The 56,921-nt window shown below is 46.5% G+C and overlaps 8 protein-coding genes across 13 annotated transcripts; 2 read left to right on the top strand and 6 right to left on the bottom strand.

Moving 5' to 3' along the window:
- Positions 1-15,418: 15,418 nt before the first annotated feature.
- LOC112876395 (17.8 kDa heat shock protein-like) lies at positions 15,419-16,364 on the bottom strand. The gene has a single exon (XM_025940496.1). The coding sequence runs from the start codon at positions 16,285-16,287 to the stop codon at positions 15,616-15,618; it is 672 nt and encodes a 223-aa protein (XP_025796281.1). The 5' UTR covers positions 16,288-16,364; the 3' UTR covers positions 15,419-15,615.
- Positions 16,365-16,829: 465 nt separating this feature from the next.
- On the bottom strand, positions 16,830-19,984 carry LOC112878808 (uncharacterized protein At1g26090, chloroplastic). The gene is made up of 8 exons (XM_025943029.1): positions 19,838-19,984; positions 19,507-19,759; positions 19,087-19,230; positions 18,931-19,005; positions 18,666-18,853; positions 18,395-18,560; positions 17,913-18,314; positions 16,830-17,184 (listed from the first exon to the last, which is right to left on the bottom strand). Exons 1-8 carry the CDS (start codon positions 19,924-19,926, stop codon positions 17,053-17,055), a joined length of 1,449 nt encoding a protein of 482 aa, XP_025798814.1. The 5' UTR covers positions 19,927-19,984; the 3' UTR covers positions 16,830-17,052.
- On the top strand, positions 19,781-22,270 carry LOC112878807 (pentatricopeptide repeat-containing protein At1g77360, mitochondrial-like). 3 transcript variants are annotated; one of them, XM_025943028.1, is made up of 3 exons: positions 19,782-21,309; positions 21,876-21,901; positions 21,997-22,020. In XM_025943028.1, exons 1-3 carry the CDS (start codon positions 19,884-19,886, stop codon positions 22,003-22,005), a joined length of 1,461 nt encoding a protein of 486 aa, XP_025798813.1. In that variant the 5' UTR covers positions 19,782-19,883; the 3' UTR covers positions 22,006-22,020. The 3 variants fall into 3 exon arrangements, with proteins under 3 accessions (XP_025798811.1, XP_025798813.1, XP_025798812.1); XM_025943026.1 differs by lacking the exon at positions 21,876-21,901 and having other exon boundaries at positions 19,781-21,309; positions 21,997-22,270; XM_025943027.1 differs by lacking the exon at positions 21,997-22,020 and having other exon boundaries at positions 21,876-21,963.
- A 212-nt stretch (positions 22,271-22,482) lies between these two features.
- On the top strand, positions 22,483-25,830 carry LOC112878809. 3 transcript variants are annotated; one of them, XM_025943031.1, is made up of 10 exons: positions 22,483-22,643; positions 22,843-23,010; positions 23,152-23,441; positions 23,513-23,737; positions 23,820-23,963; positions 24,040-24,167; positions 24,258-24,355; positions 24,492-24,583; positions 24,978-25,114; positions 25,468-25,830. In XM_025943031.1, the coding sequence occupies exons 2-10, from the start codon at positions 22,896-22,898 to the stop codon at positions 25,532-25,534; spliced, it is 1,296 nt and encodes a 431-aa protein (XP_025798816.1). In that variant the 5' UTR covers positions 22,483-22,643; positions 22,843-22,895; the 3' UTR covers positions 25,535-25,830. The 3 variants fall into 3 exon arrangements, with proteins under 3 accessions (XP_025798816.1, XP_025798815.1, XP_025798817.1); XM_025943030.1 differs by having other exon boundaries at positions 22,484-22,643; positions 22,827-23,010; XM_025943032.1 differs by having other exon boundaries at positions 22,487-22,643; positions 22,827-23,010; positions 24,258-24,346.
- A 317-nt stretch (positions 25,831-26,147) lies between these two features.
- LOC112878806 (heat shock 70 kDa protein 17) lies at positions 26,148-32,659 on the bottom strand. Its single transcript, XM_025943025.1, has 14 exons — positions 31,742-32,659; positions 31,298-31,530; positions 30,350-30,509; positions 29,547-29,792; positions 29,301-29,437; positions 28,665-28,995; positions 28,427-28,588; positions 28,042-28,116; positions 27,860-27,960; positions 27,715-27,784; positions 27,088-27,144; positions 26,939-27,000; positions 26,792-26,864; positions 26,148-26,678 (listed from the first exon to the last, which is right to left on the bottom strand). Exons 1-14 carry the CDS (start codon positions 32,504-32,506, stop codon positions 26,457-26,459), a joined length of 2,694 nt encoding a protein of 897 aa, XP_025798810.1. The 5' UTR covers positions 32,507-32,659; the 3' UTR covers positions 26,148-26,456.
- A 1,015-nt stretch (positions 32,660-33,674) lies between these two features.
- LOC112895109 (ATP-dependent DNA helicase homolog RECG, chloroplastic) lies at positions 33,675-42,656 on the bottom strand. 2 transcript variants are annotated; one of them, XM_025962991.1, is made up of 17 exons: positions 42,300-42,656; positions 42,126-42,208; positions 41,890-42,007; positions 40,822-41,337; positions 40,622-40,734; positions 39,694-39,925; positions 39,222-39,385; positions 38,683-38,764; positions 37,634-37,723; positions 37,086-37,319; positions 36,334-36,405; positions 35,983-36,132; positions 35,757-35,900; positions 35,234-35,392; positions 34,831-34,914; positions 34,126-34,698; positions 33,675-34,011 (listed from the first exon to the last, which is right to left on the bottom strand). In XM_025962991.1, exons 1-17 carry the CDS (start codon positions 42,333-42,335, stop codon positions 33,919-33,921), a joined length of 2,943 nt encoding a protein of 980 aa, XP_025818776.1. In that variant the 5' UTR covers positions 42,336-42,656; the 3' UTR covers positions 33,675-33,918. The 2 variants fall into 2 exon arrangements, with proteins under 2 accessions (XP_025818776.1, XP_025818783.1); XM_025962998.1 differs by lacking the exons at positions 41,890-42,007; positions 42,126-42,208; positions 42,300-42,656 and having other exon boundaries at positions 40,822-40,968; positions 41,094-41,222.
- Positions 42,657-44,040: 1,384 nt separating this feature from the next.
- Positions 44,041-46,465, bottom strand: LOC112874451 (uncharacterized GPI-anchored protein At4g28100-like). The gene is made up of 2 exons (XM_025937774.1): positions 45,640-46,465; positions 44,041-44,491 (listed from the first exon to the last, which is right to left on the bottom strand). The coding sequence occupies exons 1-2, from the start codon at positions 46,324-46,326 to the stop codon at positions 44,093-44,095; spliced, it is 1,086 nt and encodes a 361-aa protein (XP_025793559.1). The 5' UTR covers positions 46,327-46,465; the 3' UTR covers positions 44,041-44,092.
- A 6,498-nt stretch (positions 46,466-52,963) lies between these two features.
- LOC112876257 (putative receptor-like protein kinase At4g00960) lies at positions 52,964-55,659 on the bottom strand. The gene is made up of 7 exons (XM_025940358.1): positions 55,352-55,659; positions 55,133-55,240; positions 54,892-55,037; positions 54,572-54,782; positions 53,864-54,101; positions 53,628-53,778; positions 52,964-53,527 (listed from the first exon to the last, which is right to left on the bottom strand). Exons 1-7 carry the CDS (start codon positions 55,443-55,445, stop codon positions 53,204-53,206), a joined length of 1,272 nt encoding a protein of 423 aa, XP_025796143.1. The 5' UTR covers positions 55,446-55,659; the 3' UTR covers positions 52,964-53,203.
- Between the last annotated feature and the right edge of the window lie 1,262 nt (positions 55,660-56,921).

The following is a 56,921-nucleotide window of genomic DNA, read 5'->3' as shown; positions in this document are numbered from 1 at the left end:
GACCATGTTCCTTACACCGACGCCGGCATCGGGAAGAACCTCTCGAGCAGCACGTGACGCCGCACCAAGGACACGCGGTTCTTCATCTTCTCACGGACTTTTCAGAGTGTCGGATGCACCACCTGCAGCCGCTGCGTGCCATCGTGCCATTCTTCAGTGGCGGCAGAGTCATCATCGTTCAAGTCGAAGAGGAGGAGGAAGCAAGGCGGATGATGACGAGCTAAGGCGCTGAGCTTCGAGTGGAAGGACGGGGTGTCGAGGAAGGAGATCATGATGGGGGAGCAGCACCAGCTGCTAGACTTCTCCGGGGCCATCTACTACGATGCCGAGGGCCGCCCACCGCCCCGAGCAGCCGCGGACCTCACGCTTGCCGCTGAGCAGCCCGCTGCCGCGTCCGCAATCCCTTTGTTTCCACAATTGAAACTGAGAGTCATTTGTGCATTTTCCTCCATTCCTTTTCTGAATCACCTTTATTCCGTAATAACCCATCGATAGAGTCGAATAGCACCCCCTCACATTGTGAATTAAGCTCCAAATCCAGAAGACACTCACCGCGACCCGCGAGAGGATCGCACCACAACCAAATCGAGAAGTCTCCCTCTCCCTCTCCCCCGCACCACAAACCCTAACCCCCAACTCCCCAAGCACCAAGTGACCTAGCTAGGCATGGCGGTGGTTGTGGCGACGCAGCCGCAGGAGATGCCATTGTGGGCAAGGGGCGACATCTGGGAGGAGGGCGGCAGCGACCTCGAATTTCCTCCTCTCGGCTCGCAGTTGATCGGCATCGAGGATGATGGCCTCAGTAAAGCGACTGAGGGCCGAAAGGTGATTGAGGACCAATCAGCGATAGCAGCAGCAAGGTGAAAATAACCTCCACTACCCGCGTCCACAATCTCCCGCGCTCCCGCCTCCCGAAACCATTGAGCGCCCCTCATGGTCCACCTCCTAATTCTAGCTTGCCAACCTGCACATGCAGCTACTGCACTAAATTTCTCCATGAGGAACTAGTGAGATTCCAATTTCATCTTACACCTGAGAAAAATACATGAGCTTTGCCACAATTGCCAATGAGCTCCCACTAGCACAATATGCATTGTTATTTTCAAGTACGCATCATTCCAGCCTCACCGCCAGTGCCGAGGCTGACTAGCTCGGCCTTGCCCTCTTGATTCCATAAATGTCATCCACAACCCTGTCAATGCATCTAGTTTGATTTCATACATAATGTTATGTGATAGTTAAATTTGTGAACAATATTGGGCTTTGTGAACAGAATGCCGTGGAACACATTATCCTAGCGTTGTGAACAAAACATTATGTTGAAAATAACAATACATACTTCTAAGGTTCTAGAAGAATTTGAAAATGGAAGAGAGAGGAGTTGTCATGCTTGATGCCAAGACAACAATTCTCTAGAATTAGATATTTTGCATTGTTGGATAATGATAAGAAAAATTCTAGAGTTGGATATTTTGTAAAGAACAGTATGGAAGTTGCCACGTGGCAATACCACAACACCCATGAGCACTTATAATAGAGGTGCTCTCCTCCCCTCTTGCCATACCATGGCAAAAGAGGTCTCAAGTAGGAGGTGGTATAGTAGCCATATAGTATAATTGTGTCATGGTAGGGTAGCCACATAAAAAATGTAAGAGTCTTGTGCTGTTCTAAGTTACAGTGAATAACGAGTTGAGTTCTCTTGTATGGAGATGGTCTCCCGTGTTTGTGTCTAGGTGAAAATCTTCTTGGTGCAGTGTGGGTATAAGGTTTGTAGAAGAACTACTATCGCACTAGTTTGGTACCACTTCTCGGAAGTCGGTGTCAAGATTAGGTGCACCGACATCTCAACATATTATATATGTGTTGTCGGTCAAAACCCACCGGCGAGCAGCGACAGGCAACACGAGGAGCCCGGAGGCCTAGAAATCTGGCACACGCCCTGGCGTGGTGAAGTGCTAGGCGTGCCACTTGACCTATACCTGATCAGGAATGTGTAGAAGTTGTTGTCAGTTATTTTCCTGCATGCACAGCCATGTCAAATATTAGTCCGAGCCGCGAGCGGCTCTCAAAATGACTCCCAAGATCGGCTAGAAGAGCCGATGGAGCCTCTGCACTAGGTCAGACCTGTCTTCTTACCAGGTTGGACCTTCGGGTACCTCTCAGAATCGGCTAAAAGAAGCCGATTGCCCCGTTTAACAGATCGGATCTATTAATATTTAAGCGTCTTGTAGGAATCCAATAGAAAAGATAAAAGCATGCTCTGTAATTACCAAGCTAATCCAATCTGCGACAGTAAAGGTTTTCACCGTATAACCGGAGCATCCTACGCGTTGTTAAGCCTAACGAACATGAAAGATAACAATACGCTAACCCAAAAGGAGGCCTAAAAACCAACTAACAAGTCGATTCACGGAACAATCCCTCGTTAGGTTACCATAAAGCACCGATCATGCAGCCGGAACATTTAACCCGTTTGAAGGGTCTAATCATACGGATTTTAAACCAATTCCCTGTGGAACAAAGAACTACCATAACAGATTAGATCTACTAAGCAAGAACAGAGCAAGGTGCTACCCTCGCACCTGGAATCGCGTACAAGGGCAGCTAAACGATTATGAACAGCAAGCAAAGCATGGATATACTATTCAAAACTAATGCAGCATCATAATTGTTCAAGATAACTAGTGTTACTCGTCATCAACAACGCTTCAGCACGAGAAACACAAAGATAAGCAGATAAACGCAATGCTTCCCCGACCATGCGGAGTATGATCGGAGCAGCATGTCAGTTATCTGGAGAAACCCTTGGGAAAAGGGGAGGTGATGCGCCGAGATTTTGTTGTGAATGCTTGATTATTTATTGAATCTCATGATATATATTTATAGTCCGAAGACTTGATCTTTTCTAACTAACCCTAACTGATTACGATGCAATCTCTAACTTACTATATTTAAATTATCCTTACTAGATACATGGCCATCCCGGCCCTTAACATGTTCGCACGGAAGCCGATTCGCAGACCATTACGATGATTTCCTTCAGTCCATGTTGCTCTCGGCCCATCCCTTGGCCCAGTCAAATTATGGTGATAACACATGTCCCTCTGGTTTTGACAATGATAATTCCGAAACCATCACCTCTTCGACTTCTAAGATTTGTACACGCATATGCCGCTCCCAACGCCATCGGATATGACCCCTCGGCTTCCAGGGCCTGCACGCACGCGCCGCCTCCCAATGCCATCAGGCGCGACCTTTCGACTTCTCCCTCGGGAATTGTGATAGCGCCGCTTCGCCTTCCATCTCTGCCTTTATAAACTAGCATCAGCGGATTTACTTCTATTCATCTTCTTCCTCCGCGCATTAACCGCACCAGCATTATTCTGCATCCCCCAACAATGGCTTTCTTTTCCTCTGCCTCCTCCAATTCCTCTTCTTATTCTTCCATAATCTCCATCACCTCTACTGACTCCGAAACCTCCAGGGAGGCAACGCCGGAGTTCGATCCAGTAGCTTTGTACGAGGCTCTCGCTCCTCCGCATTGGGACGTAGAGGAGTGGGACTTCAGCACTTGGTCAGAGGATGATGAGTCCCTGACCGACGATGAGGACCTCCAGATTCTCCTTCATGGGGACCTGGACAAAGGTGACAAAGATTTCTAGGATGATGACTTCTTCTCTTCCTCAGAAGAAGATACCAAGGACACTTCCACCGACGACGACTCGGCAGCAGGAGGTTTCCTGCGTGGTGGATCGTCGACTTCAGAAGACGACGGGGACACCAACGACGACGCCAGTCCTAGCAGCAGTGATGGTGGCAACAGCAGCAGCAACGGTGGCGGTGAGAGCGGCGATGATGACACCAGTGCGTCCCCCCATACAAGCGCCGCAAGTCCTTAGGGACCTACTGGTGGTAGTTCGTAGGGTCATCCACCGTTGTGCACAGAGGCGGTAGATCGGCTTCTTTTGTAATAATCTCTTGTAAATGAACCCTTTTATTTCAGCAAGCCAATGTCTGAAAATCTAATCTTAAAGTCCGATGGCATCGCATTGGCCCTTCTCCTTGAATTGTCCAATCCAATCCCCTGCTTTTCCTTTATTCTGGATCAGAAATCTCAGAGACCTCCAAAAACTCGAGTACCCTTCAAATGATCTCGCTAATAACAAGAGTACTCTATCAAGATTTACCCCTCCTTTTCTTTTGCCATCTGGCTATGTACCAAAGCAAGTTGAACCTGTTCTTTTAAGATCAAGAGACACCTGCAATCAACTTCTCTGCTTTTTTCGACATTCGGGACTTGCAGGTTCTAATTATTGCTTCTGAAGTCGATGGCTTAACATTGGCTACACAATCTTTAGCTCCGTGCACGGACCTGCATTGTTCCTTCTTTAGATATCTGACTTGTTTATCTCATTCTACTTTTACAGCCTGATGCACTGCACCGGCTTTTAAAGTACCCGATGGATATCGACCTGCAGCCTAACGCACCACCACGTACATGATCATGTCGACCTGCAGCCCGATGTATCACATCGACTTCCCTCACAGATACCCTGATTGTGTTGGTCCTAGCCTGAAGCATTACATCGGCTTCATCACTCGTCTTCCCACATGCTCGGGAAATATTTCTTGAGGTGTTGGCCATTGATGGCTACCGGAAATTTAACTCCGTCCAATTCTTCAAGCATGTACGCATTCCTTGGTAGGGCTTGATCAACTCTATAAGGCCCATGTCAATTCGGAGACCATTTAACATATGCCGCATCCTTAGTCCCCAATGGTAGCACCGCTTCCCATACTAAATCTCCAACTTGGAATTCCTTCGGTTTAACCTTCTTATTGTACGCGCGGGCTACCTTGGCCTTATTTTCCTTCATCTTTTCCAGCAACCAAAGCCTGAGTTTTGTAATATCTTCCACATTATCGCTCATTAGTGCAGTATACTCTTCAGCAGTCAAATCATTCTGAAACTCTATTCGTCTTGAACCGGCCGTAATTTCCCATGGTAATACGGCCTCCTGCCCATACACCAAATGATTTGGTGAAGTTCTTGTTGCCCCATGGCATGACACACGATAAGCCCATAACGCTTCTGATAATACTTCATGCCAACGCCGTGGGTATTCATTAATCTTCCTTTTGATCAGCTTGATCAAGCTCTGGTTGGACGCTTCGGCTTGTCCATTTGCTTGAGCATAGTATGGAGATGACCTGATCAATTTAATCCCTGTGTCGACAGCGAACTTTTTGAATTCATCGGATATAAACACTGACCCTCCATCCGTTGTAATAGTCTGAGTAATCCCAAAACTATGAATAACATGTTCTTTGATGAAATTGATGACGTCCCTCGACGTTACTGACTTCATAGGAACAGCCTCTACCCACTTGGGGAAATAATCTGTGACGGCCAAAATAAACTGATGGCCTTTACTCGATGGAGGATTAATCTTACCGATCATGTCCATGCCCCATCCTCTGAATGGCCAAGGTTTGATGATAGGATTCATTGCTGATGCTGGTACTATTTGTATTTTCCCAAACCTCTGACAAGCCTAGCATCCTTTATAATACTTGAAGTAATCTTCCAGCATATCAGGCCAATAATATCCCGAGCGTCTAATCAACCACTTCATCTTGTGGGCTGATTGATGAGTACCACACGCACCTTCATGGACTTCATGTAGAAGCCGATTGGATTCAATCGGCCCCAAGCACTTGAGCAATAACCCTTCTAGAGTCCTGTAGAACAAGTCGTCCCCTATCAAGACGTACTTCATGGCTTTGTAATGTATCTTCTTAGGTGCCCCCGAGCCGGATCTTTCAAGTAATTGAAGATACCGGCTCTCCAATCCCCCTGATCCAGCAGGTTTATTGGAAAATCAGCTTTATCTGCCGTGTCCTTGTAACCTGAAGCCATTTGAGCGAGATCATTGGCCTCGGAATCTTGTAATCTTGGTATCCAGTAGAAATTTATATATCTGAACCGGGCCATGAGCTCCTGGCATTGTCTCCACAAGGGAAACAACAACTCACTCTCACATCGTACGTTTCCGTAAGCTGAGAGATGACCAGTTTTGAATCCCCGAAAATTTCTACTGCTTCTGCTCCGGCTTCAAGAAGTAATTCCATACCTTTGTGCACCGCTTCATACTCGGCTAGATTGTTCGTGCAAGGTGTTGGCAATCTGATTGAAAAGGAATATGTTGCCCCCCGAGGCGAAACCAGCAGAATGCCTATGCCAGAACCATCTCCACAGACCGACCCATCGAAATACATTGCCCATGCGTGGATGGAAAGTGCTGCTATGTCTGAGCTAGTCCTTTCTGCAACGAGGTCGACCAGCGCCTGCCCTTTAACTGCCTTCGCAAGCTGGTACCGGATATCAAATTCTGACAAAGCAAACATCCACTTACCGAGTCGGCCTTTCAACACCGGGGCCGACAACATGTGTTTGATAACATCTAATTTGCAGATGACAATCATCTCGGCAGAAAGCAGGATCTGGCGGAGCTTTGTATAGGTAAAGAATAGACAAATGCATAATTTCTCAATTTCGGGGTACCTTGTCTCTGCATTTAGCATCCTTCTGCTGAGATAAAAAAACAGCTCTCTCCTTGCCGTCCTGCACTTGTACGATGACTGAAGCAATGGAAGTGTCATCTACTGACAGATAAACATAAAATGGCTTACCCTGCTGGGGTGGGACTAACACAAGCGGTTTGGATAAATATTCTTTGATATCTTCAAACGTCTGTTGTTGCTCTGCCCCCCAGCGGAACTCGTCATTGGCTTTAATTTTCACCAACTCCATGAATGGCTCAATTCTTCCTGACAGGCTGGAAATGAATCTCCTGACAAAATTGATCTTGCCAATGAGTTATTGGAGTTCCTTCTTTGTAGTAGGTGGCACCATTGTTCTTACAGCTTCTTGACTTTTTAGACCGATCTCAATTCCTCGTTCATGAACCAGAAAATTCAGGAACTGACCGGCCAATACACCAAAGGCGCACTTCTTTGGATTCATTCTAAGCCCGAACTTCCTAGTTCGTTCCAAAACCCGCTGGAGGTCTCCTAAATGCCCTACAGCCGATGCAGATTTCACCACCATGTCGTCAATATAGATTTTCACCAGCTTACCGATCAAGTCATGAAACATATAATTCATGGCCCGTTGGTATGTAGCACCAGCATTTTTCAGCGCAAAAGTCATGACCACATACTCGAATAACCCCACTGCACCTGGTACTCTGAATGCGGTCTTATGGATATCCTCTGGAGCCATGAAAATTTGGTTATAACCAGCGTTGCCATCCATGAAACTCAACATGTTATGACCAGCAGCTGCATTAATCAACGTCTCCGCTACCGGCATCGGGTACTCATCTTTTGGTGTAGCTCTGTTAAGATCTCTGAAGTCTACACAGACTCTCCACCGGCCATCCTTCTTCTGTATAGGCACAACGCTGGAAATCCATTCAGCATACCTTCATATCCTGATGAAGCCTGCTTCTATCATCTTTTCGACTTCTTTCGTGACTTCCTCTAGTACTTCGGCCTTCATTTGCCGCGCTCGTTGCTGAAATGGCCGAAATCCTGGCTTAAGAGGGAGCCGATGCTCCACAATACTTTTGTCCAACCCGGGCATCTTTGTATAATCCCAGGCAAAACAATCCGCATATTCTTTCAGCAACACTATCATCGGCTCTTGCAACTCTGGGTTTAACTTCTTGCTGATAAACGTTGGCTGTGGCTTATCCCCAAGACCAATGTCGACTTCTTCTAGCTCGTCAGCAGATGTAAACCCGTATCCTAACTTCCCTTCGTCCATTAGGTCGATACTGCAAATAGACAATGAATATGAAATAAAAGAATTTGGCCGATCGCAGGGACCGGCCGACTTGTTCTTTTCATTAATTTGTACCATTTCACAATCAACACATGGCCGGCTGCTCGAGCGGACCTCTTTATAATGTAACATGGATGACAAAAACAATTTAATTTTTATTTTTTTGGGGCCGATCGCAGGGATCGGCCTCTCCTGTTACCTTGGTGTAAAATAACTTTGGCAACCCATCTACTCCGTAAGGCCAGTGGATAAGACCAGCCTCACCCCATTTTTTGTAGCTTCCACGCGGTCGCAGCCTTCCAAGCTAATCCCTGAGATCGGCTCCTGGTCTTCCGCGTCCCAGACACTCATGGCAGCATGTGAAACTTCAACAGAATCATCCGCATGGACTATTTCTACTTCATCTCCATCCCATTGAATCAGGCATTGGTGCATTGTAGAAGGGATACAGCAATTGGCATGAATCCAATCTCTCCCAAGCAGGACGGTGTACGAGCCCTTTCTGTTGACAGCAAAAACAAAGTAGGGACGGTCTTGCCTCCTACCCTCAAATCCACGTTGAGGACTCTTTGTGCCTCCGAAGTTTGTCCGTTGAAGTCGCTTAATGTGATGTTGGTTTTAATCAGGTCCCCAACAGAATGCCCCAACCGGCACAGTACTGCATATGGCATTATATTAACCGTCGCTCCTGTGTCGACTAGCATCCTGGTGACAGGCTGACCATTTATGTACCCCTTGAGATATAAAGCTTTCAGGTGCCTGTAATTCTTCTCTCAGGGCTTCTCAAATATGACTGGTCATGACCCCAAGTCAAGCTGAGCCACTGGCACTTCCTCATGGCCTGGTGCATGAAACTCTGCAGGGAGAACAAACACCATGTGTGCATCAGCCGATGTCTTCACATCGGCTTTCGACTTCTTGGGTCGCCATACCTTCCTAGAGGAACTCATCTCTGATTTTTGGGGACGGTGAACTTTCTCAGCCAAATCTGGTCGCGCCTTCCTCAACATGTCCAAATATTGAGCCTCGGCTTCTTCTAGGCTGCGCAACCGTTGCACCCTCCGCTTCTGGGACTGGTTAAGCCCATCAGGGCACCAGCGTGGTCGGTGATACTTGTCTTCTTCATCTTCTGAATTTCCTCCTATGCGTGTTGGCTCGGCTTGTCCATGGCGGGGCTGTTCTGGTCCCAAACGCTGAAAAACTGAGGCGTTTCTTGCATCTCGCTTCTGGGACTTGCACTCCGGGCAATCCTCAAGGGTGGGTAGTCGTTTCATACCAGAATCCCAACAGTATCTGAAGAACAGGTAGTGCCAATGATCTCGCGTATCCTCCCGCTTCCTGAGGCGTTTCCCAGTGTGCCGCTCGTATTCTTCTTCTTCAGTCTCACATTGGAGATGCTGTTGATACTGGTACTGGTATTTTCACAGAAGATGAGAGGAAACTGGCTGTTGATTCCTAACGTGCCTGACCTGTTCTTCGGTGATATAGTCTCTTTCTTCCTTTTGGGGCCGATCGCGGGAACCGGCCTCTTGCTTCCTTGTATGCTGACGTGATATATGTCCTGCCATGTTAATACCGAGCGTAAAATCCAGCTAATGACACGTTGATCGGTCATACCCTTCCACCATATTTATGTTCGGGAATGGTTGAGTATCAACCTTCATGGCGTACTGCCCCAAGATTAATCGGCCTTGTTCAATAGCCGACTGTATCTGTCGCCGGAGTTCCTTGCAGTCACCGGTACCATGAGTGAAAGAGTTATGCCACTTGCAGTATGATCTTCCCTGGAGCTCTTGAGCTATTGGAATCTTGTAACCTTCAGGGAACTTCACCTACTTCTCCTTCAAGAATAAGTCAAATATCTGTTCAATTTTGCTCACATCAAAATCAAATCCTTTTGAAGGTCCTTGCTGTTTCACCCACTTGCAGGACACGGGTTTTGCCCCTCGTGCCCACTCCACAACTGCTATCTCTTGGTCATCCCTAGAGTCTTCGGAGTCTTCAGCGTCAACCATTACTACTTGATGTTTGAACTTGTCTTGATACAGTTCTGGGTGGCGTTGCTCATATACTGTCATCTTTTGTACCATATGCGCCAAAGAGTTGAACTCCAGCTGGAAAACCAGATCTCTGATCGGTTTACCAATCCCACAAACGCCAATTATACTGCCTCTTTCTCTGAAATCCGAGTCGAGTAGCACCGGTTCTTAACTTCTCTGAACCGCTGGACGTATTCCGCCACCGTTTCTCCTCGCTTCTGGCGGACCTGAGCTAAATCAGCAATCCCAGCCTCTGCAGCCTCTGAATGATATTGTATATGGAACTGTTCCTCTAGCTGCTTCCAGATACAGATAGAATTAGGACCCAATGATGTGTACCATCCAAAAGCCGGCCCTGTGAGAGACTGCGAGAAAAACCTCACTCGCAATGGATCCGACACCGAAATCATCCCTAGCTGCGTCAGATACCGGCTCACATGATCTATGGAGCTGGATCCTTCCGCTCCGCTGAACTTGGTAAACTCGGGCAGCCGATACTTGGGCGGTAGAGGAATCAAGTCGTACTCGCTTGGATACGGCTTGGTATAGCCGATCGCTCGCCTTCTTGGGAGAATGCCAAATTGATCTCTCAAAATGGCACTAATCTGATCCACCGTATGAACTCCTGGGGCCGAGTGCGTACCTTCGTGACTCGGCCCTGTCGCATAAATAGCCAGCTATGCCTGTTTGTCGGCATCGACTACAGATGTTCCTCCAGTTGTCCTCTGCGTAGGTTGCACCTGGCTACCGCCATCTGGTATGTACGCACAAACATACCCATGTGGTACTTCCTTTGGGGGTTCACTGAAGAATTGGTGATCAGCAGGGTCACCTCCTATCTTGTACATGACGTATATTGGAGAACCATGTTGCTCTGGAGCTGCAAACATGTAAGGCATTGGTGGCCTGGCTTGAGAAGGCAACTCCCCTCTGTGACTTCCTAAAGCAGGTCCTGTTGGAGAGTATTGGTGTTTCATAATCTCCTGCACCACACGTACCGCGACGCGCTCAAGGGTGTTCACCAAACTCTCAGAATGTCGATGTAACGAATGAGCCACCATGTAGTTGACTTCCTGGCGGAGAGCTCGCGTGCGTTCTTCCGTAGGAGTAGACAGATCCACTTTGTTAAGTGCACCTTCAGATGAAAATCCCTTCCATCTGATGCCGTGGTGACGGGTCCTTTCGAATGAGCCGATGAGATCGGCTTCAAAAGCAGCCTTTATTTCATCATACTTCTGCTTGTGTTCATCAGACAACTCTTCGTAAGTAATCGGGTTCTCGTTCGGCATCTTGACAACGGAAGTCGATGTAGCCGAAGGAAATGATGCAGTCGATGTAGTCGAAGTAGTCAATGAAGTAGTCGATGAAGTCGATCAAGTAGTCGATGAGGTCTCGCTGGGCATGCCAGAATGTGTTGTCGGTCAAAACCCACCGGCGAGCAGCGACAGGCAACACGAGGAGCCGGGAGGTTTCCGGAACTGCTGGTGGGCCCCGGTCTCTCGGTCAACGGCCTAGAAATCTGGCACACGCCCTGACTTGGTGAAGTGCTAGGCGTGCCACCTGACCTATACCTGATCAGGAAGGTGTAGAAGTCGTTGTCAGTTATTTTCCTACATGCACAGCCATGTCAAACATTAGTCCGAGCCGCGAGCGGCTCTCAAAATGACTCCAAGATCGGCTAGAAGAGCCGATGAAGCCTCTGCACTAGGTCAGACCTGTCTTCGTACCAGGTTGGACCTTCGGGTACCTCTCAGAATCAGCTAAAAGAAGCCGATTGCCCCGTTTAACAGATCGGATCTTTTAATATTTAAGTGTCTTGTATGAATCCGATAGAAAAGATAAAAGCATGCTCTGTAATTATCAAGCTAATCAAATCTGCGACAGTAGAGGTTTTCACCGTATAACCGGAGCATCCTACGCGTGGTTAAGCCTGACGAACATGAAAGATAACAATAAGCTAACCCAAAAGGAGGCCTAAAAACCAACTAACAAGTCGATTCCCGGAACAATCTCTCGTTAGGTTACCATAAAGCACCGATCATGCAGTCGGAACATTTAACCCGTTTGAAGGGTCTAATCATACGGATTTTAAACCAATTCCCTGTGGAACAAAGAACTACCATAACAGATTAGATCTACTGAGCAAGAACAGAGCAAGATGCTGCCCTCGCACCTGGAATCGCGTACAAGGGCAGCTAAATGATTATGAACAGCAAGCAAAGCATGGATATACTATTCAAAACTAATGCAGCATCATAATCGTTCAACATAACTAGTGTTACTCATCATCAACAACACTTCAGCACGAGAAACACAAAAATAACCAGATAAACGCAATGCTGCCCCGACCATGCGGAGCATGATCGGAGCAGCCCCGACCATGCGGAGCATGATCGGAGCAGCATGTCAGTTACCTGGAGAAACCCTTGGGAAAAGGGGAGGCGATGCGCCGATAGTTTGTTGTGGATGCTTGATTATTTATTGAATCTCATGATACATATTTATAGTCCGGAGATTTGATTTTTTCTAACTAACCCTACCTGATTACGATGCAATCTCTAACTTACTATATTTAAATTATCCTTACTAGATACATGGCCATCCCGGCCCTTGACATGTTCGCACGGAAGCCGATTCACAGACCATTACGATGATTTCCTTCAGTCCGTGTTGCTCTCGGCCCATCCCTTGGCCCAGTCAAATTATGGTGATAACAATATGCTTTGTGGATGGTATTGTTCCAAAATTAAATTAAGCTATTAAGCACAACATAATATTTGAGATTGTTCGTGATATGATGAAAATGCTTGAACCAAATAGTCATCCAACCATTGAACTCATACTGATAGCTGCTTGTTATTATGATGTTCCTTGTATCGGCAACACACTATATGATCTGCAGTCGTGTGACCAACCTGGTTTTTATGTCCTGCAACGGACATTAAACATGAGAAGCTAGTAAAGCTTTGTTATTTGTTATTCTTTTACACAATTGGTGTCATTTTGGGGGGTTTGGTCTTTTTTTATCTTTTTTGGGGTGTTACTTTCTCAATTATCTTTTGTTGTTGTTTTATATTTTCGGTAGATTTTGCATACCTAGTCAAGACATTGACACCATTACAAGATTATTTGGACAAGGAATTTCATTATCAGCGGTTTGAGTATTTGGCCGAAGAATATATATATATATATATGAAAAATTCATTCTATACGCGCTTGTAGCTACTCCTACATGTGCGTCTTATGATGTAGGGCGTATCTGACCCAACGGAAGGTATGTACAAGGTATATATGATTATACTAGACCATCTGTGATGGTATATACTTTAAGTATCATATATGGAGCATAAGGACATACTTATTTTTATATACCAGTACTAATGTATAATCATGATATATTTAAAAAATAGGGATGCTTTTGAAATTTTTCATACATATCCCTTTGAAGTATCTTCGAATTAGTATATGAACATACTTAAAGTGATAAATAAGTATGTGAATAGTGAGAATAGTTACAAGCGAGTGTAGATAAAACTTGTTATACATATATATATATATAAATTATGCACCAGCACCTGAAGGATGCATAAAGCACGTTGTTGTGCTCCATGGCTCAGGAATTGCAATGCTCTAGGAAAGCCTGTCCGAGTTGGGTGATCAAGCAGAATCTTCAGTATGTCAGGTATTCTACGGGGTCGAAATTCGCATGGTTTGGAAGCACATCCAAGTATTGAACATAAGGGAAATGAAGGAGCTGATTTCAAGATTTGGGCACTTCATATTGTTGGAGATGTCTACGGGATCAATTTGGTTTATTTTGACAACTAGAGGTTTGTTTCTCTCTTTGTTAACTCATATGAAGCTGTAGAATTCACCTGTGTACTAAGGCGGTAGTAGGATTCAGTCACGGGAATCTGTGACCTTCTGCATAATTTGTTCCCTTTCATTTCATCCGATCACTCGAAACTGCTCCTCAACATAGGGTGCACATGGGAATCACAGCTAGAGCCGAATCCTGCATCGTGAGTCTCCAATTCAATTCCAAATTCTCAAACTGTTGTTTTGCCTTACCCTTCATCTCTTTATTCCCCTTCGAGAAGCTGCAGGTTTCGATGATGTTGAAGTGTAGATTGTGTTCTTGCTTGCTACAATCTGGTTTGGATGCAAGGTTCTACATTATTAGAGTAGTGCTGGTGCAGTAGTTGCAGATTTGCGTGCACAAAGTTTCTTAGAAATATTCCACTTTTCTTGATTCATCAGTAGGATTACACTAACAACTTGTTTGCTTTATTTAGTAGATTTGCTAGTACCTAATCTTTATGTGCGTATTTTTTCTCAGGTAAACATCAAGTAAATATGATCATAGGGCAATGTGTCAAGACTCAAGAGTATCTTGTCCTTGCTACTATAGCTAAATATTTTTTGTCCGTTATAGCGTTGCGCTGCATAGATTGAACTAACATTGTTCACATATTAGGAGCCTTTTTTGTGTGTGCTTGGCATTCTTGGGTCAATTATCATACAAAACTACATGAGTTAGGGTCATATTTGTACCGTAATTAGTATGTTTTGAGGTTGGCTGCACTAATACTTTGTTCTATGTTGAGATACGAGTAGTTTTTCCAGTAGATGTTGGATCCATATTGAGTGCATGTTGATATTGAGGCTGTGTACTAGCTTCATATCATCTGGAACCTGTGAGCATGCTTCATACCTCAGATAAATGATGCATGTACCTGTCATTGTCCAAGGAAATCAACTTTACAACCCTTCTGCAGTGGGAGGAATGTCTGGCCTGGCATGTTAACTTTACCAAGCAAGGCTCTTTCAAGGCTGGGCATGTCGCACAACCTCGGGTGGTATGGTCAAGAAGAATAGGCGAACCGTAACAACTTCAGTTTTGTTGTTTGTGCTGAATTAGGAACCAACTTCTTTTTTATCTGAGATAAAGTTTTGATACGTAGTCTTGAAGGTTAAGACGCCGAATGATTTGTTCCCCAATCACTACTATTAAATCTTGTGACAGTCCTTGATATGTAGTCTGCGACTTGAATTTATCACTGATTGTGCATGTATATTACTTTTTTCCATGTGGGCCATGTAGCTAGGAGGTTCCCATATGTGAAAAACTAAAATTAGTTTGCGAATCTTTTTGGATTTTCTCAAGATTCGTATTTTTACCGTTATCTTATTGGAGTGCCTGTATTATTATTATTTTAAGTAATTACTTGAGGTTTAAAAAGTTTGAGGTTTTCTATATTTCTAGTGTTTTTTTATTTCTTACTGCAGTTTCTTTTTCTTTTTTTCTAAAAAAATGGCGTGTTGCTATAACTGGACGTGAAGTGGCTTGTGACTCCGTAGTGCCACTGGCACCTCATTTCGACTTGTCGGCACAATCCACCTATCTACATTGATGCACGCACCGACTCATTGCAGGATACACCACATTCAGCTGGAACCTCAAAAGCTTCATACCGATCTTGCTACAAAGGAAGCAATAGAATATACAGGTCGCCGCCACGATCACAAATCCAACGAAACAAAACTACTGTGTAAACACGCAAATTATACTGTACAGGCAAGCACACAGATCCACATCAACCTATGTACATTGACGCGAACACACGCACCAAACTTCGCAGATACCACCACAAGGATGATCATGCATTCATGCGTACGCCCCTGCGCGCTCGCGCACATCCGGATCGTGCCGGGCTCGCGGTCGCGTCAGGGCCAGAACCTGCAGCACGCGGGCTTGTTGCCGCCGTGGTGCCGCTTCTTGCCGCCGCCCTTCCGCTTGGGCACGGTCACCGTGAGCACCCCGTCCGCCATGGCCGCGCGCACCTCGTCCGCGGCCGCGTCTTCCGGCAGCCGGAAGCGCGTCTCGAACGCGCGCGCGCCGGGCCTCTCCCTGCAGTGCCACCTCACGGCGCCGTCGCCGGCCTCCTCCTCTTCCGCCTTCTCTTCCCCGTGGACCGCCGCCTCGCCGTCCTTGGCGTCGGCGTCGTCGTCGCCCCGCTTGCCGCCGCGGACGCGGAGGATGCGGCCGTCCACCAGCTCGACGGCCACCTGGTCCTTGGCCAGGCCCGGGACGTCCATCCTGAACACGTGCGCGTCCCGCGTCTCCTTCCAGTCCATCGGCGGCCGCCCCGCGTCGCCGGCGCCGGCGTCGGGGAAGAACCTGTCGAGCAGCATGCGAGACAGCGCCAACGACATGCTGGCCTCAGCCTTCCTGCTGGAGTGTGGAGTGTTGCTGGACGTTGACTGACGACAAGTGTCAAGCTCGATCAACAAGTGGCGTACTGTGCCTCGCGGAATTTGCAGAGCGCTCCTTTTATAGGCGCCGGGCCGACGGCGCGGTGGCCAGAGAAAGATCGAGAACGCGCGCCCGGCTTCCATGCTCCGGCTTTGCTTCGTCTGGTTCTCTCTAGATGGCGGGGCAAGTCGCCGCGGGGCACAGCGCGCTCGCGGGTACGGGCTTCTTCTGGAACCATCTCATCCTCAGATGACCTCCTCGTCCTAAGTCCTGACGATGGCGACGAATCCATGCCGCTGGGCCCCGGAGGTCAGCGAGAGGGCTCCTCGTGGAAGAAGGGCCCGTGGTGGGCGTTGAATGGTCAGCCTTCCTTGGACTCCGGGTTCACCCCCTGAAGGCGCGCGCGCCTCATTTCTCTATCAAAATCGAGGCCATAAAATCTGAGAAAAATCACCGAGGTAGGTGATACAATAGAGAAACCGCAGCGCACAATTTCAAGCTCAGACATAACCTATGCAGGGAGAGCTGAAAAGGAGAAAAATCTAGATGAGACAGTGGAGTTCTGCTGCTAGCCGGAGCTTCAGATTCAGCAACCGTTTGAACAGCGGCTCTGATGGATCAACGCTATGCGCGTGCGAAGTTCAGAGGAACGCCGCTCCTCCCTGATAGCGAAAGCTGTGCGAAATTTGCAAGATTACTCGAGTATCGCGTGCCTCTTTTTCAGAAAGAGTAGAACTGTGCAGTTTTACAACGACGTCTTTCAAAAAAAAAACTTTGCTACAACGAAGGAACACCACGAAATTCAGACTGGAACCAACACGCAAATCCGATCTAGTACTTCTTATGATCGGTGGTAACTGCCGATCTGAAGTGGCAGACACAAATCCGAGCCGGTGCCCGTTAGTCTGCTACCGGATGCTGACAATGAGGTTCCTGTCAACAAACTTGGCGCCTCCGACCTTCCCCTGCATCGCCGGTGGCAATTTTATGACGCGCCTCTGGTCTCCGGCTTCGATCAACAGTTCGGATCCGCCTCTATACTGCGTTTTTCAGATGAAACAACACATAAGTAACTCCTGAGTATCAGCATGAATAATCATAACCAATTATATTCAATGATTATTGGTGTTGTTTGACCGAGTTTCTGCAGAACATGTCTACCACCAAAGATTGTCTTTACTTCAGACGACTATGAGTGAATGTCCCAAAAATGCAGATAGTAGGCATTAGGTAACCACATGAAAAATATGCTTAAGATCATTCTAGCGCATGCAAAAGGGCATAAATACTTGCGCATGGCTCATGCAATTGAATTTTCTATAGGTTTGTAAAGACAGGTAGATAGCAAGATAGCCGCAGAACACTGAGATCCATTATGCCACTTAACAAACAGTACTCGCTGAAATGCTTGTTGATATAAGCATTCCAAATGAAACCACGTGATGACAATGTAAATGTAGCAAATGTAGGTCAACTTCTACACAAACGAGATTCCTTTAACATACAAAAATGTGGATAGTCATGTGGTTTCATCTAAATATTATCAGGAAATTCAGATCTCAGGTCCTCTTTTTTGTTGTTACTTTTTATGGTTCCACATCTGCATCAACACAAGGCATGATGGAACAATGCAACTTTACATCAAGCAGCATGATCTCTGGATAATTATAACTACTAATAATTTTATTGCGAGACAATTTAACCTAATTAATTTTGAATAGTAGTATAAAAAAACAGATGTGATAGAGAGGTAGATCAATGGTCTTACTTGATACAGCTTGATTTCAGACTTATCAAAGCCTGGCATGAAAAGGGTTACCGATTTCTGAACAGAATCAAAACTAACTGAAGGATACACACGGGTGGACGTATTCCTCAATTGTTCCTTTGTGTTTTGGCTCAATAAGCTTAGTGCTCTGCTCCAATCTACAGAAGAATCATTTGAGACAAATGGAAGAAGCGAGAAAGACAACGGCATGAAATTTTGTGCAACTTCTTGGTGCATTTCAGAAGGGTCTTCAGTATAACCAAATGCCCCACATATTTGACCGCCAGCTTGAGTGGTACAACCCCAATATCTTAATGCAGAGGATACAGCTATTGATCTCTTAGGATCCATGACAAGGAAGCACGCAAGGTTTGAAGGATTGGCAAACCAAACCGAGATTCTCTGCATAATTTAGTAACTTTTAGATAATATCAGAAAATGTATGCATTGGGTTTTAGCCAAACTCTACTGTGGAAAGTTACCTCAAGAAGTTGTTCGATTTCATTCCATATTTCTGTACTCAGTCTCCCCTCACTAGTTTTACCATTTGGCCTTGCAGCATCATATATTAGTTTTAGTAATGAAGGAGAAGCCAGCCTTCCCATGTCAGTCTTCTCAGCTAGGTCCCTCACATACCTCAAGTAAGACCTGTCTTTGTGTAGCGCAAACGATAAGTTTAGAAACTTGACTTTTCTTAAGGAAAATTAGAATTGTGACTGAAGCCAAGCTTGGCCAAGAAAGTAGAACCTATACCTTGCTCTGTCAGTAGCACCTACAAGCCGTAGAATTTCCTCTGTATTGTTGCAATCATATACTACCACATCAAATTCTGGTTGTGAGCCACTCCTTCCAGCTGAAAAGAAGTTAAGGAGCTTCTGAAGAGCTAAGACTGAACAGATCGAATCCATTCCAGGTAAAACTCCAAGCTCCTCTCCTACAATCTATCCCAAGAAAAAACAGCAACCAAATTGAATGCTTGATCCTCACCAGACATGTTATAGCAAAGTTATTCACCTACCCCTTCAAGGATTCCTTGAGTAAAATTGACCTGCGCATCTACCTTCTTCAACCGGTCAAGGGGTTCAAGCAGCATCTATGATTTAAGGAGAAAACATTCTTCAACATCAAGATATATTCCAGTACATAAGAGAACTCTTTCAACAAAGTATTTTACCTTACTAGTCTCTAGCTTTATGGTTGAGAGATTGGCTGCGCACTCTGTCAGTGAGTTCCCAATCTTACAGCCCATCAATTGCTCTGCGCTAGGATCCTGGGACTGTGTAACCAGGCATGTCTTGAAGCCTTCGCTTGCATAATACTACATGGGGAAGAACATAACACAGGCAATTTGTTGATGAGTCATAACCGGTATAGTGTGAGATGATTCATACAGCACCATCGAAAACAACTCCAATGTATGACCCTGACTTGTAATTTTACAGTATATTCAGCTCGATGCTGTTATCCACAGCAACATTGCAGATTTACAGTCCAATTTTTAGCATTGATCGACGCAGCAGCGAGCTCACACAAAAACTACAATTTGCCATCGACATAATGACGAAGACGATCACGGGAGAGAGCAATTTTTCACCTGAGCAGCGACCGCGGCCGCGGTGGTCTTGCCGGAGCCGCCCTTGCCGAGGAAAGTCACCAGCTTCGGTGGCGGGGCGCCGCCGGAACTGGCGACCACCATACGCCGCCTGCGGCCTCTCCGGTGGGTCACGGCGTGGGTATGCCTCGCCGAGACGACCAACGACGGCGACATCCGCCGTCTCCGCGCTCGCCTCAGCGGTTTGGTTGGGATTTCGGAGGTTCCAGCTTGGCCTTGACCTCTTCCGCTGCCGCTGTTTATAAAGATTAGCCTAGGCGGATAGGACTCAGAAAAACGCACAGAAAAAAAAGAGAGGAAAAGGTACGCCCACCTCGGCAGCCTTCTCCCCGATCCATCCCCCACCGAATCCTGCCGCAATGTCCGACCACCGGGCGAAGCGGCCGGCCGACGCGGCGGCATCGCCGGCGGCGAAGCGCGGCCGCGACCCGTCTGCACCGGCGTTCCCCACGTACAACGAGGCCCCCGACTTGCCGGCTAAGATTCGCATCCTCTGCGAGGCCCTGGCCAAAGTGGACTCCGCCCTTGACGTGGACGCCGCGCTCGACCACGAAGACATCAGCGTCACCACCCACGACGTTGAGCAGGTGCTCCGCTTCTCCTACGCGCACCCGCGCGCCGCCGTCGCCTTCTTCCGCTGGGCGGGACACCGGCACCTCGGCCACGAGCACTCCCCCTACTCGTGGAACCTCGTCGTCGACATCCTCGGCAAAAACCGCCTCTTCGAACCCATGTGGGAAACCGTCAGCTCCATGCACTCCCAGCGTCTGCTCTCGCTGGCCACCTTCGCCTCCGTGTTCTCCTCCCTGGCGGCGAGCCCCGGTGGCAACCCGCTTAAGGCGTTCGTGGACATGTCGCGCTACGGCATGACCCGCGACACGCCGGCGCTCAATTCGCTCCTCTCCGCCCTTTGCCGCGCCAACCGCCTCGACGACGCCCGCGCTGCGATCATCGTGGCTCGCGCCGAGGCCGGCACGCGGCCTGACGCCGACTCCTACGCCATCCTCCTCGAGGGCTGCGAGGCTGCAGCTGATCCGCGGGTTGCGCGCGAGGTGTTCGATGAAATGGTGCGCGCCGTCGGCTTTGATCCTGACAACGTGCCTGCCTATGATTCCTTCCTCACTACACTTGTTTCAAGTGACCCCTCCACGGCGCTACCGGAAGCTATGAAGTATCTGGCATTCTTAACTGAGCGTCGTTGCTCGCCAGGAGAGAAGTTCTTCCGTGCTGCTCTTGCTGCACACCTTGAGGCACGCAAATTGCATGGTGCAATAGTGCTTTGGAATGAGTTTGTCGGACATCGTGGGCTCGTCCCGGATATGGAAATGTATAACACAATGATCATGCTGCAGGGCAGTCTTGGGCATGCTGAGGTGATAGTGGAGTATCTCGATGACATGGCCTTCAATGGAGTGTTCCCTGACTCCGGCACATATAATTTGGTTCTCAAGTTTTTGCTCAAGGGGAGGAAGCTCCGGGAGGCAGCAGCGATCTTTAGCGAGATGGTCAAGAATGAGCTTTGGCCAAATGAGGAGAACTGCTCGCTTGCACTTCGCATGTTCTTGGATACACATGATTGGGAGATGGGGATCAAGGTCTGGAACTGCATGGTGGAGAATGGCCTGCCGCCATTGGAAGAGAGTGGGAACATGCTTGTATCAAAGCTGAGGGATGACAGGCTGCCTGAGGCATGCAAGTATGCTGAAGACATGATTGATCGGGGTATCAAGTTGAGCTCATCAACGCTGTCGAAGCTGAAGCTGAGCCTGCAGAAGATTAAGAAAGGTGAGATCCATGATCGCCTACTTCAAAAATGGAAGGCGCGCTAGTTTGTTGAGATCTCTTATATCAGTTATGTGTGTGTTAGCATGATTAAAGACATGTGAGATCGTTTCCTCTCTGTTTAGTGAACAGCTTTGTTGTGCATTTGTTGCTCAGAAATTTAGTTTCAGTGCAGTTTCCAAAAAATGAGATGCACCGTGTACCATGTAACATATCAGGAGAGAGTGGTTTGGTATCTTAGACTTGAACCTTGTATCTTAGACTTGAACCTTCTAACATGTCCTCTCTTTTGTCCTGAAAGGATCATTGCCATGACGCTTTAGTTAATCTTTTTCTTAACTAAATGATGTTTTGGTGACTAGAGAGGGTCATCAGTGAGCAAGATGCTAAATCCAGCTAGATCTGACAGTACACGTGTTTGGAAACTGCTAATGTTATTGTTAACATTCATCCGGGAATGGCATTGAGCTCCTAAAGAAGTGTGCCGGAATTCGCCTAAACGAATTCTTATGTACTGCTACGCCTAAACCAGCTGTGATGGACATTGTAACGTGAAATCGACAATGCAGGTGCCGAGGAAAAGCTGGTACAACCGGTACCGTTTTATCAAAGACGAGTGATGCTGAAGTGATATTCAGTAATGTCAATACAGCAGCATTGACAACGCGTTTTGTATTTTTGTTTCTTCAGATTGCATAATTCAGAGTTTGAAACACTTTGGAATCGAAAGGCATTACAGTTCTCCTGTACGGCCGCGCGCTACTTCGTCCGTCGTCGGCATAGGCTGTAACCCGCTTCAGCATCGCCTGAGCCTGGGCTGAGCTGAGCATCGCGGCATCGGTCGTCAAGTATGCTCATTTTTGGCAGGGGCTAGCATTAGCACAGGAAATGCCTCTTGCTCTCTTCTCTTCGTCATCCAGATGTTCTTCTCTTCCCAGTTTTTCCGTCATGATCTTCAAAAAGACAAGAACGTTCTTCTTGCTCTTGTAAAATAACAGTAGACGCAGCTATTCAAGTTGATCTTGAACCTTGAGGAGCTTATCGCGAACTCGAGCTTAGCTCTAGGCTCGGCATGATCTCAGGCTCAGATCGACCTCGGCTTGGAATGCTATCAAACTCCAGCTTGAGGTGGCAGGCTCGCTGGAGCTTGGCTCATTGACAGCCCTCCCCCTCACGGCTCAAAGCGGGAGCTCTCTCTGTTTCTTCCCCCTTTCGGCCTTTCCCTTCTCTCTGTCTCTCTCCTCTGTCTTCCTTCCCTGGCGGCGACGACTGGGCGAGCGGCGGCGCCATTCGTCACGTCTTCGCCCAGCCCTTTGCCGGCGACGAGCATCCACCAGGTATGCCCGCCCCTTCTCTTTCCTTCTGCTGTGCGAGACGGAGCACTCAAAACCCTAACAAAACTATTTGTATTCGGATATGATCCAGTTGCAATGTATTACCTACTAACTTCGATTTCATTTGCAAAAATTATCGGGTGTACATGTGTCACCCATGTCCTATGCTGGGTCCGCCTCTGACAGGATGTTCTTGCACCAGCAAGAGCCTGATTAGCATGCCCAGCTTCAAAACAAGGCCAACAGACTAGCACAATGGAGGATAAGGATAAATCAGACGGGTGGGATGAGGATTTGGAAGAAGCTGATGAGTTGGTGTGTGTGCACAAAGCTGTTAGCACCTCTTTCCTTGCTTCTGGAATAAGCAGAAGTATGTTCTCTCTTTTCTGGCTAAAATTTACTGCACTTCCTGTTATACAGATAGTCTTGGCTCTGATATTTCTTTGAGCAAAAGTGGACTTTGTTATGCTAAACTGTCCCTGGTGGGTCCTCTGTCTGTCTACTGATGCAGGGAGCAAAAGTGAAAAGAAGCCCAGATTCTCAATACTTGGACATGGTTTTGTTCCATATGATGTAAAGACAGAAATCTTGCATATTGCGGGGCAAGAAGGTTCATCTGGAGCTCCATCAACTAAAGTTTCACAAACTATGGTGGCTGAACAGTTGGAAAATATCGATGAAGAATCTGAAGATTTGGCACCGGAGTTTCCCCTTCGAACCAAGAATACAAATACTTCAGTTTCAGAGCTACTGGAAGATTTACAGGGTAGAAGTGGCTCTTCTGTGAGGAAACCATCTGCGGTGTGTGTCTTCTCGTGTTGTTATTTCACTGTTTGGAGTGCAGCAATTTTCTTCTGAGTATTTCAGTGCAGTTGCACCAACACATGCTGAATATCAGGGAGCAAGAAGTTTCGTCTAGGGTGCCACCAGATAAAGTTTCACAAGCTTTGAAGGCTGAACTTTTTGGAAATATCAAGGAAGGATCTGAAGATCTGCCATCAGAGGTTACCTGTCCGGCGAAGAAAGCAAATCTTTCAGTTGCTGAACTTCTAGAAGATCTACAGGGTAGAAGTAGCTCTTCTGTTGGGACAGTATTGGTATGTTTCTTATGGTATTGTTTCATTATTGGGGTTCCTAGATAGCAATTAACTTTCCTCTGAATATTCTAAATGTATGCAGTTGCACCAACACACGAGATCTAAAGATTGGAAGCCAAAACCCCCCAGTTCCGAGAAGAAAACACTAGCTATTTTAGGAGAGAGGAGTATTGACAGTGAGGATCCCTTGGAGCATATAATTGATGGAACATCTAGTGAAGAGGAAGTATGTTAACACAACCAGTTATTTAGCCATTGCTCTTTTGGACTATTCAACATCTTTTCCTTTTATCCTGGAATAGGATGTTACGGATAACCACTTGACTTTGGTGAACAAAGATGTGAAGCAGCATACTATGGCTGACCTCTTCCAAGAAGTTTTCAATCCAACAAACATGGAGGTTGCCATGCTTCCACTGAGATCAACAGGGTATAATCCTGAATTGCTGCCAATTCTCTCTGAAATGGCCATCAAGATGTCTATGGAATTCAGCTTATTTTTTATTTTGCTCTGTGGCAGAGCTGGTTATCATGGAAGGATGCAACAGATTATGCAGATGGAAAAAGACAGGCATGCAGAGTTCTTGAGACAGTTTAATATAGAGCAAGGTTGTTTAGGTGGTGCTAAGTTAGTTCTTATGAAACATATAAGATTTTACTAGTAATAGCAGTTAGTACCACTTGTATGCTTTGGAATAGGCTTCATCTGTTTGTATACATATATTTCAGAGGTACTGACAGTTCACTTTTGCAGGTGACTCAAAAGGAATTACTGTTCAGGTTATGTCAAGGTCGTTGGAAGGGAAGCTAACAGTCTGCTGCTGCTTGTTCCAGGAAAAGAGCAATGTATGTCCTCCATCTTTCAAAGGCTCTTATCTGCTCTATTTTATTTGGTCTTGTGGCAGAAGTCCTTTTAAATTAGCCATATTTTGCTTATCATGCTGCCAAGATGAAGTAACTTTTTCCAAAAGTGGATAGCATTTTCCAGATGATTCTGTGTCAGTTGCTTATTGGGGTCATTTGCTTTATGCAAAAATGTCTGTTGGATGACTTTCCTCATGGTGATAAACCATTCTTTCTAAATTGACCAACTATGAGGAGCTACCAAATTAAAGTTGAAAAAAACTATGTTGCATCTAGATAATTTTCCTTTTCTTTTCTCCTTTTGTCATCAAACCGAATGAATCTCTCCTAGAATTTCGCGGCATTGACTTTTTCATGGTACTTGTGTTTCATGCAGTCTACCATTAGAAGTGATGCCTCAACAGACCATGCTATGAATGAGAGCAGAACTAAGAGGACCATCATATTCAGTCCAAAGATATGTGACAATGTGGATCTTCTGGTAGGAAACATAATTCGCATCTTCCCACCATGGTATGCTTCTAATTCGTTTATGTGTTCTGTTTGTTTGCTTGTTGCGGCTAATGCTAGAATCTAGATTGTATTTTTGTCAGTAGCATTAAGTTTTCCTTTTCTGACAAAACTAAACTTCATGAATCAAAGTGGCAAGGATGAAAATTAACTGTGTTTGGACAAACTATCAAGCTCCACCAGGCAGTAAGACTACCTATAGTCATTTAGGAATGCAAAACTGTTGATCATTGGTTCGTGCTACACCATAATCTGCCTTCTTCTTCTTCCTCCTCCTTTTTTTTTGCATGACTTGGATCCAAGTAACATCAAAGTTCAGAGTTGAGAAGTGAACAATAATCGTTTTACCTTGACAGGAAGGAAGTGAAATTACAAGATGAAGACGTGATGCTATGCACCTACTTCTCGCATCATGGGGCATGATTGTGGAGGCTCTACTGTTCTGCAAGCTAAATAACTGTCTCTGAAGTCATGGCAGTCACCAAACAAACTGCATGGCCTGCCGATTGCTAGGAACCCTTCCTTAGGTGTTGGTGTACTAGGAGATTCGTCCGATCGTATAGTATACAATCCGTAGTTGTTGTCTTGAACATAGACGCTGTTGCTGTTCTCACTGTGCCAGAGCCTGTGTCTGGATGTTTTTCCTTCATCCTGCTGAATGCTGATACAGTAATAACTAATGAACCCAGACCCCTGGCAGGTCGAAATAGTTCGGAGAATCGGAACTGCCCTGCAGACAGCACAGCAGACGCTGGTCGGGATCGGGTGGCAGTGATGCCCTGCCCTCTGAGAGTCCCCACTTGTATCTGTTAGCGTGCCGTGTCTTCGCAATTCCGAGGCGAAGCTAGCATAGCGTGCATCCGACACTGGATCTAGATCTGTCCTCACGAAACATTCCGGAAGCCTCGGATGACCAGACCAACAGTCACTCCTGTGAATGTGAAGTTCCATGCTTCCAACGATGATCCTGAAGTTCCATGAAAGTCAATTCTAGCGAGAGACAAGCGAATTATTGAGTACGCGTTCGTGGCAAGGATTGACGTAAAATTTGTATAGCATTCATCATATAAAAAAATCAGATTAGTTCAGTACAGAAATGCAATTTCTTGATCCTGAACTACACCTTTGAGGCGCTAACGTACATCACCATAGAGCTGCTATACAGCGATCAGAAACTATAGATCAACATCTAGTGTTCATTAAAATCCTACATAGCCTTGTCTCTTGGTCACCAAAGGAAACTTGGGAAAAATTTAAGCAACCAAAATTTATCCTCAGACTGCCTTCTTGGAGTATATGCATATTTCCAACCTGTTCTACGGCTCTCCATGGTTGATTCAGGTACTCACAACTCATCGTGAGATTGTGGTTCTGAATCACTAGTCACGGGTGATGCTGACTGATCGCCTTCTGTGGCTTTAGATTCTTGAGATGTTCCGGTGGATTCAGTCTCACTGGATGCAGATTCTGAAGAGGCAGTTTTCTCCTTATTAGCAGGCTCTTCCTCTTTTGCAGGTTTCTTTTCAATCTTGGGTTTTGGTTTAGGAATCCTATTAATACTCGCAACCTGTATAACGAAAGGTTATCCGTTATATTGACTACCTGGAGAAGCAGTTGCTGACAGGCGTGCATAACTGCATATGGGCATATGGCTATATGATGCTGTACAAAAACACTAACCTTATCTTGTAGGTCCAGAATTTTGTCAACGACTTCTTCAGATGTGAAAGCAGGTTGACTGTGAGCTGGGGTACTGTAATGCCCAACTGGAGTTAGCCACTTAAAAGACTATGAACTCAAGAAAGAAGCGGGCACAAACGAGCATACCTTTTCTGCAGGGTTTCCTTCTCCTCCAACCAACTTTTTACTTTCTCCGCTTCACTTACAACCTAGAATCAGATAAGCAACGACCAGAAAAATGAGCATTACACAAAATCAATCAAAATCAGTCAACTTCATTAGGCTCACAGGTTTACCTCATCTACTCTCTTTTTTGGAAGCCATGGTTTGTTTGTCTCCCAGTTCTTGACAATCTGCAAGAATTGAGAAGAGTAACACATCAACTATGCACTTGAGCAGTCTAAAAATGTTAAACTGAAAAGTTCTACAACATTCATAAAACGGATGAAAAACAAAGGTTTGGTTCTTTGCTAGAATTCGTATATTAAATCTTTAACCTTTCTTATGCTGCAATGTATCTGAGTTAATTTTGCAATATAAAACAAGCATGTAGCAGCTGGAGAAGCATGATCTGCATATTACTTAAGAACTATTATAACTTGAGAGAATCAAACAAGACTGCAGCATAAGAAAGACAGCTAGGGAACATTCAAGAAAAGGAAATTTATTTAATTTCTTGCAGTATCGAATTGTTCGATCATGGCAGTGTTTAGTTGCACCATATTTCTCAAAGTTCCATATTGAACAACAATCTCCGAAAAACATTAGTAAACATGCTCGAACTATACAAACTCAACAGAGCTAATATTATATAATGAACAGAATGAACTGCCTTGTTTCTTGAAAAGGAACTCTTCATGCATGCTGTAAATAGCATAAACAGTTGTAGTTAAAAAATCATTTTTGGTTCTCTATTTCGGTACCTTTTGCAGCTCAGAAAGATACACTCGGGCATTTTCGCAGGCTGCTGGTCGGGCTTTCAATTCACTCAATCTGGAGAATGACAAAATGAACAATCTTAGTCATTCATCCATATGCATGAACTAAAGAGGGTAAATAAATAATTACCTGAAAAGAATCGGATCACCAATGGCCTTAAGTTGATCAAGGCGTTCTTTGAATTCATTTGCTTGAGCATCTTCGCCGTCCATATATAACCAATCCTGCACCTGCAATTGTCATAAAAGAACTTCAGGATAAGATTTGTACTAAAAAAACTGAAAATAAAAGCAAAACGAAAAAAAGGTAACCTCATTAAGTTTCTCCGCAAAGGATTCCCTCTCTTGTTCAGTAGAGACAGTCAAAATATCTGTGCTTTCTTCCAGCTGTCATATATCATCAAATGGTAAACAGGCAGCCAATATACAAATAAGATGTGAAACAAAGAGTAATCATGACACGTCCAACTTTGTTGTATTTGCCTAGTCTGTACAGATTAAATCAAGACTATCAGGGTAGCTTTGGGGTTCAGTTAATTCACATCCTCACAAAATTTTATATATTATACATATTATACAAAGAAATAGAGGGATCGCCAAACTATGGGGAACAATTGCCAAAATTAATGAGGCAAATGAACCTTCTTTATGAAATTTCAGCAAAGTTAAAGAAAGAAATGATAAAAAGAAAAGGTACCTTTTCCTTCATAGAGTATATGTATGATTCTAGGTTATTTTTTAGTTCAGCAGTCTTTCTCCGTTCAGCATCCTTCTTATCAAGTGCCTCCAATCTATTTTTTGCTTCAGAATACAACTCCTTTGACAGAATTGTTCCAGCACCAGTTGTTTTGTCCACAACCTATACATAATTGACATACAAATTAAACAATGCTGTGACAACATTAGCATCAAACTATGGAGCAACTATAGCTTACCTTCAGTGGGACCCTAAATGTTCTTTTCTTGAGCACCTTCTCTGTAATAGTTTCTTGAGCATTACTCTCATCAATGGGAGCGCTGGAATTAGCATCACTATCAGAATTCAGATTATCCTTACTATCTGGTGTACTAGTAGCTGCCCCTGCTTCAGAAGTTGAATTCTGATTGGTGTTGTTACTCTCTAGTGTCAAAATCTTCTTTGGAACCTCCACCCATTCAGTTATCTCAATCACTGCTTCTGCTCTATCAAGAGAAACAATTCCGCTTCTACTCAAAGAAAAATGTATATTTGCTTTTATGGGTGCCGATAAATTGCGGCTTGAATACCTGATTGAAAAAGGAAAGTGACTAAGTTCATGCAATGAAGTTACATATAGTATTACTGCTTGAACAACTGATTGAAAAAAGGATTATGATTAAGTTTATGCCATTAAGTTATATATAGTGGGTACAAATGACATGATAGAAATGACACTACCTTAATAAATATCATTAATTTATTATAAGTTTCGATGATATTATCAATATGGCAATAACACATATGGCTCCCACTGAAGGACGAATTTGGATGAGGTTGTTAAGTTGTTTATGAGCAAGACATCGAGGATAAATGAAGTAGTTGGCATGCTTACTTTTCGGTGGCATCTGTCAGGCCTGATACTGAATACTCTGCAAACTTATGTGATGGAATGCCTGGAGGTAGTTCGTAAGCTTTGTCATAGTTGAGAGAGACATCAAAGTCCTTGGTATGTCTGATGGATCTAAACATCTGTAGACAACAAAGGAGTATCAAGCTACCTTAGATATAGATCTTTCCAAATACAGGATGAAACAGTTCATCCAGAATTTGAAGAAAAGAGAATGACTAATTTACTAACCTTTATTGGCATTTTCTTCATCCTTGGCACCAGAATTTGATCAATGCTTTCATCCTTGACATAATCGGGGCCATCTATTTCAAGCATGAAAGCATACGTAGAGCCATCAATCATACCCAATTTACGGTTTAACTTAATCCCGTCACTCAGGTTAGCAGCATGCAGTGAGGCGCCCAGAACGATTGCTTCGTCAGCATCAAGATGCTTATCCAGTTCACGCCGACCCAGAAACTCTTGCAGCTTGGCCTGTAGTAGGAGAATAATATTGTTGTTATGAGACAAAATGTAAAGTCATATGGAATGATGGAAGATATAATTATTGCATAAATAGAATTATATGGAAAACATAATGAAGTCCTACATGTGTGACAACAATGGTTTACAACCCCTTTGAGGTCACAACAAATAGGAGACATACAAAACAATTAACAATTATATGATGAAAATTCTTATTTAAAAAAGAAGGTAAAATTAAAAAAGCAGGCAAATATTCATGTCTGCATGCATGTAACCGTGTTACTAGATTAATTTCTAGGGAGAAGAGGATTTGTGAAAATGATCAAGAGTGCAGCTATGCCGAATCCCAATACAGCCCCTTGCATTAAGGGAAAGTTTGTCGGTGGACGGTTGCACTGCAAGAATCTAGTTTGCTACGGGAATACTTACTGACATTAAGAATATGCTTCTAACTAACTCCAATATCCAAACATCAAAAAGAATAGGCTCTTTAATTTTTTTAAAAGCCTCCGCAATGCAGAACAGAGCTCAAGTAGAAGTCTAAAATGATAGACAAATTTATTAACCTGCAATTTCGGAACCCGGGTAGCACCTCCTATGAGTTCTACAGCATAGATATCATCAATCTTCATGTCAGAATGTGCGAGCACTTCTTTAACTGGAGTTAGAGCTTGTTCCCATAAATCTTCACAAAGCTCTTCAAATTTCTCACGTGTTATGGTGCTCCTGTAACAAACAAACTTGCATTAGGTCAGTAGACAACGAAGTGAAAAATGCTCCGATTGTTATTTAAGACCACATGATAACAATTCACTAAGGACTAAACTGAGGAAAGCTGAAAGCATGAGCTGTGAAAAATCTCAACTATTGTATAACAAAATATAAGCAGTAAACTGAAGAAAGTGGGTTCCACAGTATAAAGTTTAAGTCTCCCTATAAAAAACAAGTTCAACAGCGGACATGACACTTTTAGTGGAGTAGGAACTACCGGCCCAAATGGTGCAAACCCATAAACAGCACTTGTTTGCAACTCAAACAATTTTTATTTAAATGAAATTGTATTATTGTGCTTCAAAAGGAAAGAAAAATAATCAAATTCAATCTGACACGTGTCAAGACACTTGACAAACAAAGAGACCCGGCGTTCACGCTAATCCAAACAAAGGCTTGCCCCAGGCCACATTGTGCAGAAGTTTTAGTTAAAAGAAACATGACTTCATACTTTTTGGACTAATACTAATAGTAGCCTGAAAAATAAGGTTGGACAATGAATTATTTTTCAATATTTGGAACTGAGCCTAGCTCAGTTGGTTCAAGGTGTTGGTGCACAGCTACACCACCCAAGTTCAAGTCAACTATAATTTAGGTTCCTACTTCCTATTTCTTCTTATTTACAGTGCACCTAGTTTCTCCTAGTTGGTCAAGCTTTTTTTAATCTGTTTTACATATTGCGTCCATATGTCCTGACTAAAATGTTATGCATCCATAGTATATAAGAGAGAGCAGTGAAGAACCTGAAATCGACATCGTTATACAAAGATTCAACTGAAATCGGAGCAGCCGTGTTTGCACTCAGAATTTCTTTGGTGCGCTTAACTTGCTTCTTCATCTTAGCCATTGCCTTGGGGGACTGACGGATATCAACTCCATTACCAAGCTGCTTATTGAATTGATTGGTAAAATAGTTGACCAGGCGCATTTCCATTTCGACACCTCCAAGTTTGGAATTCCATCTAACATCCTTAACCTGCAGATAATTAGAGTCAGCCAGCGATATATTTTTAAGTCATCATCTCATCATAGCAGCGCAGCTAAAAAGATCGTATTTTCTTCAGATCTACTGTATCATTCTAACCATGAGAAATCACAAGTACCAGACAGTCCACGAAGGAATGCCAGCTGACATCTAAGAGAAGTGCAATTGAACAGCTCTTGGAGATGCTCGAAGAGGAGTTTACCTGGAACTGGTTAACAGACACTGTCTTCCCGTACTCCTTGGCGTTGTAGGCCGAGTAGTACACCAGCGCGGCGTAGGTGCTACCGGCGCCCATATCGTAAAAGATGACATGCCGCGACGCGTTGGAGAAGTCCTTATCAATCCCGTACTGAAGCGCTGCCCCAGCGTGCTCGTTGATAAGAGCGAGCACATTGATTCCAGCCAGCTGTGCGGCCTGCGTCAGCGCCCGGCGCTCGGCCTGCCCGAAGTAGGGTGGCACGGCGACCACCGCGTCCCGCACGGGCGCCCCGACCTGCGCATCGGCGAGCCCCGCGGCGTAGTGGAGCACCATCGCGACGATCTCCTCAACGGAGTACACCTGCCCATCGTCGCCGCGGACCGCGGCGGCGCCGCGCGCGTCGGGGACGAGGTCGTATGGGAGGAAGTGCGACTCCGCGAAGGACTGCACGTAGGGGAAGGGCTTGGCGAGGAGGTCCCGCGCGCGGGCGAACACCTTGGACGGGTGCCGCGCCGTGATTCCGGCCGCCTCCTCGCCCGCGAGGCGGTTGCCGTCGGCGAGCGCGGCGAGGGCCGGGGACTTGCGCTTGGACATCTCGTTGATGGCGACGGCGATCGGCACGCGGCCCGGGGCGAGGTGCACGGCAGCGACCTTGAGCCACTCGGAGCCCAGGTCGATGCTCGCCACCGCCGCGGTCGCCAGCGGTACGGCGACGGCCGCAGCGACGAGGACGGCGAGGAGGATCCCCCAGGTGCGGGGCTGCGCCATGGCGTGTGGCTACCGCTACCGGCTACTGCTCAGTGCAATGGCATGTGGGAGGGGTTAGGGTTCGGAGATCTGGAGTGCGGAGTGGCTGGAGAAGCACGCGGGGGAGGGGGAGCGGAGGAGGGAGAACGATCTCGAGGACGAGAGAGAGGTGGAAAGGGCGTGTTATATTTTTCCGATTCCAAAATTTTCGACTTCTTTGTTCTTTCTTGCAAATAGAGATTTTGTCTATGGGCCGCTGTATGTTTTCAGATTTCTGCAATATAATCTCTGCCGCTTCACAAGGATAGTGCTGCCAAGGCTTCTTGAGCAAATAAGTAAGTTAGCAAGGGTGCATGTGTAAAGTTTCCAGAAATAGAACGCAGCAGGACCGGCGCGAATTGAGTCATCGACCCAATAAAAAGAGGCCACGTGGAAAAGTCTCCACGTGGCATGCCATGGTGAGCACGGTGCGTTGGACGCGCGAGAGGTGGTTCTCAGAGGCGCCAAGCTACTCAGTACGGTTCCTCGAAGTCACTGACAAGCGGACCATGGCTTTACTGCGGCCTGCAAGTGGAAGACTAGGGAAGACTCAAGAGTGCTCACCTCACTACGAGGCGTCGGGGATCGTCAACGGTCAAACCTTCGCAGCAAATCATGCTGCATTCCATGCACTATTGCACTGTGTTTTCTTCCTCTTGTTATTTTGAACGGAAGTACACTAAATTTCAATCAAACTATCTAAAGATCCTTTCTCTTTCAGTCCATTGGTCAGGTCGACTTAAGAGTGACATGTAATAGAAGTCCTTAAACTTTATCCTGCTAAGGAAGTACTATTAAAGTGCACATGTAGTTCCATAAACTTGTTAAACGTGTCACTTGTGGTTAAAATCACCATAATCAACAAGTAACTACATGTATAAAACTTTACTTTCACATAGAGCCGGAAATGTCCCATGCTCTACTCCTTTCCTCCTAACTTGAACTGGCTTCAAGATAGGGCCGTTCACATGAAAGAAAAAAAATACTAAATTATATTTATTCCTCTAGTGCATACCAGGTGTTTTTGCATGCTTAACCTTAGATTAAATTTGTGTTGATAATGGTGATTTGGTCCTCGAGTGACATACTTAACCTTAGAGGCCTACATGTGCATTTTAAGAGTTGGACCCACATAACACCGCTGAACAACTTCAAGGACTAACTGGAACTGGAATTTGCACATTTCGGCCTTAGGGAAGCAGTAGGGGCAATTTTCCAAAGAGAAAAACATTGATTTTGCCATTAGCAATAGCCAACCATACACAGTGCACGCCTTTGCTCACCAGATGGCATGCCAGCTTTGCCAACAATGCGAGCAGTACTATATCTACATGCAAACTAAGGCTGCACTAGAGTATGTCTCCTCTTTAAATCACCTCTCACGGTTGCACAGGTCAATCTCCAAGAATGCACAATGGCTGCCTCATGCTGAGCTCCACCTTCAGACGTGGATACAGTGCTAGATCGTTGCTTGCAGCCAACACTTTCTGCAATGTAGCCCCAAAGAAATATGTTAACAGTACAGCTATTCAGTATGAGCAGGAATACGTTTACAGAATAATTCTTTTTAGAAAGTTCACGCCTTCACGGGAAGAACTTACCAATGCAGCATGATGTGCCTCTTGAAGAATACCACCATCGATCTCCAATCTAGCAATTGGAAACTCTGGAAGATGGCCAGACTGTTTTTTGCCAAGTAGATTCCCAGGGCCACGCAACAGCAGGTCTGCGTTAGCTAGGTAAAACCCATCAGCTGACTTCTCGAGCACCTTGAGCCTTGGCAGCGTGCTTGGAGTGGAAGCCAGGAATATGCATCTGGATTTCCTTTCACCGCGTCCTACTCTCCCTCGCAGCTGGTGCAGCTGAGCAATTCCAAATCTCTCGGCATTCATGACAACCATCATGGAAGCATCAGGAACATCGACCCCAATCTCAATCACTTGTGTCGATAGGAGAATGCGTGTTTCTCCGCTCCTAAAACTGCTGAGAGCTTCATCCTTCTCATCGCTCCTCATGCGGCCATGCAACAGCCCACAGGGATAGCCTTCGAATTTTTCTTTTATGGAATCAAATTCAGCTGTTGCGGCACGAAGTTGTGGCAGATGCTCTGACTCATCTATGATAGGATACACAAGGTATACCTTGCCCCCATCTATCAGCTCATCCCTCATCATCTGCAGACCGTAAAATTGAAATGAAAAATATAAGAAAGACAGAGCTGACTGCATCTACATACAACTAAGACACAGAACAAACAAAAGATTTAGATCCAACAGAAGAAACAAAAGGCAAAATCATGTCATCACCTGGAAAACAGTTTTGAACCCTGCATCATTGCCTTCAAGAGCAAGGGTTTCTATAGGCTGCCTACCTGGAGGCAAGTCCATGATCTATAAGAAAAGCAGGTGTCAATTGCGAAAATCAGTAATACCTTCGAACATGAAATTTACTAGCTGCAGTAAACCAGCTTTTGCATATGAACTTCTAGGTCTGATTTTTTAAGTTTTGAAGTAGCAGGCCCCAGCGGTCTGGATGTGGACAGAGTTGGCAGCTAATTTTTTAATAATATATTTGTATTTGTCTCGAATTACCAGCTTTATGTTTATTCTAACATGGTACCCTATGTACTCCAGATAATAACATCCAATTTCCTATATGTTGGGCAAGAACAAGTTGCGTGGAAAACTTAACATATCTGCAGCAGCATACCTGAGTAAGAGACATATCACCATATAAAGCGAGTGCCAATGTTCTTGGAATTGGAGTAGCTGACATCGCAAGAACATGGGGAGCCATAAATGTTTCAGAATCAGAAGCCTCATCTGAACTTGCATTTTCATCACTCAACTTCGATGAAGAAGTATATAGCTGTAATAAGATGAAGCAATTTGGCTTAGTAAACAAAACTTAATGTTGTTCAACTATAAACGAAAACTGAAAGGCATAAATCAACCCTTAACTAATCAACGGTAAGATTTTGATTTTGACAAATGATGGTAACAATAAATGCACGTTCACAATACCCAAAGACCAGAACATGTATCCATCAAGGCATCAAATAAGGTATAAAAGTACACATGAGAATCCTAGTAAGCCTACTTCTTAATCAAGAAACTTCTCCCTAAGTCCACCAAAGATTACAGTTTTCATGCCAGTACTTGAACAAAATAACATACAGAAAGGAAATGCATGGTTAACATTCAACGTGAAGAGCAAATTCTCAGCAATTTACCTTACTATTAAACCTGCCTCTCTGTACAACTCCAAAGCGCTGCTGTTCATCTATAACAGAGATACGTAAAGCTGAAAAATCAGTTTTATCAGCAATTAAGCTGTGTGTTCCAATGACCATGGCTATATCTCCAGTTTTGAGACCCTGTGATATATAAAATATATATAAAAATATATTTTAATATGCATATGGAACTTGAGTGAAAGGAATAGGGAGAGCAGCATGCATTTCGTATTATCCTTGACTCCCTTGTGGAAGTTGAGCCAGTAAGCAAGGCAATGTTTGGTTTGTCATCTCCATCAAACTTATTCAGCAATGAAGTCAAGTGCTCATAGTGCTGGACAGCAAGTACCTCCGTTGGAACCATGAAAGCAGCCTAGAAAGAATTGTAAAAGGTTTAATATATTGAACCATATCTCATGATGAAGAAAGTGCCACAGGGAAAATTCAAGACGGTTTTCCCATATGTTCTGTTTGTGTCAACAATTTAATATAACTCAGCAAGCAGGATGTCATTGATAATTCTTTGATATAGAGTAAACAAGGAAAGAATATTAATGTGGAGTAGTATCAATACCTGAAATCCTGAACTAACAACCTCCATACACGCCAGGAAAGCAACAATAGTCTTTCCACAGCCAACATCCCCCTGTTACCAACAAACAGAAACACTTGTAAGTTTTAGCAATATTCATATAAGCCACAATGAATGAGTAACACATTTGCAGCTGATGTGTGCAAAATTCCAACAGATCCCTCGGCTAGAAAACTACAGTAGGTTTCTTGAGTAACAATCAAAACAGATGCAGACATTTGGTAATGCTTCCCCAATCTTTATTAAGGGAAAAAAAAACATGACGCCACCCCACAAAAGCTATGTGCTCATTGTGACCAATGAACAAAGGAACGGCATTATGTAAATGTAGGGCACAAAATGAGGTAGCGGCAACTTAGCTAGGAAAGTGCAGCTAAGTCTCTCATTGAATTATTATAATATCAACTAAAAGGGAACAACTTTAACTCCTAGAACACCAAATAAAAAAGGGAGGGTATATCAGATATAGAATTTTCAAAAGAAAGATATAGTATTATCATACTTACTGTTTTGGGAATCATAAGATAAGATGGTATGCATATTTGGAAAGCATTTCAAATATTTCTATCAAACAACTCCAAACAATTCTTTAAAACAAACAAGACTGAAATAAGAAATACAAGTGATATGATGGCCAAAATTAGAGTTGAGTAGAACATATACACTGATGAACAACTCTAGACAAGAGCGAAATGTTTAGTTAACAAACTAAGAAAGGTGCAAACGACACTTACCTGCAAGAGTCTGTTCATGGGAACTGGTCTCCTGAGATCCCATATAATCTCTTTAACAGCATTCAATTGACTAGGAGTAAGTGAATAAGGAAGAGCCTTCAACAATTTCTTTGTACGAGGAGACCAATCGTCTACACCAACAGTATTTAGCTCATGATTTTTACACTTATATAGCAATTCCTCCTTTTCAACCCGCGTACCAACTGCTTCAAGCATTTGAAATAGTCTTCCCAACTGAAACAATAGAAAACGTTCTTGTGAGTGGCACATGTTTATTTGCACAGTTAAAGAACAATTATGAGCTCAAAAATAGGCATTTGCTGAAGCTAACAATATAGAAAAAGGTATTGATATCCGTGATTAATTAAATCAACATAATCAACCAAACATGAACAAGCAAGTTGCAAAGAAAGTAGCAAACATAATATAGCTGAAATTTCTACAAATATACAATGAGCTCTTGCACAGATGCCATAGCAATTTGGATTCCAAATTTAATATATGATTCAAACTTTTTATAGCAAATGTGCTGAAAGCAACAATGATACCTGGAGGTAAAAGAAATCATCAAATATAAGCCTTCTTCGAGCAAAATCAGCTTCATTTCGATCCTTAGGTTTGTGAATTCCCATGTAAGCCTAAAATTAATAAAAAAATGACATTCAAGACGTTATTTAGCAAAATAGAAACATAACAAAGACATACAATACTCCCACTAGTCAGAAAAAATGTGATGCCTTTTTGGCAGACCTAAAAAGATGCCATTTACACAGTTCACAGAAAATAACTTTTGCCATCAATCTCTATTGCAATATACTCTGTCCATCCATCAACGATAGGTGAACTTGTATTTGACAAAGTCAAACTGTAAAAGTTGCATCAATGTAGTCGCATTCAAAAAAGATAAAAGATTATATTGATTTCATAGCAATTGACATTATATTACAGGAGAAATTTAAGGTCAAAATCTACTTCTGAAGACTTCTTCTAAAAAATATGCCTGACATTAAAGGCTGGGTGGAGTACAAATAAAATTTTTAAGACAAATATCCTCATCCTTTTCAAATATCCAATTGATAAATTCATGGAATACACAATTTGTCAAGATGGAAATTGTTTGACTGCATGAATTCTGACAACATTAGATTTTAACAGAAGCAACTATAATGGAACTCCAAACTGGTAAAATACAGCTGTATCTGTTATTGCTCAGAATCCAGCAGTTCATTCTTATACAGCATTTTATAACAGCAGCAAACCCCCTTTCTCGCAATCAAGTTGGAGTAGAATAGAGATGAAACCCAACACATAGTCAAAAAAGGTTTGTATCTAGTTGATGAACATTCTTTTACAACATTTTACCGAATGATAAAAAAACTAGGTTTAGAAAAGGACATGTCTTTTATTGTTTAAAATATAGTTGATGAAGGTGAAGAGAACAGCGTGCAGACTGCAGAGTGGTAACACATAGAAATCCAAATACAATGAGGAGCAAAGTTTCATATATAGGTTCATACTATAGTTCAACGAAAAAAGGTTCCTAATATAGTTGGTGCAAGTAGAACAATTATATGAAGTAATTCATGGTATTACTTACATCAAAGAGATTAGGCAAGTTGAATTCAACGAGAACATCAGGAGGCATAGGATCAACATCTGGGGTCAGCAACTTCAAGGCCCTGAGCACAATTGCAATTTATTAAATAGCTTGATGAAAAATATAATAGTGTGTATGTAAATACATTACAAAGAAGGTAAAAATGGTTAACCTCTTACAGTTACCAGCCATCTCATAAAATGCTGACAATGACATGGTGTAAACCTGAATATTTGAGGGGCATTTTGATATTTACTAGACTTGGGCTAAAGTTGAGGAGATAAAATGGATTTGTTCCTTTTAAATTTAATCGTGAAGCAATTTATTGAGGACACAACCAACATTACACCTCAGCATTTCCCTTTTTCCATTTCAGCCGATTTAAATTTTTGGCTTAGTCATATTTGCAGGTGCAGAACCAACAGTGTTCAGCTTAGTGATAATGAACATAATAGCGTCAAAATTATGGTCTACTTAAAGGAAAATCCCTTCAGGCCTTACATCCGAAACTAGAAGAAAAACACACAGCGTGCACTTACCTAGAGATAGAGAGACCAAGCAGATTTGGTTTTAATCCAGCTTTTGATGGGTATATAGGATGTGGTCTCCTGTCAAGCATACTGCTTTGTTCCCCCTCTCCTTCAAGCCCATCAATAGTGTACTCCTTCAACTCATAATGGCCATTAGCAAGCGCCTTTTTTACCTGCAGACAGAATCAGTAGGTTATTCACTTATTCATATACATATTCTGTTAAACCTAGTTCCTTATTCGGTTCAGAAACTAGTTCTTTATAAGAAACAATATTTGGCTATGCTTACAAGTGCACTTGGACAAAGAACAAATGAGTTTTTACAGTTACATATTACTTTGCATCATGGCATTACCGAACAATATGAAAAAGAAATAAAGACCAAAAAGACCATCTGCAGGCATGCTTCATGATTAGGGAGAACCAACAGAAAGTGGAAATAAGTAGCATGCAACAGATAACAATATTTCAATTCACCAACCTTACCACTGACATAAACAAGATCCCCTTCTTTGTGCTTTGCTGACATACAGTTAAGAAAATATTGAGAAGAGAAACGTGTGCCACTGAAAAATTTCTTGAGGTGCAAATGAATTGTCTTCTGCTCTGCATCAGAGTGACTACTCTTAACTGAAGAGCTTAATTCGGTCTCAACTATGGAACAACCAACAACCACCTCAAGAAAACCTAATGTGGACTTAACCTTGATTCCCCTGAGAACACAAAGCCACAGTATTTACAAGAAAGCATAGTAAAATATCAATAGTTATGTACTGCTTTGTCCAGAAAGTGATGGCCAAAATGGAGATCTTGTAACCTATATGATTAGCGTATAAAAGAAACTATCTTAAGATTGTCAACACAGGGAATATGGAATTTCAGAATATTCCATAATATGAAATGATAATTCATTTTTTTTGTAGCGTACTTAAACAATCAATTGGGCTCTTCCAGTGCTTTATACATTTTAGTTAGAAACCAGCAAAAGTTAAGAATCAATTCTTCTTTCAAAGAATAACTATTATCTTATTCTTATCTGCTAGATCCACAAACATGAATTTGCTTGCTGCACAAAGCATCCTTTATAATTTATTGTTTTAACCCCTTCCAAAAAAATTGTGCTGTGATAGACTGAACAGCACTAGCTGAGCAAGAACAACGCCGTGGGGTTGCTATATTTCATAAAAGCTTCTTCCTTTCTCCATCATAATTCTACTTCATAATATAAACTTGTTCCAGACTATTTGACAGACTTTGTAGAAAATATAGCAACTTTAGATCTTCATTTTAAGTTTCTGTATAGATCTGAAAGATATTATGGATTAAATTGCTCATTACTTGTCTTAACTTTATGCACCTCCTGCATGAATTATATGGCTCTAAACCTCATATGTGTGATAATTAATTACCTGGAAGATATAACAGTACCAAATAACATAATGTACTGCCCATCTTCTATGGGACCTTGAGGGTTCTGCAGATCTGCATAGGTCCGAGGAAAATGCTGCAATAATTTGCGGACCTATAAAGGAGACAATTGATGTCAAGAACTTTATGATTTTACCAAATCAAAAGGACAATACGAAAGTAGCGACTGGAGTGCTTATACCGTATGGAAACCACCATCCTCTAGTTGGCGATACTGCCTACTAGTTGTTCCAGGCAAGCACCTGATACTTTTATCCAGCATGCTATTGTCAGAGGTTGTAGCATCAGCCAATGACTCAGGACGAGCTTCCTTATCAACTGCTGGTTCCTGAGAAATATGATGTGCCATGAGAGAGGTCTCTTCAGTGATTGAAGCATCATCTGCAGTTGTGGGCGTTTGCCTCAATGGATGACATTCATTAGGAAATTCATAAGCTGTCTTCAAATTTCCACCTGAGCCTCGGATGAAGTTTGTGAGGTTTTCAGAAAGTACAGTTTCTTTGCACGTCATATTAGTAGAATCCTCATATAGATCAATAGGTGATGCATCCCCAATTTTTATGCAAGGAAACTTTGCAGAAATTTCTGGGAAATCGATTTCTTTGAAGACACTAATCAACTCAGTAGCAGATTCTCTACGGGCTCTTTGTTGCTCAACTAAATCTTGTGCATTACTGTAACCCATCAAAACAGACACCTGCATAGTACATATTTCAGAGTAAGCTTGATGTTTGCAGAAAGTAAAGACGAACAGTAATAGTTTGTTGAGTGCTTTTAATGCTTCACTCATGAAATGGGAGTTGGGAAAATCCTAAAGAAATAACAAGGTTTAGTAGCTGGAATTGACCCTTGGAGTGTGCTTTAAATTTTGCAACCCTTAGTGTGCAACATACCAGAACCTCTAGGGAAAAGCAGAAACAAACAGGAAAATGCACAATATGCAACATAATTAAGTAGGGTAATCCCTTGGACCTAAAACCAAACAACAACGGCTATAGAAAACATATAGACATGGCAAAGGAAGGAGTTTTTTCCCTTGTTCTTAGTTGTAGATCTGATATATGCAGCTAACATCTCCCAAGCATTTCAAGCTAAAGATATAAGGATCAAAACTTCAAAAGACAGCTAGTGTAGAAGACGGATGTGGGAACAGATGAGTAGACAAATCAAACATATGAACGATGCATTGCAAAATTCGAAGGTTAAAATAAACACAAGTGACAGCAAAAATTGCTAGTGAGCTACGTACTTTCTTAAGGAGCTTTGATCTCTCCGACGTGCCATCTACCTCCAACAGCTTCCGAACAGATGTGTGATTCTCACGCGAACACCACTGAAAGAGTCTAGAACCGAGAGCATTCCTAAATCTGCAGTCCAAGAGACTCAGTAGATATCCTCATCGCTAATTTCTACTCACAAGTCATGTTTCAGGCATAACTTTGCAGAAAAGTAGTGGGAAATCCTAAATGTTGAACAAAGCAATACCTCATTTTGGAACCGAACCTTTTGGAGCGCCCCCTCCGAAACTCCAAGGAGATGACCCTCGCTAGATTATTATCGCTGCCACACTGACGGGAAACGACCAATTTCAGGTACGGATAGGGTTTAGGGTTTATTAGAGTTCACATAACACTTATCAGGGGAGACAAAACAGAATACCTTAAGCCAGGACTGCAAGGAAGAGGAAGCGATCATGGAGTTGGACACGCAGGTGAGACCCTTCCCAATTCGCCGCGGCGACCAATCCGTCAAGCGCGCACACGAAGACCATTAAATTTCCAGAGCACGAAGGATGTGGAGAAGCACGAGCCAGCGCCCGCACGACTTCCGAGCCGTCCAGAGACAGCACGGGGTGGGTCTCCACGGCACGGGCAGCGGAGGAGACCAGCGGGGGAAAGGGAGAAGTCGCGAGCGGGGCGAGGAGCCGGCACCGTCGTCTGATTCGCCTTTGCGTAGGCGTGGAACCGACGAACACACTCTCGAGGGCAGCAATGGCGGCCGATTGCAGTGGAGAAGGGATGAAACGGGAACTGACCAGTGACCACCCATTCAGTTGTGGGCTAGATTGATTCGCGAAGCCCATGACAGTCCAACACGTTCCGGGCTGATCAAGCGGACCCAATCACAACAACGCATTGCTCAGCCGGCCCATTCGGCCTGACCAGTTTGCACAAACCCCCTCTGACATTTACAATAAACCCCCTAAATTGGATCGCGATTATTGATCGCGATCCGGATATTTACCGATACCCCCTATATTTGTTTCTTATAGACCCTTAAATAGGATTGCGACTATTGATCGCGATCCAAATTCTTACATAAAACCCCCTGAAACTGGTATCATTGACAAGGCAAACGGCAAAGCCATCTCGCCGCGGCTGATCAGCTCCCCGTCCGGCTCCGGCGCCGTCGTTGTCGGCAACGGACTCCCGCACCTCCTCCGGATCTCCCCCTTTTCGTTCCCCGCAGGTTCCATCCTGCCGCGTCCCCTCCTACCTGCCTCTCCTCCGCCATTACCGGCCGGCCCCAGTGGACAGCTCGATCAGATTCAGACCTCCGGATGCAAGCAACAAGTCATCCATGGAGGGAGGAGGTGGGCGGCAGAGGCATGCCAATGCCGCTAGAGCGCATCAGGTTCCTGCGTGGTGCCGTTTTCTGCGATTAGTCGGTCGCCGGCCGGCCATTTGCAAGCTACAATTACCAAATCTGCTTGTACCCGCTGCTGACGCTGCTGCATTTCGCGAATCATCGTGATTGGTTAAACTCGATCAGGAAGTGAAGAAGGGCAATCCTCGTGTAGGACTTGCAATCTTGACACAATCGTACGTGTTGCTGCCCTCGTGAACAGCTACGATGAGTTCACATTGATCCTAGTTCTCAGCTGACATCATTCAGAGAATCAGAGGTCATCAGTTCAGAAGTACCATGCTGCTCAGCTCAGACAATGCATTCTTTGTTGGTCGCCCGGTTCCCTTGAGTTTTAAGCTTCTGATTGCGACGGCGGCGGCGGGGACGACGACGCATGACGCACTACGGAGGCAATGGTCAAACGGCAGGATCGCTGCTCAGCTTGTGGTGGTTTCGTCTGGCTCGAGATGACCGTTCGTGATTTTGTGCGCAGAGAAAGCTGCCTGAAAAATTTTGTTAAGATCTTGGAGCTAGTAGTTCAGAGCGAATGGTGCAGCGTAAACTGCATTCTGAAAATTGGAGGATCCAGGCGTCCAGCACATGGATTTGTGGCTGCTTGCAAGCCACACCTCAGCGTTCAGTCCCTCAAATTGATCATCGTGTCGCTCCAGCAGTCCTCAGGAGGCCACGACCCACGAGGATAGGTCGATATGCATCAGGAGGCTGTTAAAAACATAACTACTCCTATATAGAACTAACAGGGAACAACGCAAAACTCAACGAACCATATAACAAAATTAAATTGATTCGTCACAGACCCAATGCTACAGCGAGTAGGCAACACGGAAGCTCAGAACGGCAAGCAGGAGAACCAGGTGGAAGCAGCAGAGGCCGGGCTCGCCGCTGGCCCCGTTGAGCTGCGCGTACTCGGCCGGGAGGGGCATGTCGTCCACGGGGAGCGAGCACGCCGCGGCCGGCGCCGCGTCGTCGGCCGCCGCCGGCGCCGCGACGCCCGCGGCGGACGCCTCGTCCACGGCCATCAGGGCCCGGATCACGGCCGCGGCCGCCGCGCCGTAGCGCGTGGCGTTGCGCTGCAGCAGCCACATGAGCCCCATGAGCTCGCAGTCCCGCCCGTCGCTCTCGCTCGCCCGGCCGGCCTGCTTCTTCCCCTTCGCCGCCGGCGCCGCTGCCTCCGCGCCACCACCGGGATTGTTGGGCTTTATCTGCAATGACAAGAGACTTGCATGTTGGCGTCGAGTTTGTCACGGTAGGTAAAGACGGGTCTGCGCATGGCGTCCAAGTTACATGACCGAACACAACGTTAACGGTTAATCCACACTTCCACGGCGAACAGGAAAATGGTAAAAACTTAATTTACCTTCCGTTAGAAGACGGCATTTCGGTTTATGACGAATGCAGAGACGAGACAAGCCCGTTACTGTTGGCACACATGGATTTTAACTCGCCAAACATATTGCGACACAGACACCTCTGGAAGTAGCAGGACACTTGGACTGCTAACCTCCATGTGCATACAGCGACATGTCTCGAAAACCAAGCCTAACTCGTGTCCATGCATGCATGCATGGCTCGCGGCTGTTGTCTGTTGATAAAGATAGAAGCCACCCGAGATCTTAGCTAGAACGACCGGATGGTCTATCTGTCCACAAAGACGAAGCAAATGATTCTTCTAATGACTTTTCAGGGAAGAAAGGAGGAACGGAGTTCATCTCGGGGGCCAAATGCTCGGGCAATCAGAGTGGAGGCATGTTCCGGCAAATCATTCTCCAGGCCCTACGTACCCAACAGGCCCGGGTTTCAGATCTCATGATTTCCGGCCACTCACGCACTCGCTCACGCAGTCACACCCCAATCATGCTAACAACTATATAGGCAGTGCCGAGGATGTGCACCGAGACACCAGCTACTGTAGCCCCGTGGGTGAAGTGTCGATCCGTCCAAGACGTGGATTAGACGCCATGTCGCCTCAAAGCATGTCAGGCAAGCAACAGAATATCTGAATATAGACATAACTTATGGAGAATGCGCAGCGTGGTTGTGTCTGTCTGGTGCTCGTCAGTATGATCGATGAAGCTTGCCGAGTGTGTGTGCCCTAGCTACCTACTGCTACCTCCTACGGCATCGTTTTGTTGCTAGATCACCGAGATGAGAACCCTGCCCTCCATGCATCACACCGACTGTCATTCTGAAAATCAGAACTCGAAATGGAAGTGAATGAGGAAGCAAAATTTGTTGTAGGTTTCTGTGCCCAGCTACTGCCAGTTTGCGAGTAGTAATGGTAATGTTCAATGGTCATGCACGAAGCATTCAGGTGTAATTTCAGGAGATCACATCAGATGTTCGGGCTCACCGTGGCAAGAGCACGAAGGCATTTGGAGCAGCCGGGCGTCCCCCCCTGCGCGCAGTCCCTCTCCAGCCTCCTCGCCGCGGCGTCCGCAGGGGCCCACAGCCCGCCCTCCGCCGGCGCGGGTCCGCACGTCAGCCGCCTCAGCCTCACCCCGCAGTAGCAGAACGCCACGTCGCACGTCCCGTTGCCGCCAGGGGGGCGCGGCAGCGCGGCGCCCCCCGCACGCAGCGCGCGGTCCGCGGCGCCCGCGCACGCCTCGGAGTCGTCCGGCGGCAGCGGCATGTCCACGGCGGCGGCGGCCGGGGTCGGCCTCGCGGCGGGGGGCCGCTGAGACAGCGCGGCGGGCGCGTAGGCGGCGAACAGCCACGCGGCGAGTGCGGGGCAGCAGCGCAGCCTCGGCGGGAGCGCGCCGTCGTCGGCGTCGCAGGCGGACCGCACGGCCGGGAGGAGCGCCGGGGCGGGGGCGAGCGGGCACGTGGCGGAGGACCCCGCGAGGGAGTCCGACTGCTCCGGGAACGCCGGGATCGTGCCCCCGGCGGTGGCGGCGGCGGGCTGCACGGGGGTCGCCGAGGGGAAGACCAGCGCCGGGTCCGGCAACGGGCCCGCGGCGGCGCGCGGCAGGAGGTGGGAGGCGGCCGCGTAGTGGAGGAGCAGCAGGATGGCGCGCGCGCCGTGGCGAAGGGGAGGCATCGCTCGTGGTGGCGCGCGCGCGCGCCGGTGCACGCGCGTGGGTTTGGGTTGGTTTGAGAGGGTGGCCGAACGAGAGTGATCACTGATCGAAAGATGGGAAGGTCTATATGGAGGGCATGATGAGAGGACGCTGTGCGCTTTGCGGTCGTTTCTGAGCCAGAGAAGAGAAGGCATGATGGCACACGGTAGCGTATGGTTCTTATAACGCCCCCCCGGACGGCAAGCCAGCTGCAGCCTTTTGCAAAGCTCGTTCCAGTTTTCGGCTGTTTACTTTAGAACCGAAAGTTCAGTAATTCACATCGGGTAAGTTAAACTTAACAGCATACACGTTTTGGTATTTATAAGCCAGCATTTTAGCAACTTGATTCTCGTTTCGCTTCTCATTTTCGGCGGTTGGCAAAATAGGCATATTGGTCCTCAACTTTGATCTTAGGGTCAACTTTATCCCTCAAATTTTAAATTGGCCAATATAGTTTTCTTAACTTTCATTTTTATCAAATTTATCCTCATGTTGATACTATACTCCATAATAATATGATTGCAGTCCATAATAATACGATATTTAAAGTCCTTTTCACCGTTGGCTCCTTCCCCTTTAAATTCTGCAACAATTTATTTTTTACTAAAAATATTTAACTAGTTCAAGTCACACGTGTGGTGGCATCTATGCATTTAGAAGCTGAACATCACAAGTGTTTAATTTGGAATATAAAAGTTTACTTACCCATGCATCGATTTTTTGCGGACGCATAAAGAGTAAAATTAGACCTACTTGTTGCATAACTGTACCATCATATAAAATATTTACCCATGCATCACATTGTATTGCGGACGTATAGATAGTAAAATTAGATCTACTTGTTGCATAATTGTACCATCATATAAAATATTGCAGAAAGGTGAGCAAACATGATACAAACATTGGAAAATGAGGAGGGGGAGAATGAGCCAAGGGTAAAACAGACTTTTTGTATTTATCTCATGTTATTATGGAGTCTAATATCAGCACAGAACAAGTTTGATCTAAAACAAAAGTTGGTCAATTTAAACTTTAAAAGTTGAGGGATAAAGTTAACCCTCAGGTTAAAATTGAGGGACCAAAACTATTTTGCATACAGCATTTACCTTGGCTTGATGGTGTTTATTTGCATCGCGCTTCAGTTGTAGCCTGTAGGCCACACTGCTCTCTCATTTCTGAGGATCAATGCCCCATTTTGGTCATTAGCAGACCGTAGCCTTGTACGGGTATGTTCTATCGCTCTCAACCAGCCTGGAGGCCGGACCCTGGACCGCTGGACGGACACGGATATTGTTGTGGGTAGTATAAAAAAGAGGGTTCAGCCACGCGTGCCTGTTCTCAGTTCCTGCAGTATCAATGTATCATTCGCGCCTAAATACCTAAGCTGACAGAAAGCGAGCGCTAGAGCACCTCTCATAGTCTCATCCGGTGATAGTGCACGCCCCATTGCTTGCTTCCTCTCACTGCTTTAAGCAACACCCCTACTACTACTAATCATGGCACCCATCATCTACTCGTCGTCTGGTAGTATTCCGCGAACAAAGCGTACTCGCCACGTCTATAGAAAAGATGATGACGTTCGCCGAGGACAGTGAAAAAAAAGGGCTCCAGAGGGCAGGCAGATGGAGCGACAGGAAGAGACAAAGGCAACCCTGACTCGGAGGATGGAACGCGGCGCCCAAGACGGTCTCGACGGGAGCACACGCGAGCGCGAGGAATCGGAGCAGCAGGCAGGCAGCCAAGAGGCCGCCGCGAGCAAAAGGTGCCGGCGCGCCGCGCGCGCACCCAGTAAAAAAACCGCGGCGAACCACGCTGCCTGCCGCCGCAGGGCGGAGACACGCGGGCGGAAGCGACACGGCGGAGCGGCCACCGAGCCTGCGCCCCGCGGCGGATGCCGTCAAGCGCAGTGCGAACACTCCATCCCACCGCACGCGTTCTTGTCTTCTGGGACTGGGGAGCACGCGTGCGGGGCGTTCAACTGATCTGATCTCGCTCACCCGGCGCGCGTGATGGCGTGACTGCGTGAGCGGGGGGCGGGGCGGGGCGGGAGGCCGGCGTCGGCAGCCGGGGGCGGGCAGGCGAGGCGCGTGGCGGGTCCGTCTTAAAAGCCGCACAAGCCACGTTGCTCCCGGCTTAATTTTCGTGCGTGGACGCCTGCGGCGGCTGTCGGTCACGGGCGGAGGCGCCGGGCGCTTCAAGCGAGACGGGGACGAGGCCGCGACGGAATATTTTTGCTGCCTGGTTGCTGCCCTCCTCGCCCCTGCAGATTCCTTCGACTTTGCTTCCATCATATGACTCGGCTACTTCCGAATTTGCTGTTCCTTCCACTGCAAAGACAGAAACAACTAAGCTCATCTGGCTGCAGAGCACTGTCAGGATAACTGGTAGTCGGGTACCATGCTGCCATCGAGCACCGTCAGGGGACTCGGCATCACGATGAATTGCTCTCAAACTGCTGACGGTGACTCCTGAGCCGGGACGCGATTATACATTCGGTTATGTTTACGGCAACCATATTACAGGAAGCGGAATGTTTACCGCCGGTCGAGCGTAGGATTGATTGGGCTGCAATTAGACCCGTTACCAATTTCCACCTGCAGATTGATCAGGTTGTTTATACGCAGTTAAATAGGAGATAATATGTGCATGCATGCAGAAGAAAACAACAATACTTGCGTCACCCACATGCAAATCTAAAACTAAAAAAGCTATAACTATTGAACCGATTATTCAAATTAAATTTAGATTACATCATTATCTTTCTTATAACAAGATCTTCAAAACAAGATCACACTTGCACGATATTTTTTAAAAGTATTTTTAATACTAAATAATTAATTTTGAATACTGGAAAAAATATTTAAACAACACAAACAGATAATTATTTTTACGAGAAAAAATAAACATAATGAACAAGTAATAATGTACGATGAACAAAATATAAACATAACGAACATTTGATTGTATAGGCTAAATAATGAAAAATAAATATTACGAACAAATAAGTCAATATGATCGGACAATTTAATTCACAAAGCGAACAAATATATTATGCACATCGAACAATTGTATTATGGACATATAACAAAATATTATGTATCAAAAAATAATTGGATAAACTGAATAATAAGGAGTAAGAGAAGAATATAAAAAATATAAAAAAGAGGATAGGCATGGAAAGAACAGACAAAAAGAGCGGAACAAAAATTAAAGAATAAAAGAAAACACATTGAAGAAGAATATGATAACTGCGTGGTCGGCTCACGAGGAAGAAACCGCGTTGAAGAAGGATACACGTCGTCCAAACGGGCCACACCGCACCGAACCGTCCAAGTGCTATTGGGCCGAATAAGCAAACGGATAGCCTAATAGGGGCACGCATAAGCCTTCAGGCGATGGATCGCCTTTTTCCACCACAAGCGACAGCTAGTCCCTACGCCTGAACCTTGCACTGGCGAGTGAATGGAGCCGAGTCGTCCTGGCTTTTCCCCTTCTGCGGCCCATTGCTCCTCGCAGGGGGCAACTCCTGGTGTGCTGTAGCTGCGGCTGAGACTCGGCAGCGATGCCACTCGGAAGCGAGAGAATGACCCGAGATGGTGGCATCCACGGAGGAGCATTTTCTGGGACGGATGATGCCTTCCGGTCTTGCGTTACGAATGTGCGCCGGGCATGGTCTGGAGACTGGAGCAGAGCCAGCAGCCCAGCACTCGCCTCACAAGCAGCAGCAGTGGACCGTCGCCGAGCATGTCCCGCGTCTGCGTCGTCTCTCTCAGCTCCGCGGCAAGAGCTCAGGGTTGTGGTTGGAGCTGTTCGAGACGAGAGCTGTCGGGTGCCGCCGCCTTGATGCCTCTGCCCTTTCCGCCGCGTCTATGCGCGCCGTTGCCGCCGGGAGCATCCGTGCGTGGAAAAGACGGTGAACTACTTCGCGTGAATTTTACGAAGCCTCGCGTGGGAGGGGTATGGCAGCGGAGGAAGGGAAGTTCGCCGGCGGCCATGGCGTTCCACAGAAGTTAGTCCAAAACTGTGCAAAGAGCCCCTGATTTGGATCACGATTAATAATCGTGATCCTATATTTTTTAATAACACCCTATTTAGAATTATATATTTATATAAAATTTTAATTTTTAACTATACTCCTAATTTGGATAGTAATTATTAATCGCGATCCGATACATGTACCACCTGGTTTGGATTTGCAAAAAGAATCCCGGCGGCTCCTTTCCGTGTCTCTCATTGGCTCCACCACCCGCTCGCCGCCGCCGTCCTTCCCGCCCTTCGTCCCTGCTGGCTCCTGCAAGCGCCGTTCATCTAGGTCAGCTCTCTGCTCCAAACACAAGGACCGTAAGCTCTCATTCGCAGTCGCCGCCGCATCCGAGCGGAGCGAGGTCAAGGTCGTACCGGCAGCAATGGCGGGTTGATCCGCGAGCTTAGTCGCCTTCGCGTCCTACCCGGCGTGTCTCCCCGCTAGGCAACGGCCTTAAAATTCGCAAAACCAAGACGCACGAGCTGCCGGCGACCCGTGAGCTCCGGAACCCGCCCGAACCGGCCGTCGATGGCAACCACGCCGCGGTAAACGCCGGGGCGCTGCTGGCGCTCCTCCAGGCGCAGATCCACCGTTCCGTGCCCCTCAGCAGCGCCAGCAGCGGGAGCTCCATCGCCTCCTCCTCCACCACCACCAGCGGCGGCTCTGGCTCGGACGCCGCCTCGGATCCTGCAGCCTCCTCCGCCCGATGTTCAGGTGCGCTGCTCCCCGCCTCTCGTGTAACTCGAGATGAGCGCTTCCGCTTTAATTGCTCGCGGATCGCTGCCTGCTATGCTTGGCGCGGGGGCTCAATTGGTGGTTCTGCTCTTCCGTTGGGAGTAGCCCTTGTGCTTCTAACGCTGACCGGATCAAATTGTTGAGAAATCCCTGCTGTTCAGATGATCATCTCTCTGAAATGCTGTTCAAATTCTTTGTGTGCTTTAAGCAAGCAGTCCCGCCGTCCCGTGAGTACTGAACTGACTCTTTCAGTATTGCATTTCACAGTCTCGTTTCACTTCGCATTTTGCAGTTTCTAAGGATAACCGTAGAAGAAGACTGTCAGAGCTCTTCAGATAAGCAAATCTGGACTCTGACATTGTATATTTGCATCCGTGGCGCGATCACGTTGCTTGGCGTCCGCATGAACCAGTCAGTCAAAATCTGACCTTGACGTACTGGAGAAGTACTGCCACTAGTACACCGGCTTCGTGCGCCTCCCTTCTTCTGCTCCTGGAAAGGGACATGAGAGGTAACAGTGAAACAATCTACTCCTCCGGCTCCGGCGCTCCGCTAGCCTGGCCGCCTGGGCAGAGGCAGTAGACTACTAGTCGCCGTGGCCGTTAATCGCGGCACTCGTCGGCGGCCAAACCGGTCTGGATTTCAACCGGCAATCATGTGGCCGCCCCGCCCCGCCACCTACAAGGCAACCAAGCCGAGCAGAGGAAAAAAAAAAGAAGAAGAAGAGGCCGTGTGATTGGCGAGGCCGCGCGCACGAGCATAAAATTATCGATGCCATCGATCACGATCGCACAGAACGACGGGCGAGCTGGGTAGGTGCACGGGCGGCCAAACTGCCCTTGACGTTCTTCGCATCGTTCCTCCGCCTCTGCATGCCTCCGTGTCCCCGCTCGTGCTCCTCGCTCCGCTGCTCGTGCCCGGCCCGGCCTGGATGTGCATCCTGATCGATTTCTGATTGATAATAGAAGTCGCGGAGTTTTAGGCCCCGTTTGTAACGCCGGGATACCTGTCCAACTATTTCTGAAATCTGAATTCAGATGGGATCGAACAAACACTCAAACAGCTTCTCTGACGAGTGACGAGCTGTATCCCTACGAAGGCGAAGTGCAGTTAAGGCGCGCGGCTGAGGAGAACATGCGAGGTCCCTTTCCCTCCCCTCCCGCGTCGCGATCGCGGCCGGACAATCAGCGTGACGGGCGCCTGACCGGAGAAGCTTCCACGGCAGCGACATATGTCCGGACCCTGAGCGATCTCTCACACGCAGACAGGTCACGGGCCGGACCCATCCGGCACGAGCAGACGATGGCGCCGCTGATGACTCGGGTCGCCGTCGGCCGCATGCGCCGAGCAGATGCCGACGACGGAGACGCCTGAGCCGGCAGCAGAATTTTAATCTGAACTTTCTACACCGCGCAGCGCGCGCGCGTGGAGTGTGGACGGGCGGCTGGCTGGTTGGGGTAGGTGAGTGCTGGCCGCGGCGGCGGCGTCATGAGATCGTTAGGCGTGAGGGTAGCTCAACGATGGATCGCAACTGGCAAGTGCTAGTTGTGCAGCCTCTGATGGTGCGCGTGCTTGGATGCTAGCGGATTTTTCTTTGACGATGTGAGAAAACAAGGCCAAGTCGGCACCTGTCACTTCCTTTTCTTTTGATTTTATCCGTTTTTACTCGTATGCATCAATCAAAGACTCCACTACAAGCGAAAGGATATGTGTTAGCTCTTTACTGTTCACCTTTACGATCGAATGGAGTCCTTTTTCTTTGTGAATTCGAAGAATTTTCTTGCTGGATGTGTCATGGTTGCAAGATTTTCCTGCAATAAAATCTGAATGCTTTTCTGTTTCATTGCAGCTGCGAGATATTTTGCCAAGACCACACACAGTAGTATTTACACAAGTGTCCGTTGCCATTGCTCAAAGAATGAAACAATCTTGCCTGCTCCCAAGGATTTTATGTCGATGCTGCTGTTTCTCTCTCAACCTCTTCATCGTTCTGTAATCCTGCTTGTGTGTGGGCGTCTCAACTTTGAACTTCAACTCATCAAAAACTCCAAAAGGAAAAAAAGACAGAGAGAAGAAAGAGAAGGCAATTAAGCTCCTCGTCATCGTGGCTCGATCATGGAGATGGACACCTCATTGACGGACTGCGTCTTGGTCGTCTCGGTCTTCATGGCGAGCGAGAAATCGGACACGGACACCTTCTTGAGCCTCGCGAACAGCGGCGGCTGCGCCGGCGCCGGCATCTGCGCCTGCTCGCTGATGAGCATGAGCACCACGTTGGACATGGTGGGCCGGAGCTCCGGGTTCTCCTGCACGCACAGCAGCCCGACGTGGAAGCACCGCCACGCCTCGTCCCTCGAGTACGACCCCGCCAGCGACGCGTCCATGAACTCCGCCACCCTGTCCTCGTTCCACAGCTTCCACGCCTGACGTCAGTTCAGAGAGAGAGAGAGAGAGAGAATCGTCAGGATCGAAACGAACAACGTTTTGCCATTTAATTGATGGATTTGGGGAAGAGGATCTTACGTCTTGGATCAGGGTGTGCTGGTGCTCCTGAAGGTACATTGAGCCGTTCCGCTGCCCGCTGAGGATCTCCAGCACCAGGACGCCGAAGCTGAACACGTCCGACTTCACCGAGAACACGCCCTCCATCGCGTATTCAGGAGCCATGTACCCACTGCATTTTGGAACTTCAGGGTTAAAGTCTTGAACTAGATGGGTCATGAGAAATCGTTCTGATTGCTGCGATGCCTCGCACTTACTATGTGCCAACTACGTGCCCCGTGTTCACCTCGTTGCTCTCCTCCTCGAAGATCTTGGCCATGCCGAAGTCGGAGATCTTGGGGTTCATCTTGTTGTCGAGGAGCACGTTGCTGGCCTTGAGGTCCCTGTGGATGACCTTGAGGCACGAGTCCTCGTGGAGGTACAGGATGCCGCGAGCGATGCCCAGGATGATGCTCTGCCTCGTCTTCCAGTCCAACTGCCCACTCTTTCGGGTATCTGAACACACAAATTTGGATCAAGTTAATCGATCACGGTTTCAGTTTCAGAATTCTTAACTACGAAGACCTGTCAGATTTGTGACTAACCACCAACCGTATACAAATTCTGGCCAAGGTTACACGCATGACGCACATGATGCCACAGGATTTTTCATGCTAGTACCTAGCTTCCCATTGACCTATTTCGCATCGATCTAGTAGCGTGAGTAGACCTAATTGACTCAAAAACCGTAAACTACTGTGCAGAGTTGAGAGCCCAAGAGCTGAAAATTCGGTGCAACCATGTGCATCTCCCATGCGCATGCGTATCAGTTTCAAACCAGCGCATCAACCAAATCTGACAGTCTGGACATTCTGCCATACCAACCCAAACCGATCCCAGCCACATTCGTGCTCCACGACTCCAGACGCATGATCTGGCGCGAGGAATTCACGGGAAGGAAGAAACATCCGAGCAGAGTGACTGACCGAAGAGGAAGGCGTCGAGGCTTCGGTTGGGGAGGTACTCGTAGATGAGCATCTTCTCGTCCCGCTCGACGCAGCAGCCCAGCAGCCGGACCAGGTTCCGGTGCTGCAGCTTGGCGATCAGCTCCACCTCGTTCCGGAACTCCGCCGCGCCCTGCCGGGACCTCGCCGACAGCCGCTTCACGGCGATCTCCGCGCCGCCGACAAGAACACCCTGAACCGAACGGGCAAACCCATCAGCCGATGCAGTCAATCTCATGCAGAGAAGAAGAGTTTACTGCCGCCAAGCTGGAAATTGACAGTGTTCTCAGTTAATTAACTACCCGGTAAACGGGCCCGAAGCCGCCTTCGCCGAGCTTGTTCTCCTTGGAGAAGCTGTTGGTGGCCTCATGGATGGAGGAGAGGTCCATGACGGGCAAGTCCGAGTTGGACAGCGGCCGCAGGCTCTCTATCTGAGCTCTCCTGACAGCTGCAAGGACCATGAGCCGATCTCGTCATAACTAACACGACAAAAACCGGTACAGCTGTACAAGAACAAATGCAACAAATGCTGGATGAACTCACCGTTGCGCTTCCTCCATCTCCAGCAGTAGACGCAGTAGAAGAGGGTGCAGACGATGACCACCACCAGGATCGACACCATGATGGTCATCCCCTTGGAGCCGGAATGCCCTGCAGCAGCAGCAAGACCATCAGCAACTCAATCGCCCCAATTCCGGCCTTAACTGAACAACACTGACAAATCTGCAGCAACGAAGAACTCCTGGATGTTCATGGATGTACCTGAATCGCTTGGGCTTGCCGGCGCTATGTCCATGAGCCGGCGATGCCGAAGACGCCACGGCGGTCCGGCCATATGCTCCCCCGGCTCCTCCATCGATCTTGGAGCTCCGGCCGGGAGAATTAATGGCAGCTCAGCCCTGTCTGGATATCTCTTGTAGCTATGGGGTCGTTGGAGAAGTGCTGTAGCTAGACTTTCCGGGATCTGATAGTGCCACTGTTGTGCACAAACATGTGTGAAGGCATATATGTAGGAGCTGTGTGCAGGTTGTTGAGGGGAACAAGATGGGTGTGCAGCTGCAGGGAGGCTGGGAGGGGGACGGAGAGGGAGGGGGTGCTGATGGGCTGCTTGCTGGATGAACCGGTTTTCAAAGGTTCCTGCAAATATTTCAAGTTTGTCCTTTCAGGACTGACAAATGAGGGGTTTGACCATCCAAGGACCATAGCGTCTAAAAAACCCCTTTGCTTCTCTGGGTGGGGGGCCTTGCTTCTCTTTAGTTTTTCTGACACGGGACGGCAGTGGATGACTGGATACTGGCTGCTGGATACTTCTCTTTGTCGCTGGCTCTTGTTCCCGTCCCTAGCTAGTTTCTCAACCCAGTTTCTCCCAGCAGATTATTCTGATCCGGCTGCATAATCTAACGGCGCACTTGTCGTATGATGCGGACCAGTATCATTGTTAATAGAAACGAAAATGCTGACACCCGTGCTCTCTGGACCCCTCCAAAAAAAAAATCCACATGTCCTTGTCCGCAATTTGACGCGACCACGGGGGTGTAAATGCACTAGAGCACCAACGCAAACGCAAACGCATTAGTATCTTTTTTCCCGCTGCCATGCTCGAGACGTGCGCGTGTGAACTCGGCCGCTGGAACCTGAAAGCAGGGCGAGGCCAAGGCCTGTCGCCAATAATGAAATGCGCAGCAAGCGAAGGAACGGCAGCGCGTTCTGTTCCTTTTGACGAAACAGGACGCCGATCGCATCATCGCACGGTGCCGCTGTGTACGTGACGAGCGGGGGGGACCCCGCTTGAAGGCCACCTCATCATTCGATCGGCTCGGTTTGGAGCCTTGCGTCGAACGGTCAAACCGCCTCGGCAATTTTGTACTCGTGGGATCCAGGTTGTGGTGGTGCGGCGATGCCGGTGGGCTCGGCTCGGCTGGAGGGTGGGAAAACGGAGGCGGGGGACGGGGAGAGGAGGCGGCTCCTCCGTCCAAGAGCTTAGCGACGTCTACCCGATCGTGGGCTCGTGGCGGCCTCTCTAGCTGTCACTGACACGTGGGGCCGAGTGCGGTCGTCGGGCCCGCGCGCCGGTCGAGCCATAGAAGATTAGGGAGCTACTACGAACACGTCGCTGATCGTGGCTTCTGATTGTTTATTTGTTTAAACGGCTTTGCGTCTGGAGGAAGCGTTTCGGTAAGCAGCACGCGGCGGGTTTGGTTGGTCAAGCGAGGGGATCAATCGAATCCGCATGGTCCATGCGAGTCGCCCGCCCGGAGTTGGAAGCCGAGATGGGGGTCAGAAATGTTTTGACGATGGTATCCCAGAGCAGTTTAGCTGTCTTGTAGTAGAG

This window comes from Panicum hallii, chromosome 1 (assembly GCF_002211085.1).
Source record: "Panicum hallii strain FIL2 chromosome 1, PHallii_v3.1, whole genome shotgun sequence".
Lineage (NCBI taxonomy): Eukaryota > Viridiplantae > Streptophyta > Magnoliopsida > Poales > Poaceae > Panicum > Panicum hallii.
This window is presented reverse-complemented; position numbering and strand designations above follow the sequence as displayed.

What these genes read in the sequence shown, in the direction of transcription:
- LOC112876395 (XM_025940496.1), bottom strand. Translation starts at nt 16,287, where the DNA reads ATGGAAGCCGGGCGCGCGTTCTCGATCTTTCTCTGGCCACCGCGCCGT.
- LOC112878807 (XM_025943026.1), top strand. Translation starts at nt 19,884, where the DNA reads ATGTCCGACCACCGGGCGAAGCGGCCGGCCGACGCGGCGGCATCGCCG. An exon ending in CCTGCAGAAGATTAAGAAAG is followed by an intron (nt 21,310 to 21,996) that starts GTGAGATCCATG and finishes TTGTTTCTTCAG; the next exon opens with ATTGCATAATTCAGAGTTTG.
- LOC112878808 (XM_025943029.1), bottom strand. Translation starts at nt 19,926, where the DNA reads ATGCCGCCGCGTCGGCCGGCCGCTTCGCCCGGTGGTCGGACATTGCGG. An exon ending in TCGGGGAGAAGGCTGCCGAG is followed by an intron (nt 19,760 to 19,837) that starts GTGGGCGTACCT and finishes CTTTATAAACAG; the next exon opens with CGGCAGCGGAAGAGGTCAAG. An exon ending in GGTGCTACTGACAGAGCAAG is followed by an intron (nt 18,561 to 18,665) that starts GTATAGGTTCTA and finishes ACACAAAGACAG; the next exon opens with GTCTTACTTGAGGTATGTGA.
- LOC112878809 (XM_025943031.1), top strand. Translation starts at nt 22,896, where the DNA reads ATGGAGGATAAGGATAAATCAGACGGGTGGGATGAGGATTTGGAAGAA. An exon ending in CTGTGAGGAAACCATCTGCG is followed by an intron (nt 23,442 to 23,512) that starts GTGTGTGTCTTC and finishes ATTTCAGTGCAG; the next exon opens with TTGCACCAACACATGCTGAA. An exon ending in ATTCGCATCTTCCCACCATG is followed by an intron (nt 25,115 to 25,467) that starts GTATGCTTCTAA and finishes TTACCTTGACAG; the next exon opens with GAAGGAAGTGAAATTACAAG.
- LOC112878806 (XM_025943025.1), bottom strand. Translation starts at nt 32,506, where the DNA reads ATGGCGCAGCCCCGCACCTGGGGGATCCTCCTCGCCGTCCTCGTCGCT. An exon ending in TGAAGAAAATGCCAATAAAG is followed by an intron (nt 29,438 to 29,546) that starts GTTAGTAAATTA and finishes TGTTGTCTACAG; the next exon opens with ATGTTTAGATCCATCAGACA. An exon ending in TTCTGGACCTACAAGATAAG is followed by an intron (nt 26,679 to 26,791) that starts GTTAGTGTTTTT and finishes TTCGTTATACAG; the next exon opens with GTTGCGAGTATTAATAGGAT.
- LOC112895109 (XM_025962991.1), bottom strand. Translation starts at nt 42,335, where the DNA reads ATGATCGCTTCCTCTTCCTTGCAGTCCTGGCTTAAG. An exon ending in CCATGAACAGACTCTTGCAG is followed by an intron (nt 36,406 to 37,085) that starts GTAAGTGTCGTT and finishes TGTTGGTAACAG; the next exon opens with GGGGATGTTGGCTGTGGAAA. An exon ending in AGTCAAGGATAATACGAAAT is followed by an intron (nt 35,901 to 35,982) that starts GCATGCTGCTCT and finishes TATATATCACAG; the next exon opens with GGTCTCAAAACTGGAGATAT.
- LOC112874451 (XM_025937774.1), bottom strand. Translation starts at nt 46,326, where the DNA reads ATGCCTCCCCTTCGCCACGGCGCGCGCGCCATCCTGCTGCTCCTCCAC. An exon ending in GCCTTCGTGCTCTTGCCACG is followed by an intron (nt 44,492 to 45,639) that starts GTGAGCCCGAAC and finishes TTGTCATTGCAG; the next exon opens with ATAAAGCCCAACAATCCCGG.
- LOC112876257 (XM_025940358.1), bottom strand. Translation starts at nt 55,445, where the DNA reads ATGGAGGAGCCGGGGGAGCATATGGCCGGACCGCCGTGGCGTCTTCGG. An exon ending in GGCAAGCCCAAGCGATTCAG is followed by an intron (nt 55,241 to 55,351) that starts GTACATCCATGA and finishes CTGCTGCTGCAG; the next exon opens with GGCATTCCGGCTCCAAGGGG. An exon ending in AGCACACCCTGATCCAAGAC is followed by an intron (nt 53,528 to 53,627) that starts GTAAGATCCTCT and finishes AACTGACGTCAG; the next exon opens with GCGTGGAAGCTGTGGAACGA.